At 35.7% G+C, this 72,089-nt stretch overlaps 1 protein-coding gene across 3 annotated transcripts; it reads left to right on the top strand.

Moving 5' to 3' along the window:
- Positions 1–19,875: 19,875 nt before the first annotated feature.
- LOC121418356 lies at positions 19,876–64,837 on the top strand. Of its 3 annotated transcripts, none has more exons than XM_041612177.1 (10): positions 19,876–20,270; positions 23,896–24,018; positions 31,418–31,645; positions 36,498–36,661; positions 43,794–43,956; positions 49,259–49,455; positions 50,805–50,979; positions 52,354–52,572; positions 59,424–62,192; positions 63,005–64,837. In XM_041612177.1, exons 1-10 carry the CDS (start codon positions 19,983–19,985, stop codon positions 63,407–63,409), a joined length of 4,731 nt encoding a protein of 1,576 aa, XP_041468111.1. In that variant the 5' UTR covers positions 19,876–19,982; the 3' UTR covers positions 63,410–64,837. The 3 variants fall into 3 exon arrangements, with proteins under 3 accessions (XP_041468111.1, XP_041468110.1, XP_041468112.1); XM_041612176.1 differs by having other exon boundaries at positions 50,802–50,979; XM_041612178.1 differs by lacking the exon at positions 19,876–20,270 and adding an exon at positions 20,959–21,471 and having other exon boundaries at positions 50,802–50,979.
- Positions 64,838–72,089: the final 7,252 nt, after the last annotated feature.

The following is a 72,089-nucleotide window of genomic DNA, read 5'->3' as shown; positions in this document are numbered from 1 at the left end:
GGTGTTGATACGTGGCAACAAACTACACAGTTGATGTATGAAATTTATAAAGAGGTCTGTCGCCCTCATAAGATCAATTATGTCCATCCATCCGAGTATGGTACACTTCACCCATAGAGCTATACATGTAGGCCTACATGTGCATGACACACTAGTCATTCCCAATCCCAAATTTAACCATGGTTCTAGGCTAACCCTGACCGATCCCAAAAGTGAAATTGGCAACTACACAACACAACAATGTTTATTCATTTCATTCACTTGCGTATGGAAATTCAAATGTCCCGCTCGCTCAGTGTTTAGACAATGATCTCATGTCTTCACCCCCGAGGAAAAAAATAGAAATTATCAGATGATGATAATTATCTCAGATCTCATGTATGCATCCTGTAGAACAGAATGATCAGATGACAAGATCTCGGATCTTGTTATGTCTACATCCTGTAGAACAGAGTGAAGGTAAGATGACGAAATCTCGGATCTTATCATGTCTAGCACTTTAAAAAAAGACGATCAGAGGCCACCATAATTTAGATCTCGTCATATAGAAGAAATGATCAGAAAATGTGATCTTAGATCTCGACATGGCAGAGATAATGAGATGCCATATTGGATCTCATCATGTATACATCATGTAGAACAAATGATCAGATGACGTGGTCTTAGATATAGTCATATCCACACCGTGTAGTACAAATGATCAGATGACGTGATCTTAGATCTAGTCATATTCACATCCTGTAGAACAAATGATCAGATGAGGTGATCTTAGATCCAGTCATGTCCACATCGTGTAGAACAGACGATCAGATGACGAGATCTCGGATCTAGTCATATTCACATCCTGTAGAACAAATCATCAGATGACGTGATCTCAGATCCAGTCATGTCCACATCATGTAGAACAGACGATCAGATGACGAGATCTCGGATCTAGTCATATCCACATCCTGTAGAACAAATCATCAGATGACGTGATCTCAGATCCAGTCATGTCCACATCATGTAGAACAGACGATCAGATGACGAGATCTCGGATCTAGTCATATCCACATCCTGTATATAAAATAGTCTTATTTAGTCATATCCACATCGTGTTAGAACAAAATTATGATCAGATGACGTGATCTTAGATCTACTAGTCATATCCACATCCTGTAAAACAGATGATCAGATGACGTGATCTTGTAGATCTCGTCATGTCAAAATCCTGTGGAAGAGAATATAAGATGACACGATTTTGGATCCACGATCTTGTCATCTGACCATCTCTTCTAAAAGTAAAAGAAGAAGAAAATAATGACGAGATCCGAGATCTCAGATAACGTGATCTTACATGTCGACATCTAGTGGAAAAGATGATCAGATTATTTTTCAGATCTTGGATCTCATCATGACTTCATCTTTCAAAAAGTTGATCATATTACAAGAGCGTGCCATCTGATCATCTCTTCCCCGGGATGTAGATGCGACGAGATCAGAGATCATGGCATCTCAACATAATTATCTCCCAATAGACATGACGAGAATCGAGATCGACAGATCATGTTATCTGATCATCTATTCTACAGGATTCATAGACAATAAAATATCATGCACACACATGACAAGGCTCGAGGCATCAGAAAGACTTCTCAACATTAAACATGTTGAGCACATGCGGAAATCAATAAAAAAAGTTCACTTTTAAATTAATGATAACCCTGAAATGATAATATTCAGGTCATGTTGCTGTCCTTTTTCTCACAGGGAAGCACATACTCGAATCGGGTCGTGCATAATGCATCTCCCAACTGAAAAGAGACGATATATAGGGTATTATCCTTGACAACCTCACCATACTCCGACTTCAACCATCCCTTTCCCCCTCTCTCGATCGAATCTCACATGCAATTATTGCCACGTCACTTTTAACACGTGTGACTATCCAACAAACCCATCCCACTTCGAATCGACGATGGACATGCAGGGGAGATACAAACCCATAATTTTCCGCACAGTGCACCTTGTACTGAACAACTTCTGGCGCTTTAAAGCTTTGCGAGTTCACTATCTAAGGAAGACGAACGAGATGAGAGATACAGTATTTCTATGATGATGTTGTTTCACTAAGCATGCATTAGACTTTGAAAGCATGCAGTCACATTTTTTTCATCTTTTAGTAATGTTGTTTATAATAATTATAACGAAAATTAGGAAGCTTATGTTGAATAATTAAGGTTTGTAATATAATGAAGCCCTAACGTAGGCCTGTTACTTTTTAGAGGGGGGGGGGGGGTAATTTATACTATAAGTAGATTTGAAGTCTAAATCCGATTTACCAAACCTTGCACTAATATAGATTAAACGTCATCCTTATCAAATTATAATTCTTTTTCATCTTGAATAATCAATTTGCATTCCTATTCGATTGCATTGCAGTTTTTGTCATTTTTTTAAAACCTTCCACACCGTTATTTTAGTGTGTTTTTAAACCAAATTGAGTGAATAACAAGTCTCTTGACTTGAACTGATATTGTGTATTTCCAAACGATAGTATGAATGCAAATTATTTACGCATTTTTTCTTCATTTGGATTTTTTTTAAAATGTCATCAAATTTGTTGTGATTAATTTTACAAATCCATAATGGGCGGTACAAATCCATCGAACTGTAAAAGCCCTATGTAATATAGATATATATATATATATTATTTCTTGTATTTTAAACTGATTGTATATAAGATAAGAAGAATATATATTATATATATATATATTCTTCTTATCTTATATAAAATCAGTTTCAAATACAAGAAATAATATCAAAGTTTGAAGATTTCTCAATATATAGATAAATAAGATGCCTTTGCAAACGATAGAAATGAAAAGAACGAAACGAAATAATGCTCTTGCCCTTCATTCTGATAATAAATTGGATTTTATCTGGCTATGTATTTCTGACATGTGTATTCAATAAGGCTACGGACCCCTGTAAAATACAAACATCCTTTGGCTACATCAAAATTAATTTTCTATAGTTGAGAGAAACGGGCGACCTGGGCGAGCGGCAACATTTCTTGATACCCTTCCAGGCAGTAATCTGCCATAATAGTAATAAAAATAAATCCGGTTAGGTGGTTGGTCCAAACATAAGTTTTATGATAAGAAAGACTGTAATTGGATATTGCTGCATGTAAAAAGAAGAAGAAGAAAAAAAAGAAAAAGAAAAAGGAGAAGAAAAAGGAAAAAGGAGAAGAAGAGGAGGAGGATGAGGAGGAGGAAACCTGTCTAGAGGGTATAATGCACACATGGAGGGTGCGCCATGTTTAATTATATAAAGTATGAATTATCAAAGAATACATGTAGCCTTTTATTCTTCTTTACTTTTTTCCAATTTCAATCGGCAAAAGGGGCTTGCAAAATGGAAAAAAAATCTCCATAATTACGGTTTTCTCTATATGCAAGATTTTAGAAAACTTTCATAAAAAAATACTCCTTTAACTCGTTGGCTGTGGAATTCTTTTTTCCGCATAACTCTCAGGCTTAATTTAGGAGTCACATGCAAGGTTCGGAGTCTATGGGTTAATAATAAATTTATGATATTGCTGAGCGATTTGGACCTCGTGCATAAATTCTGTCTGAGATTAGATCTTATCATTTCCATTTCTTTCGCAATCTTTCATACCTGAGGACAAAACATGATTGCATGGGGGGGTCTGTTTATCATCAGGTTTTTAACCCCCCCCCCCCGGCCATTTTATTATTGAGAAGGGATGAGGGAGTATCTTTTTCAACGTTTTAGGAGAATTTAAGGTTCACAACGTTAATTTAGCTATGGGTGTGCATGGATGCGTTCTTGCCAATCTCCCTCAGTCACATTTTACTGTACGGCGGCCGTATGGCGAGTCGTAAACAACCGTTTTAACATTTTTTGTACCAGGTTGTGGACCACAACCTGAATTAAACGGATGTTTTCGACTGGCCATATACGGCCGTCGTATATATGACTGAGGTATAACGCTTGTAAACAAATTCCCGTTTAGCAAAACCCATACAAAGTAGAAGAACATAAATTCTGAAATCTATATGAAGATGATGACAATCTTAAACATGAATTTTCCTAACGGAATGAAATTTTTCTATCAAGACAATTTTTCATGACTCTCTTCCGAAGCAGGCCTAGCAGAAGCTATATCATTCGACTCTCTTCACTGCTGCAATTCCATGATCATTCATCAGGAACACTCTCTTATTAATCATGTTCACTTTAATTTCATGTTTATTTCCGATTATTTCATTTCCTTATTTATGACAGTTTTATATGCCTACCTATAGGCCTAGGTTACACTCTAAAAATCACGGATTTAAAATAAATCCAGATCGGTTGTCGTGACCATGAAGTCGAATAGATTTAGTTTTAAACCTTGTAGATTTGAATTTAAATCCAACAGATTCTGAGATTTGAAAGTTAATCCTTAAGATTTGAAATAAATCCAACATTCGGCTGGTCACTATCGACAGCCGATCTGGATTTATTTTAAATCTTTGATTTTTAGAGTGTATAGCTTTGGACCCGGGGCCTACCCCCAACCCGGGCCCCCAACCTGGCCCAGAATAATTGATTCGATATATTTACATTGAAATAATAATGCAGCTTCATTAATAATATTGGGGATTTTTTGTATCTATACACAATAGGGATAGTATGCTGGCTTGCCTGAATTGAGCAGTAAAACCCCCACAAAAACGAAACAAAATATGAGAGAGAAAAAAATGAGAGAGGAAAAAAACTCATAATCGTAATCAGTGACGTCACATTAGCATGCAGTACTAGTATATCTCGTCGATCGTGTGTGAGATCTCGAGAATTCAACGCATGTGCATTATATGCAACCCACATCGCTTTGGAGGAACAAACGAGCAACACCAGTTCGGAATATTTTCTTCATTTTTTCGATACGGTGAATATTTCATCGGACGTTTATTGTTACTGAAACCATCGAGAAGATTGAATTGACGTTACAAGAAAGGTACCATACCTTTATTTAGGTAAGCTGTTTTCTAATGATATTTTTCGAATCATCACCGGATCTGAGCCGGTATACGGTGCCGGTGGTGCGTGCATGACTTCCGATCCCGGTTGCTTACGGTAGCACTGCACTGCCTGGTGGTAGTGGTGGTAGTGCCGACTGCACTGGCAATATGCTCTGAGATGGAGACAGCATTTGAGAGAGAGGCCTCGTTTAGCCAAATAATAATGCGAGAATGTTGAAAATTCTATAACAATAGGTAAATTGAAATTGCCTTTCAAATAATAATATGGATACCATGCACCACCAAAAAACGTAATAAGGGTGTCAAAAACACTAAAATAATGAGAAACGGTATCTATTTTCGCTAGGAAAGCTACATGTTTATGCCTTATGGTCATATTTGCAAGGGGGGAAAAAAATTAAAACTAAAATGTTTTATAAAGGATGTACTTTTTGCCCCAAGAGTCAACATTACGTGTGTAGAGTACGATTTGCGCGAGTGTGGGAGGTGGGGCTGTTCTAAACCCAATGATGTAGGTAAAGGTAAAACCATCATCGGGCATCAACTGATTGACGTCTGGATCAATTGAAATATCGCTGTACTTGTTTAGGTGTTCAATTCAAGGAATACTTGCCAAGATTATCGTTTTATTTCCAATACCTGTTAAGGGTAGGGTTTTACACGCCAATACTTGTTAAGGGGTGCATTTTCAGTATATGGAAAATACATGTTTAGGGTGCTTTTCGAGACCCCATGGTATCCACTCGTGAATGGAAGTGCCCCCCCCCCTCCCCCAGATTATCACACATAATTTTGTACATTGGATGATTCATGGATGGTGGAGCGGCAGTGTGTGCAGACTCGTCATGCAATTCCAAATCATACTCCAGTGAAGGAAAAGTAATATTGTCTGCATTTGTTATGATATCAGTTTTCGAATGTTAGAGTTCAGTAATTAATGTCAATATTACAACATGTACATGTACTCTTATTTTCCATTCCACTTTACATTGTTGCTCAATGTTCTTTCAGTTCCAGTGTATACACTGAAACTGAAAGTTTCAGTGTATACACTGAAACTGTAGCTGAGCACTTCAATAAGATGAAGATAAAATAAATGCACTTGTCGTGTACATATGGAACTTTTCACACAGGCCCTACTATTATCTTGTTCTTGATGTAGTGTAGGTGCATTGTGTAAGCAAACAAAATAATACATGTATATAATCTAAAATGCAAATAAATATCTGAAAATGAAATGAGTATTATAAGTGAAATAGATTTCATATTTTCCCCTTTGTTTTGCATTATTTCACATCATCTCCTCCTGACCTTGACATACGTGGTGTGAATTTTATTTTCCCATGGCATATGTTATGCTCAGAATAAGGCAATATGCAATTTATAAGACAATCTAGGTAAATCTGAAAAATTGTGTGCCGTACAAAACAAATGGAGAGTCGTCCACAAAATCAGCCATTTTGGAACATGTTTGCCAATTTGAGGATCCCCACAGAAAGTACAAGACTTATTAAATATCCATAAATTTGCTTATTACAATTTAACCAATTTTGATGGAACTTGTTTTAAATTTTTCCTCTCATTTTTACTCTTTCCAATAAAATTGCTTCTTTTCTTTGGTTTTCGTTTCCTTTAAAAGTGAACAGATAAAAAAAATTTACTTGTCAATGACGTGCTTCTAAACATATGTACATGTACCTTAGGCCTATATGTAATGCATTATGATCTCATACTGTGTTGCAATTTGTTCATATAATGTGTATCGACAGATGTTGTTAAATTGGCAACCAACCAACCTATTTGTACAGTGTCAGATCTAGAATTCCAGGGAGGGCACAAATTCCTTTCCCAAGGAGTGGACAACTGTTTTTTTTTACTTCATAGCTGTCTTTGATAGATTAGAGATCAAAATAATATTAGAATTGATATGTTGTATACAATTCGCCGAGTGTTATGCTGTAATAGAGGTGGACACTCGTATACATGAGGCCTTGTAGGCCTACATGTATATACAGATTTGATTGAATATGAACTGCATACATCTACATTTACCTTTTAGTTATGGTACATCCATCAGTTGTTGCTTTTAGAATTTTGCTAAAATTTAAAGAAATGATTAAAAAGGGAAAGTTCAACCTGATGTACATGTAGTGATAAACATAATCTGTAAAAAATGTTGGTGAACTTTGATGAACTGCAGTATAAGGAAAGTACCAGCACTGCAAAGGACTTCAGGTTAGGCCTAGGCTACATGTACATGCATGTACATGCACAACTTCGTCAGTTTGCAAATAAGGGAGGCTACGTGTAATGTGTCAAATAGTCACACACTCACTACATGTACATGCATTTCTTTGGTGTTTGCAATATTTAATTGATTTTCATAAAAATACATACTGTATAAAAAAATACAGGAGTTAAAGCAACATTGTTATACATTACTGTGATTCAATCAAGAGCTCTGTATCCATTTTTAAAAATTGAAATAATGATTCATATCGTAAAATATACAAAAATAATATGCAACATTTGCTTTTTCATTTGCTGTGATGTGGATACTCTATGATATAGCTACATACCTCTAATTTGTGCCATGAAGCATCACTTTAAATTTTGATATACCGGTAATTATTGTACAATACAATTTACCTCAGATTTTGAAAACATTTCAGTATTCATACACTTTTCTCTTGTCCCCCCTAAAATTTTAAAATTATTGTGTTGGGTTGATGTATTGTCATAAGGAATTTGATTATCTTTCAACTTAAAACAGGTTGGCCTAATAATATCCAAGTCCTTTGTAAGTGCATCTGTGTTTAATATGTCATTATTTAATTTGTGCTATACATGAACTGTGTTATTATTATATGACTGGGTCTGTGGGTCATCTTTGTGATCTTGTTTTCTGTTTCACATTTAATGCAATTTAATCATTAAGCCCCACAATTCTACATGTATGTACTGTGCTTACAATAAATATGAATTTTATATACATGTACAGGTGTAGTCTATGCCTACAAAAAATCATCACAGATGTACACTTTTTTGAAACAAGGCTTTATAATGATAAAATTATTTTGCTTTTATTTTGTTTTGTACTTACATGTACACATGTTCATTGCCTTTACAATTGAATATTCTTGTATTTCTAATAATGCACTACAAAATACCTATATTGATTCAATTAAATTTTACAATCCATCATATTAATGAAAATGCCCACATGAATTGGATTGTGTTATATATGAGTATTTTTCCCCTCTGCTAACTTGCAGGAATTCAACGATATGAAAAATATGCTGTTGTTGTTGGCTCTAATCAACATATTACGGTACCCATTCGCTTTCGGAAGTTGAATATTGATACAAGGGTCATGAAAAGTTCATGCATCAAAAAATGCAATTAAAAAAAATCCCAAAATATATTGCAACCTCTTTATTGATCATTCCTTTGGCTTCAAAGTATACTAGGTGGCTATGCCTACCAGGATAATATGGATGCAGGTTACATCAATTAAATATAGATTTGTAGACTTGGCTTGCCTGCATGTGTGTCTCCTATTTCTATACATGTAATTAGAGTCTGCGTTCTATTCTCTATATTTCTGCTACCGTTATATATTTAGACAAGGATTAGGTAATTTATTTGTCCTCATAAATGTCAGTGACCCCAATGGGGCCCAATGTAAAGTGCTTGTAAAATAAAGAATAAAATATTGATCATCCTGCACACTGACAATGAAATTGTCTGTATTGCAACTCTAATATTTGAGTTGTTGATGAAGCAAAACCAAGCTTGATAGTTTTGGTAGCGACTTCTTTTACAAGTAGGATAAACTAAGATGCATTGTCTATATCCAGACTAAATGTATTTTGCCCATTCCAATTTAAAGTAAAGAAAACAACTCATGTCCATTGCAAGAACTTTATTGACATGTTTATCATAACAATGAAAATCCCTACATGAAGGTCTGGAGCGTATTCATGTATGTTCTTGGGAATTCATCTGATTTTATTTTTTAAAGAAATAATAGTGTATTTTTGAAACAATTTCTTATTAACCCTGTTTCCAAGTGTTCAATTTGACATTAAATTTGTACCTGTATACATACATAGGCACCTGTAACACCTTCACAGGGCATGAAGCTTGCTTGCTTCTAGGAGGGAAGGATGGAATATGGTTTCATAGGATGGACATACCAGTAATGTCCCATGGCAGGAACTGGGTTTGTTTGTATAAACGATTTAGTACTCTGCCCCATGTTTGAACTTGATGTTGGTCTACCTGCTGTCCATCTACTCTGACTGATTAAAAATTGATCTGTGAACACTACTGCCGGGGTTTGTTCAGCAGTTCATGACTGGGTTTAGTGTCATTTGATGCAACCCAATAGTATGAACACTACTGGCTTGGTTTGTTCAGCAGTTCATGAGATAGGACTGGGTATAGTGTCATTTGATATGACCGATCATATTTGTGTGAACACTACTACATGTAGTTGGGTTTGTTCAGCAGTTTATGGGATAGGGCTGGGGTTAGTGTTGTATGATGGGACAAAACTTACTCGTGTGAACACTGCTGCTTGGGTTTGTTCAGCAGTTCATGGGATTGGAAATCATAAATGTTTCATTTTTTCATATGTGGAAATGACGCCCCCATTATGACAAAATACATTTAAGTTGAAGCAATAAAAAATGCATTTAATAAGTAGTCAATCCAATTGTTTTAGTTCTTGGTAGAAAATTTTTGAATAAACCTCATTTCATGTAATAAAATAGAAAAGAACAAGTGGGGATATGACATCATCTGCCCACCTACTGAATATTCATAAAGACATGCATAGAACTGTTTCACAGAATAATGCAAATCTTTTCATTCAATAAGAATAATTTTGTTATTTTGATCAAATTTTCTGCAATTTGCTTTTGAATTTTACTCTATTGAGATATTTAATATCTCCAGCCTGGACCACCCCTTTATTAACCAAGGAAATAGAGGGGGGTGAGGCTTATTCATTATCTTAAAAATTGATGCAATGTGTTTTAAAAAAATGAATAGTAAAAGCATTCATATTAAAGTTTAAAGTGCATACTCTAGATGAAGAGGAAAGCGTGGGAAAATTCAAGTTTCTCCAGTGGATTGGATTCATACTTTATTTTACACTATAAATCAACATTTACTGATCGTTGTACAGGTACCAAGTTGAACACTTTTCAAACACTGTTATGAACTTAATGAATTCACACTTTAGATGAAAAAAAAAGAAGGAAAAGAAATATCTGAGAAATTACGCTTTCTGGTACTCTGTAGATGTTTACTTATTAAGAAAGCAATGTTTACTCATTGATGATATTCAGTATATGTGTGAGAATATCCACAAATGAACATTTCAAGTTTGTTTGATATGCATGTACACAGTGTAGATTGACCCTGACCCATCAAAGGTCTCTATTGATGTTCAAGTTTACACATCAGATGTGTTCTGTAGCTGTTATATGGAATATTATCATAATATCATTTGACAAGTGTATAGTTTTTTTCATTCTATGGCCATGATGCAGGCAAACAGTATTTTCACAGTAGCATTTCACACGTTTTGACAATTCACGACAATGCTTTGTTGTAAGCAAGCATATTTTTTCGTTTGATGTTGAAATGTTGATATGTATGTTAGCTGTTTTGCTTCTTATTGGATTAAACACTGAAAAGAATTAAGTCATGAAAATTTCCTTATCATACACTCATGATGTTTTGGTATTGAACCTCTTCTTCTCATACCATTCTACTGTATCTGCTAATAATTCAATTTCTCCAAAATGAGTAAAATGATGTCACATGGCATGATAGCTGCTTTCTAAATTTTTCTTCAGTGTATTCTTATAATACTGAATCCAGAATTTCATTATAAGTACATTGCAATTGTAGCACATGAGTAGATGTAGTCAGGCTTTATGCCACAATGCTTTTGAAGTTTGGAAGTGATTGAAAAGATCATGAATCATAATTTCAGAATGCATTGAAGTCCTGCAGTACACACATTACTCACTCAAGAGAATAGAAAATTCCCCTTGTGACCCCGCAAAGAGTGTATCCAGTATAACAATAGCTTCAAAGAATTTGTTCTTGAAAAGAGACGCTTTCTTATGGATTACCCCCACTGTAAGCATTGTTTGCAAGTCTATTCAGACTGTCAGATTGATGGGGGTCTGGCAAACCATGGCAAACCTATTGCCATGAAAAAATCGATGATTCTGGGTACTCCAAAAAGGGCCAGATTTATTGTATTGTTACGTCTTCTGGTATGCCCCGAGGGGCCGTTCCGAAGGTACCGGGTATGCGTCATTGCCCTCATCAAGGAGTTATGGACTTAGACCGACCATGGACCTACATGTATTACGAAGACCGACTCAGAAATTTGAGAATACCTGGTACATGTATTCTCTGATAAGAAAAGTTTTCTTATCTACCTCAATAAAAAAAATATCAAGTATTTTGCAAGGATTATTTCAAGCAAATGACTAGCAATATCCCCCCCAAAAAAAAAACACCCTTTAATAAGTAATGAATAGATACTACAAAAATTGCAAGAACTTTCACAGGGATTTTTCCAAAGTGGTTAGATTTTTGGATATTGGAAGTGAATTACAAGAATTTTCTTAACCTGGGCCAGGCACCATAGGGCACTTGACTCAGGTTGTTAACTTCCTGATTCAGATTCAGATATTTTTATTGTCCATTATGCAATCAGGTACAAATGGAAAGGAAATTAAATTTGTTCTCACAACCTAATTTAGAATGTTGTATGATACACACAAAGATTACTTACCATAATACATATAGGTAAACATCATACATATCTAACAAAAAGAAGATTAATTAAAGGTCAAGTCCACCCCACAAAAAATGTTAATTTCAATACATAGAGAAAAAATTTCATCAAATTCGGATGTAAAATAAGAAAGTTATGACATTTTAAAATTTTGCTTATTTTTCACAAAACAGTGATGCACAACTCAAATGGGACATTCGATAATGTCCCTCACTCACTATAGATTTGACAATCAGGACCAACTTGACTGACTCATATAGTATTAAACAATGCTCATTCCAGATGTTCAGGGAGGAATTAATTGTTGTTTCACTTGACAATGAGAAGAAAAATAGGATATCCCTATTTTAATAAAATACAAAAGAAATAGTGACTGGATGATGTCATTAGTCTCCTCATTTGCATACCCACCAGGATGTGCTTATAACTGTTTAGTGAAATCAAGCAAAACTTTGAAATGTCATAACTTTCTTATTTTACATCCGATTTTGATGAAATTTTCAGTGTTTACTGTTATGCTTGTTGGATTTTTCTTTTTTTATTCAACTCGACTTTTTGTTGGGGTTGACTTGTCCTTTTTAAAGTGCATGGGTATGTTGGTGATTGAGTCAATCTGGGTTCCGTTACACAAAGGATATTGATTGATCATACGCTTGATTTTCATGATTGATCGTACAGTGTAGTCAATGGAATCAATCATAGAAAACTGTTCTATGATCATTGGTAAGCTTTGTGTTTTGGGCCCCTGAAGTGTTTTGCGTACAGGTTTTGGAAGGTGTTTGTTTTTCATGTGAAATGGGCCCTCTTCCCTAGCTGTCACATGTAGGTACATTAACCCCCCCCCCTCCCGGAAAGATGGAAGTTGTAAAACTAAATCGAAAAGTAACATAAGGAACAGTCTTTTTCCTTTACTAATAATAGGTTCATGAGAATCACATGGGAATTGTTTATTAAAGTTTAAATGGATGTGAATAATGAGGGAATGGGTGAAAGCACAACAATAGCAAATATTGAACAGAACTCACATCCTTGTCTAATAGTTTTGGCACAGACCCAGCGATCAATATTCCTTTTCTCCTCAAAGAAAACCACTGAAAGGGACCTGGAGTTAAATGTCCAGTCCTAGTTAACGTGGACATTGCAATTGCAAATGCGTCATTTTTCTTGTAGAAGACAGAGAGGAGCCGTACATGTACTTGTAAATCTTATTTTCAATTTTACTTGGAGTACGTAGAAATATTACCTTTTTTGGTGAGTTTATTTTTCTTTCCTTATACCATACTAGGCCTACTCCATAAATAGGTTTAACATCGATTGATATGTAAATGTAGCCTACTACTAGCCAGGCAAAAAAATATTTTTTTATTTTCATGGGCTACTTTTTACAACCTACTGCTTTCATCTGCAATTTTGGATAAGCTTTAACATTGTAGTAAATGTAGATTTTTGGGGCTCTTTTTTATTTTCCAGGGCTCTTTTGAGCATTTTATGGGGCAAATTCGCCCCGAGCCCCCGTGTATTTTTTCCCTGCTACAAGCCTAGGGCCAAGTATTGAAAAAGTACATGTAGAAACTTTTCTTTATGCTCTCAAACTTTGTGTCTCAAAATAGCAGCATTATTCAAATTCTCAAAAATTCTCAGTCATTAGCATTTACATTAAAATTTGAAAGTAAATATATTTGGGTTTGTGTGCTTCAGTTATTCAAACAAGTAGAGGTATTTGATGCATTCTTTTGTGTTACACCACATCTAATGCCCATTCTAAGCTACCTTTGTGTGGACATAAATGATTTCCACAAATGTAAATTTGTGGCATGGTTCCAAAGTCCATGTTGCTGCTGGATTTAAGCCCTCCCTCTGTGGTTTGAAATCGCCCAGTGTAACTCGGCTGCATCCTTCAAAAGTGTCTGATTTCAAGGGATGAAGCTGATCATACATTAAATATAGCTGAAAGCCAGGGAAGGAAATTGCGGAATACAGGAGTTTAGAGAGATACATGTTTAAATGCCAGCTGAATACTGTACTTCTGTGGTCATATTCTATCAACTTGGAGGATGATATTTACTTATCTTTGTTAGATTGAGCCGGACTTATACTTACTTCTTTCTTCTTGCAAACGATAAAGTGGAGGTACTTTAATGGTAAATAATTAATGTGTTGATAGTATTTGCGTTACTCTGTGTTTTTGTCAATATGCTTTATATTTTCTGATTGGCAGTGTCTGAGCCAGACTTGCAATACAGTTTTATATACAGCACTGAAAATTGTGTTCATTAATTTCAAAATAGCATTATTTCTTGCATGAGCGGTGAGGAAATAGTCTAGGTTGTTATGTGGGTATTGATAAAGCAGGCAAAATTTGAATCGTTTGCGCACAGCGCAGTGCGGCGGCGTACAGAGCCGGCACTATTTGAGAAACTTGAACATGGTTCCAAGAGCGCAACTATTATTGTGCCGACCGAGTCTTGATTGCAACACTCAAATAGTCTGGAGTGTTATGGTCCTTGATCCATCATGAATATATAGAAACAGTCTGCCCCTATTCTGCTCCCATAAATTCATGAAAGTGTATTACATAATAATAAAAATTAATAATGGAATATTATTGTAAATGATGATATGATAATATAATGATTGTAATATGTTACATAATTTTAGTTTAATTTGTAGATGTATAAAAACAACATTTTTAGCTTAAAAGAGAAGTTCGCTGGACTACCATTATAATGCTCATTTTTTGGTGGTGTGTGCAGGCTATAAATGCACACCATTATTGTTACTACAATCTCTATTTAAATTGCAAAAATTTGGAAAACAATGACTAATTTGATTTGTATCAGATTGTGATGATATACTACATCATACTACATTATGATAGGATGTAGCGGATTTATATGTATTACATTTTACTCTTGATATCACTTGTAAACAGGATAATGAAGGGCAAGGGGACTTGGTGGTCAGAAGAAATTGGGTTGTCAAACTCCGAGTCAAAGTAGCACCAACCACCTCCCTAATACCCCCCCCCCCCGTCCACACACACACACGCCCTCTACATATCCAACATTTTGATTAAGTTTGTATTCCCATTCCTGTCATTATCACTCTGTATCATATTTTGTCAATTTTTTTGTACTTTCTGCATGCATGATACAGTATAGTATACAATTCTGCATTTTCCCTTTTGTGGAACTACTCAGAAAAAAAATGTACGAAACATGTCTGTTATTTCCCTCTCTAACTACAACGGACACAGATTCTTTAAAAGCTGCGCATTAGTTCCGCTTTAATGAAGCAGTGTTACAGAGTAATCCGGTTTAGTGACATATAAATGCTCAAAATAACTCAGAAAAGGGGAAAAAGAATTTTTATCTTTTTTCAATGCTACATGTAGATGTAGGCCTGCAACATTTGAAATGCTTTTTTCCCCTAAAAGAACTGCAATTTGATTTTGCTTAATTCATGTAGAGTACCTAAAATAAAAGCAAAATGATACTATGATAGATCATCATCATTTTCTAAATTATACAGTACAGTGTATAGGCCTACATGTACATGTATGTATACATGTACATGTATGTAGGACCTCACCTGTTTCTGGAAACATATTTCACTCTGATGTAATATTTGTGTTCAGATGCACATGAAATTTTGATCCACGATCACGTTTTATGTAGCGATTTATTTTTATGAAGATGGGGAAGAGAAAGATAAGTGATCTCCTCCAAAGTCCCAGCTTTCCACCAATCTTGATAATTTCCATGTCTGCAGTGCTTTTCACCAGAGATAGCAATAGCTCTTTCATAATGTTGATAAAGTGTGTCATGGTTCCCCGAGGCAGTGTCTTTAGAGTGGTCGCTGAAGACGCAAGGTTCATTGGTATTCCGTACGATGGGCAGTGTGCTTTTATTAAAGGGATATATCTTGGGTTCACTTGTCTGTATACGATGAGGGAACTATAGTCGCTATGCTTTCACCGGTATTATATTAAAGTGGATAATACACAGTGATACATTACCTTTCTGATGACGCTGTACACTCTCTTTATTCAGGCAGTGGTGTTAGGTTTGAGATGCCACTTTTCTGTAGGCCTTAGATGCATGTTCTTGAATCTTGACCCTCTGATTTTAATAGTTAATCTTTTATAATGTTGATTTTTAGCTCGATGAGAATACAAACAGACATTTTTTATCAATTTTCCATTAAATTTGGATTTATTGTTGTAGCTGTACATTTTGCAATTTGGCCTATTATGCCCTTGACCCTTTGTCTTTATTAGTAAAATTTGTATTGTTTATTGTAAGCGTGATGGGTAGTAAAATAAAGATTTTTTCTCAATTTTACATTGCAAATTTGATTCTTTATATTCCATGTACATGTAAATGTACGTTCACATGTACAACTAGTGTGTTAATAGTGTGCATTCAGACAATAAAAGCTACGGTACATTACATTCTCACGCAATGTACATTTAATGTAAGCCTATTGAAATCGGGACATTGCCAGCAAAACAGAAACTGGGTTTCAACTTTTTTTTTTTTATTAATACACACTGACTCTTCTGCGAGACAGGTGCATCTCTTGTTGGATATAAATAAACTCATCTATTGAACCGGTGGATCTAAAGGGGATCAATCAATATAATCTGACTCATGTGATGGCCAATCGACATACATGTAGATCGATTCCCGACTCTAATGATCAGCAGATTAAAAACGTGGAGTTCTTCTATAGGGAACCAATTTGTAGACCTTCGAATAACATCTGACATATAATCTGCACATGGATGTCCATGTGGAATGAATTCCTTAGGGGAAGGTGGGGTAAGTTGAGCATAGGGGCAAGTTTAGCCACCAGCCCCAGGCCAATAATGAATGAGTCAGACATTGTGGTGGTGTCATGTATTGATGACCCATAGCATAACCCCTAACCCCACCACATTGTTTCCAACTTTGAAACAAAAAGTAGTTTTTTGGAGGGAAAAATATGAATTTCAGCCAAAAAAGTAAAAAAAGAGTGTGAAATAGATAAGTGCTTTATAAACACACACGTCTTTAAATATAATAAAGACATGATAACAACATTATTAGTCCAGGTATGGATCTTCATTCTTGTTATAGTCTTTTATATGATGGATGCATAATAAATGTGTGGATACAAAATTATCGCACTAAGTTCGGACTGGGGTAAGTTGAGCCAAACAGCATGGGGCAAGTTGAGCCATGGTAATTCCTATGGTAATATATCTTAAAAAACAAACAAACCATAAAATTCGATTGAAAAGCAGGCTGAAAGGAGCAAATTTACATGACTGCTCTTTTCCTTTTACAGGATGTTAGTATTTATAGAGAATTAGCCAGTGAAAAGACTTTAAACAAAAAATTGACATGCTGGTTCTCCCCCATACAGTTTGTACATAGTTTTTGTGGCTCAACTTACCCCAGAAGGTGGCTCAAACTTACCCCATATATGGGGCAAGTTGAGCCATTTGACATCGTTTTTTTCAGAGGTCACGATGACTTTCAGTGTGGGGATAGAAAGTTATATATAGGTGGAAAATATTTCAGAAGAATTAAATTTCAAGGCAAGGTACTTATTTCGACAAGATTATTAATCATATCAATTCTAACATGCAAAAAGCAAAAACTGTCACAACTTACCCCGCCTTCCCCTAATGATTATTGATTGTATACATGTGCACATGTACAGAATAAAGTAGGCTGTACATTTTAAGTGTTCATCAGTGTATCATACGCCTATTGAGTGTCGGGTAATTAGTTGTATTTGCTCTTGTCAACTGATGACGTAATTTTCCTAGTTAATTGGTGAGCTATTGTTCCTCGCAGTAAAACCAATATTGTTCATTGGTAATGGTATGCAAACTGTTTGGTTCCTACATGTATTTGATACATGCAGTTTATTGATTTTGTTCATTTCATATATTTTCTTCTCTTAATAGAATCATGTAAAGATGAATACGCATTTACATTTATGTAGCCTACAGTTATATGATATTGGAGCCTGTATTTTACAGAAATACAGTACAGTGTAGGTAGAATATGTGTATCCTCAAAATAACATTTTCTATTGTCGTATAAAAAACATGATGACGAAATAATAATAATACTGTTCTGTTTGACAAAGAAATGTTTTTACTATTTCAGCCTACATGTACACTACCTTTTAACAAAGTTCGTAATCCTTGAAATAAATTTGTATTAATGGATTTCTGACTAAATATTATTTCAAATTCAAGTCAGTTTATCTCCCATTTGTAGTTGAAATTTATTACAATACATTCAATCGTATGCATTGTACAAGAGAAGAAGAGACATGTGTTTAATTCAAATGTATTTCTTGTTGAATGGTGATGCTTCAGTCAGAGATCCCGCCATGTTGGTATACCCATCTCCTACTTCTTCTCACTATCATCAGGTTGACTGGTCATTGTGAATCTCTCCTGTGCCAGCTCCCTTGTCAGATTTCATGCATGTTACCTGTGAAAGCAAACGAACATCGCTTATTGCTTCGTGCCAGTACTGCCAAAGTACAGTTGCACTTATTTTGATGGACATATATTCCTGTGTAATACTGTGGTTTGCTGCTATCATTTGATGTATGCCTACATGTATATTGTAGTACACTATACTTTTGCCATCACAAAAAGTGGATTTAAGCACTGAATGATATTATGGTATATTATGGATAGAGTTGGTGACAATGCATCGTTATTTTGATTCCTTCATTCCCCTGGCTAGATCAATCATCAAAGCAAGAACTTCAAGGGATGTTTGGGCTGAAAATATCTATATTTAAATAGATAGAGTAAAATTCACAGAGCAAAATGCTGAAAATTTCATCAAAATCTAATGACAAATAGCAAAGCTACTGAATTTTAAAGTTAAGCAATATTTTGTGAAAACTGATATATGCACATCGTCATGAATATTCATTATTAAAGTGGGCTGATGATGTCACATCCCCACCATCCCTTTTCTTATGTTATTGCTTGAAATCATAATTGTTTCATTATTTCATACATGTGTGAATGATATGTCTCCCTTAAAATGAAATAAGTTGCAGCAATGAATATCTAATGCATTTAGATATGTGGATATGACATCATCAATTTTACTCATTGAACTTTCATGAAGACAAGCCTAGAACAATTTTACCAGAATATTAAATGCAAAAATTTAAAATGTCATAACTTTGTTATTCCTTGTCTGATTTTGATCAAATTTTCAGTGTTTTGTTTGTCTGATTTTTCTTTATCTATGCAAATCATATTATCCTCAGCCTGATTTATAGTACAAACTTTCAATTAGGCCTAGTTTTGTCTATTAAAGGAAACCAAATCCCAAGAAGAGAAGCAATCTTATTGGAAAGAGTAAATGAGAGGAACAATTCAAAAAAAGTTTCATCAGAATCGGTTATGAAATAAGTAGTACTAGAAATAAGCAAGTTATGGACGATTGAAAAGTCATGTTGTACTTACTATGTGGATCCTCAAATTGGCAAACGTGCTTCAAAATGGCTGATTTTGTGGACAACTCTCCATTTGTTTTGTACACATATTTTCAGATTTTCCCCTTTATTTTACATATTTTACATTATCTCCTCCTGACATTGACATATATGGTGTGGATTATATTTTCCCATGACATATGTTGTGCTCAGAAGGAGGCAAGATGCAATTTGAAAGATAATGAGGAAAATCTGAAAATTTGTGTACAAAAGAAATGGAGAGTGTCCACAAAATCAGCCATTTTAAAGCATGTTTGCCAATTTTAGGATGCCCATAAAAAAAGTACAAGAGTTTTCAAATTCCCATAACTTGCTTATTTCTTAACCGATTTTGATGAACTTTTTTTTTAAATGTTCCTCTCATTTTACTCTTTCCAATAAGATTACTTCTCTTCTTGGGTTTTGGTTTTCTTTAAACTGAATTTTTTTTCATTCTTTCATTTAACTTATTTCTACTGCATTTCCTCTCTTCTTTTGCAGATCTTGATTTAATTTTGATCATAGAGTATTTCATACACATCTTCCAGACTACATTACACCATCAGCACAGTGATTCATCATCTTAAGAAGCTACACCACCAGAAAATGCAAAGATGTTTGCCTCAATGGATTTCTGGCAAACCTTCCTCTCGCCTTCTTCCCAAAAGAACGGATCCAAGCAGCAGAAGTCTTCATCTCCCAGACTGACGAGAAAGAAGAAAAAGAAAGGAGACACCCCTTCCAGAGAAATGGAACAGGCCAAGCAGGGTAAAGGTCATTCTTGGTTCAACCACAAGAGGTCAACTTCTTCCCCATCCTCCAAATCAAGTGGGACAGGGAGCAGTAGCAGTTGCCAAGGTTACCCAAAAATTCCAAACAATGTAAACCGCAATGTGTGGAAGGTGAGTGGGTCACATATTTTCTTGATGATGATTTGATAACTAATACCAGTAACGTCAAATTGATATGAAACTATGGTAGAAATAAAGAGAGTTTAAAGTTGCAATATCATTTGAAAAAAAAATGCTCCTTCCCAAAAATTAGGAATGAAAATTTAAATTTGCAAAGGTTGGTTTCCATGCTCCTTTTTCTTAGGCCTGCATTTCAGTTATGAACAGTGGCAATTATCTAAAGATAGATCTTTATTCCAACAGAAACAAAACCAGTATTGACAAGACCTCTTTTCTCATTTAAGATGAGAGGGATCTTTTCTTTAAAAGATTGATCATGATTGCCCTGCCATTTCTGTATCGGAGAACTGACCAAAGAAGTAGTTTTGTGTCTCCTGCTGATAGCCTGAGCATGCTTATTAATATTTGAACCATGGTGAGCGTGAAACAGAAGATCTTATGATAACATCCATTCACCTCAGATCCAAACAGTGCGCCTTGCTGGGACCATTAATATCCTGCCGGGAAGACACAGATGTCGTTCTGTCCAATCAAACAATCTACAAAGACCCATATGTCAAGTGTCTTAATACCAATGATAGATAACACACGACTATGTCTATCCAGCAGCACTTCCTGAAGAGCCGATGTCTCCTGCCCCCCAAAAAACTTTATTTTAGTTAAAGGATATAGCAATTATTGCTTAAAACCTGATGTCCCCCTACATTAGGGTATGAGGGACTAAGGATGAGGGGAACCTCACCGCTTCCCTTCGACTGGCTAAAGCAGGCTTGTATTTCTTCATGATCCGTGTGCTAGTGCTAGACGATTTCCCACGGAATGTATAGGATAGGGCTTTGCTGTAGTGCTAGTCAATGAAATGTGTGGACATGTATGCAAAGTGAAACTGTGACAGAGTATCAGGCCAGACGACAAGTTGTGTTACTCTGGGAGAGTTGTGCTCAGTCTAAGTACTTTGTAAAAGTTTGTTCTGGCCATCAGTGCAGTTAGGACTGCTCAATCTGGGAAGATCTTAAGGATTTTACGTGTTCGAAGGTGAACATTATCAAGGAGTTATGAGGATTATACATTCTATATTTTGTGCTGAAAACCAAGGAAGGAGTTTAAGATTGAGAGAAGAGAAACCATGAATAGGCACACAGAAGAAGATATGAATGAATGTTTGAGTTTAGTGTTGGATAAATATTGGAAGGTACTAATCAGCTTGGATGGCTTCTAGTTTTTTTTTTTTATTACATAGTGTAGCAAGTAAAAAGGCTTTATGGCCCAAATTTACAGAAGTGGTTTTTAAAACCATTGGTTAACCCTGTGGTTTATTTAGATTTCTTGTATTGCGCTTATTTACTGTATAATATTAAAAAATGTCCAATGCTGATGCTCATTTTTGTCGCAGTGCACCAAATTGACAAATGTTGCCATGTTAAATATGCAATTTTATTCATGAGTCCACTGTTTAAAGAGTGGACTCATGAATAAAAAAGCATGGATAACGACATCAATTTGGCGCTCTGTGACAAAAGCATGCATCAGCACTGGAATTTTTAATATACGCGGTAATACCATGGTCACATTTGTTCTACGGCGGCCGTACGGCGAGTCGAAAACAGCCGTTTTTAACGTTTTTTTGTCCAACTACATAAAGGTGATTTGAATCGAAATTGATATACGACTGTTTTCGACTCACCGTACGGCCGCCGTAGAGCAATTGTGACCAAGCTATTAATGATCGTAATTTATACAGGAAATCTGCATAAACCATGGCTTCAACCGATGGTTTTAAAAACCACCTTTGTAAATTCGGGCCAATTACTTTATTTCCAGATTTTGGAAAGAGGAGATAATGATTAATGTATTGCACAAGTTTCTTCAATTCCAGCAAAAGCTTTCAGGCTCGTGTTAGTTTCCTAAATGTGCCACTTCATATTGTTTCTAACACAGTACATGCAACTTCTAAGAATTTTTCTGACCAATCATATCAGTACCCAATTGGAGCTGTGTTGCATTATATTTGTATCAAATTTTTGTTTTACTCTTATTGGATGAGGATTTTTTTTAGATCAGTTGATACAATGCTTTTGATCTTTATAGACTTGCAAGAATATCATCACTTGATCGTTTAGGAAAATATAAATACAGTAAGACGCAGAAATATGCATGTGAATTAGTGCTGTTGTTGGGAATAAAAATCCATGTCGACATGTCGCTTAAAACTTAATCCCCACATCGACAATGTCGACATGAAAAAAGGGACCGTAATTTAGCCTAGGCTCCCTAACAAAAAAAATCATTCGATCGTGGAACATAACACTCAATCAAATGTATTCTTGACACGAGTGATATCCCCACACTAGATCTATATAATACAGGCTCAGTTCGGGAAAACATATTTTCACTAAGCTAGAGTGAATTCACTTTCAAAATCACTGATTTAATCCACATCTTTTTCTGGAGAATCAAGTTTTGTACCACGATCCGGTCTCGAAAGCATTGCGCAATAACACTCGGAGCCAATTTGAGAATCACCAATTACAATAGTGATCATTGCGTATTATACGCTGGTACACATGTGCTGCAAACGCAAGCTCCTCAAATTGACAGTAAAAAATAATGAAAATCGACCGATAATTTCAGTATCACTTCCGCGGCGATCCGTGCAACGATCTCCAAACGAAGGAAGGGAAGTTTTCTGTGACTTCGTGATTTGAAATAAGCGCTCAATTGCGGCGGTCACAACTACTGCTACTACGCTACGCTCGCTATACGCTAGCTAGATCTAGAGCGATCGTCGGGGGGCAGCTCGATCGGGCAGGCCGGCCCACACTCAGGCACTGACGTATTTCTGCTGCCGCGCAGCTCGCAGGTATTCTTTTTTCATTTAATGTGCCGCTTTATAGCTGAATAAACCTTTTAATCGCGCCACTTACTGTGGATAAAAGCTTCTAACTTTTCAGCTAAGCTTTATACTCGTGACTTTAGGCTAGACCCCTTTTTATTTTATGTTTGCATGTCGATGTGGGTGCGTGCATGTCGACATGTCGGAAACATTGAAAATCCTTCGTATGCCAACATAAATGTCGATATGAGGCCTATCGACAACAGGACTAATGTGAATAAAATCTATATTTACAAATTCAAAATAAACCTATATTCTTCATTTTAATGATAATTCCAGTGACCACAAAATTTTGACCCTTGATATAAACTATGAAAATCAAATCCCTTTTATTTCAACAAGAAATTAGCAGTCTTCACATACTTAAAACTACCATAATTTGTTCAGAATCTTTATTCAATTTTTATGAAAAGAAATATATTTTCAGTTGATACCTATCAACAAATAATCAGGCCTATTTGCATTGGAAGTGTGTTTTTTTTCGCTTTAATATAATTTTGCATTAGTATGTAATTTGAATGCCATACTTATACCAAATATACCATTCTTGTAAATGTGTGTGGTAAAGTATTTTGCTTGCCTGGCTTATAACATAGATTAACATAGATGTGTTTTATGGACAAACTGTATACAATCTCACTTCAATATACACTGATACACTTTCATTTTAGCCCTCTTTCTATTTTAACTTTCTCGATGTTTTCTGTAATCGTTTCAATGCAGGTATTTAATGATGAACTTGATCAAGTAACAACATGGCTGAAAGAGGCAGTAGAGTTTACAGAATGTTGGCAAGCACCATCCCACGGTATCCCCAGCATCAGGGTACAACTGGAGAGACATTTGGTGAGTAATATTACTTGGGAATGAAGGGCTATCTGCCTCCATAAGTGTTAGAATTGCTCTCTGGGGTTGCAAAAGTGCCCTTTTAGTTTAGAAACAAAGTTTGAAGGGGGTATGGAGGAATCCGCATCCCATCCTATCCATTCAAATAAACCTTTTTGCTGGGGTGGACATGCCCTTTAAATAGTTATTTTGTTAAAGGGATGTACATGTAGTGAATCAAGTATCCTTGACATATCTTGATTCATTGGAATATTTGATCATCATGTTAAGGCCTGTACAAGTCTTTGATTAAAATTATGTACTTTTTTCATCACATTTCATCAGACTCCCAACCATCGAAATAAAAACCACCCGAACCCTCTAGCAAAACTTACTTCAAATATAAAGCAAAGCAAAGACTAAAGAGTATATTCTCTCTTCAAGCCATCAGTTGGGCTGTTGGGTAATAAACCCAGAGAAGAATAAGAATGAAGAAAAATTAATTTTGATTATAAAATTCTCTATTAAGGTCATTGAGATTGTATCAGTACCAATATCTAGACTGATTTATACATCAAATTCAATTTATTTTATGGCAATTTCCCCCATCCCCAACACATCTTCCATGTAAATTAAATTCAAAATAAAATTCATCATTATTGATTCTTCCTATTAGATTGAATGAAAGTTATCCATAAAATGGAACAAATTTTGGAATTTAATGTGAAATAAAATAGGTATTTGTCTTTGGCTATGTAGCTTTAAAAAGTTATTTTCCTTTTCACTATAGGCCTATAAAAAAGGGCATTTTCATTCCGTTTTATTTTACAATGACTTTTATCCCTCAGACCAAAGTCCAAAAAAAATATATTCACAAAATTCTTGCTGTGAAGTCATTCAATTCCTATGATTCACTACAAAGGATGAAATTTATCATTGCAATTAAATTCTTTTGACAGTTATATTTTGTACGTTATCCATATGAATTTTTAATGAGATTCGATTCCATTCAAATGAACGAGCCACTGTATTCATTTAAACATCAAGGATGAAAAGCACTTATACCCATTGTTTGGTATGAATAGTTTTGTTATTCAAAACCAATGGTCATTTTAATTTGAATTCCTATTTGCTCTTGGATCCAACCTATTGTGAAAGGAAAGCTTAATGGATTGGTATATATTTCAGTCTGATATATATCAAACTGTTTACATGGTAAAAACTTCACATCATGTTTAGTTATTATTTTGAACTTTTTTTGTTAAAGTTTAATTTATTTATCACTTTTATTATTATCAATGATTTTTTTTTTTTTTGGGGGGGGCGATGCTTCATATGTAAAATTGTCTATGTTTGTTTACTTGGACCACATGTACATTAATTTACAAATATTACAACTTATGGTGCAAACTGTACACTTAAAAAAGATATTATCCAAGTGTAGCATAATAAATTTGTTGAATCAATAGGATGAATGAAATTAATCTGATAGTCATTTTCGTCCCAGCATGATATACACTGTCCAGTATTTATTGTAATTTTGACTCTACATACATGTATATACATATTGATATCATGCAGAGTCATGTGTTCCAATGAAATTGGTCATAATCCTCAACTATTAAATGCTGTATTCTGATGACGCTAGCCATTTCTGTATGACGTAGCCTCACACGTGTTGTCGGCATCTCTAATCTAATAGCTTTTCCCCCATACTGTCCCTCTCGTTAAGCGTTGATGATCGCCGACTAGCGAGAGCATAGTCATGCGTGCAATACAGGCTCAACGGATCGCAATTGGCTTGATGACTACACGTATTAGTCTCTATGCTTCAGTTGCTCTGCAGTTGTATCGAATAGTGTGTTTTAGACAAAGCTAGATCCCATTTTCAGGGATTTATTGATACTAAAAGTCCCATTCCAGGCTTGATTTTGTTAAACTTTATGGAACACAGGACCATTGGAATGTAAATAGCTTGAGCATTGTAAGTTGTTCATTCAGTGTCAGGCCTACTGTGATTTGTAAAAGCTTGTCTAAAGCTTAAGTACAGTATTATGGTAAAAAAAATGTGAATTACATACAAAAAAATCAAGTTACATACCAATCTGTATACAAGTGTACAAGCAGTGGCTGTAGAATATTTCTCAAGGGCTGATTCTTCCAGGAATGCTCTTATTTTTCTTTTTAAAAATGGCAATTTGAGTTTTGAATGCTATAAAATATTGACATTATTCATTGGTTATCAGAAAATTGCAGGCAAAGATTATATATCCTGAATTTTTCAGACCACTATATGCTTGGGATGAAATAAAACTCTAGAAATTCATATACATATTTTTATTTTTTTGATCAGGCAACCAATAAAAAAGATCACGAATGAAATACATTTTTATGTCTTCTACAATCATCCACATCATACCTGTTATAGGGCATACACATTCATATAAGCCTGTAATGGGTGGGAATAACACCTACTTAGGGATGGATGTACCTAAAATCAAAATAGGCTTGAACATTAATCAGTATGGTTTCAGATTGTATCTTCTCCTAGAATCTGAGTCAGTAGAATATCTAAATGATCAGTTTCGTGATAGCATTCAGTCTTTGAGTCAAGACTACACACACTTCCGATTCCATTACAGTGAATAATGAGTGACTGCAGACTGATGTATGAAGCTAGTGCGTTGAGTCACCACCTGAATGGGCTTGCTAATAGGAGTGATAATTTCAAGATGTCAGTAAATTGCTAATTGCTCCCTATTGAAACAAAAACTCATTCATAACGGTGAACCGGTCGATCAATCCATATTTGTATCGACCAATTTATTTACAGAGCACAGTGCATGTATATTCATGTACATATAGAAGTCAATCATAAACATTTGTACCAGGCAAAAAAAACTAAGTGATTAATAAAATGTATTTTTAGGCTACTTTTCTCAAGCTACTGCCTAAATCTACAACATTTGGTAAGCTTTAACAATAAAGTGAATGGGAATTTTCTGAGATTTTTGTGATGATAATTTTCCAGGGCTTTTTGAGCATTTCACGGATGAAATTGCCCATACATGTAGTCCCCATGTAATTATTTCCATGATCTGTAGTTTTTTGGATGATAATGGTATTAACCCCAATCCATTTTAAAAATTATCTGATATTCATCATTTTATGATTCAATGATTGAAAATGATTACAAAGAATTGAGGAAGTTTTGTTTACTTACTTTCTCAGGTATAAATCAGGTATGTATTTCAAAAGGGAACAGAAAATACCCAAGGCTGGTCATAGAGACATTGAGGCCATTATTTGTAATTGTGTTGTTCTTATTTCTTTAGACAACCCTTTTTAAATGCAGTTTTATTGCCGTTTATAGAATGACTCGGAGAAAAAAATTATAAGAGGGCTCAGAATCATTTCTCCCCCAAAATGCCTGAAACAGCCCCCAATTTTTGTTTAAAAAGCCCTGGAAAATTGCCATCAACTGCTATGTTATGACTTATCTAATATCGCAGATTTAGGCAGTACATGTAGGTTGTGAAAAAGACAGAAAAGTAGCCCCCCAAAATGAGCAATTATTTTTTTTGTCTTTTATGACTCATTGCAAGCACATTTATGGCCAGGAAACTGATTTCATCACCTTAGAAGAAGAAGTATTTCACTTCCTTGGCTGATGTTATGGTGTGGACTATTCGGGCCAGGGGCAGATCCAGGATTTTCCAAAAGGGGAGGCACATTTTTCTGAGGAAAACATGACAAGCAGAAGACAAAAAAAAAGGTCCTCACTTTCCTTTCAAAGGAGGGGGGCACACTTCTGTTTTAAATTTTGCTTCTCAAAAGGGAGGGGTCACTGGCCGGCTATGCCCCCCCCCCCCCCGAATCCTCCAGTGACTCGGCAGTATTCTCTTTTCATTACTGTACTGCTTACTTGTATCCTTAAAGTTGAAGATTGCCCTGACAGTAGTTGGTTCCAATAAAAGTAGAAAAATTTAGAGAAAAATTTTGCTGAAGGTTTGATAAAGAATTATTTTGAGTAAGTTCTGAACAGTCGAAATTTGTGGTATCATATGCAAGCAGCTTCCACATTTATTTCATGTAATGTAAATTCTATCAATTCATTTTTTTATCGATAATGATGACTACAAACATTTTTGTTATAGAAGGTGGTATGAAATGATGTATCTGATGACATATCTGGTTTTATTCACACAAAAAAACCCAACTCGTATCACTTTCAGAATTAAACTGATAAAATTGCATTTTTTGGAATTCATGTCAAACAATGTGTGGAGGAGATGCTTGTCTGTGACTGTGATGTCACAAATTAAAAATTCAAACATCAAACATTTATAACTCCCTGAGTTTAATACGTACGTTCATCTGCGTGTTCACGATATTTTCTTTCTGCTTTCATGGAAGCCAACCTATCGCCATGGTGAACTTCCCCTTTCAAGAAACAGTTGAAGGAAAATCAATGATTTTAAGATCCAAGAAAACAGGGAAGGAATATGAATGAAGGACAAGGGGGGGGGAAGCAGAAATAATATGAAATCTTCAGAAATAAATGTTCTTGTGTGATGTTTTATTGAACTTCCTCACAAGATTGATTTCTAGGAGTTCATGGCATTTCAGCACACCTGAAGCTTAGTAAATTTATAAGCACTCAATTGACTGAGGTTTAGTCAATTTGCTCAGATCTATTGATGAGAAAAGCAAATCTCATTTAGGAAAAGGGAGGTAAAACGATTAAGTAGTACACCAACCTCTTTCCTGTTGCTAAGGAAAGAACTCTTATTCCTTTTTTTTTAAACTTCATCTGTGTAAATTTTACATGTACGTCAGTGCCATTCCCGGGAGGCCTCATTATGTGTAGTTTGAGAGCAAAATGCCATTGAGATATGTAACCTTTACCTTTACGAAAGAAAATGTATATTAGTAACACACTTAAAATTATTGGTAATTGCAATTTTCATATAAATAATTTGCTCTTGTTTTATACATACATGCAGGCACATGTATTTCTTCATTTATCTATAATAATATCAAGCTTAGAAGTAAAATGTGTTTCCATATTTCATATGCAAATTGATCCATAGTCAACATGCTTGATGTAAATACTGCAATAATGATATCCTGCAAAATTGCAATATTGTATTGTATGTGTATAGGGGCGCACTTGTATCAGTTGAAGCATATTGTTGAATCAGTCTGTAAATGTATTCAGTCCTTGTTCAGAAACAGGTGTTAATTAATCTCCATCTTGTCTGGCCAATTATCTCTTTCACCATGGCAACTGTTTTGTAATTAATCATATCCAGTGCAGTGACTAGACATGATTCAGTGTAAAAAGAATTAAGATATACTCAGTCTCTATTGAAGTACATGTACATGTACGTACATGTATGGATGAATCGTGGACTGACACATTTTCCTTGTATAATCCCACATGCACTGACCAACACCCAACATGCCCAATGCCACTGGCCATCCAGATTAGGACAATTTGTAATTAGATATAGGAATTAGATATTGAGCTCAGACTTTAAAGGCAATTGAGCAAGTGCGAATAGTTGACCGTCCTTATCTGTAACACATGTTTATGGTGACATTGCCTTCATTTTGTTGATTACTTTTGAATGCTAGGCTAATTCATAAAGTTCGAACATGTCTGACAAATTGTCCGTTTCAAATTCTTATACAAACTCATGAGTCATGGTAGTATATAACAGGGGCTCCCCCTCCCCAGTCTTTCAAAGTGGGTTTTTACATGTGTATAGAAATAAAAATGAAAGTAAACACAAAATTCCTCCATAATCAGCTCAGTTACTAACTCACTTTCATATTGTGTCTTCAACAAAAAGATATTTTTTCTCCCCTTCCCCCCCCCCAAAAAAAAATGTGCATAGCATTTTATTGAAGTAAAAGTTGTTTTTGTACATTGATCCAAAGAAGATATGAAAATGTTTTTAACATTAACATATTGGCCTGTATTCTCAAGAGGTTTCAATTGTACCGTGGTACAAAACCATGGACTATGCAGATATTTAAATCACAGGCTGCAGCACCATCACCAATGAGGGAGTACCTTCATTTTAAATAGACAAATCATGTATGCTTATTTCATCGCGTACACAAAGGTAAATCCAATTAAATGTGCGCTTTCAGCAAAGTGAGCTTAAAATGAATCGTGCTAATGAAATAAATCTGCATAGTCTATGGTTTTTGTGCCATGGTACAATTGAAACCTCTTTTGAGAATATTGGCCATTATGTCTTCAACAAAAAAGATATGTTTGCTCCCCCCCCCAAAAAAAAAACATTGTGCATAGCATTTCATTGAAGTACCGGTAAGTTGTTTTTGTACATTGATCCAAAGAAGATATGAAAATGTTTTTAACATTAACATTAAAGCTTGTGTATAGTTTTGGTAAATCCGCAAAAATGCACCTATCACTATTCCAATTCATTGCTAGCTATTATGAATGGATATGCCCTATAACAGTTATTATGTGGAGGATATGAAATGAAAATGTGTTTTACAGGATAAATTTTGCGATTTTACATGGAAATTTAACTTGATCAGGTCACCCAATCAAATTAAAATATCTGTGTGTTTTTGTCTTTCAATTAAATCCTATTCCAAATCATGGAATGGGCTGAAACTTTCAAGATATGTTCTTTGTCTGTAACTTTTGGATATCTAATCACTAAAGTTATAAGATAGTGCTTGAATGCCCATTTTTTTAATTTAAAACAAGCATTGCCGAGAGAGGGCGCTATGTATCCAAGATTTGAATATTTGAAATTTTCTCAGAGAAGTGCAGTTGGAAAAATATCTAACGGTCTCTACGCTTCAGTAAGACTGTCATATTAGATGAAATTCGATTATCAATCACATTATTGACCCTTTACCAAAGCTATACACAGGCTTTAAAAAGGGACATGCTTTACTATGACATTGTACAGTAGGTGTCATGATCTTTTATTGTTTTGAATGGTTCACATGAGAGATAAATGCAGAATATCATAGAAGCTCATATTCCACTGTACTCCATGTACAAAGACAATACGTGCATTGAAAGAGGCCTTGCTAGTCAGAAGAACTACATGTCAAAGGTCATATTGGTAACTAACTTGATTGTATTCCATTGAAGTCTGTTTTTAAGCGGGCATCGCAAATGTCGCTATGGTAACCTTGAACTGCTTTAGGTCAAAGATCTCATTTGTAACTTTGTAGCATTGAATGAATTGTAACCTTGAATGTGAATTTGGAATGTATGTGTATTTGTGTACCTTATGTCAGCTTTTGACAGAACAGAGAAAGAGTGAAAGAGAGAACTAGAGAAATAAGGCGGCAAGCGAACTTTGAACTTTTCTGAATTGTCTTTGAATAATAAGTTGTTGTTCTTCTGTTGATCTTTCAGGCATTTTCCCTTGAGGTACAAACCCACCAGAACCAGACCGAACGAGTGGTGTTACAGGGCCAGGACATCATAGAACAGTCTCCGAGCCTAGCATCTAGTCTTGGTCCAAGACTGGAGGCAATGGTCAGAGAATGGAACCTCCTTGAAAGAAGTCTAGACATCCAGGCCAAACAAATTAAAGAAGCTCTGGCTGTGGTGGAGGCTAGCATCAATACAGGATTCAAAGGGGTATGTATATACTTACGTACCAGTGTAGGAAATAATTTGTTTTTTTTATATTGGGGTGATGGTTTTTATTTTTTTATTTTATTTTATTTTTATTTTTTTTTATTTATTCATTTATTATTTTTATATTTATTATTACTATTATTGTTTTATTTATTTAATTTTTTTTTGGGGGGGGGCTTTTCATTCGTATGGAGGGCTCCCTTTTTTCACATTGAGCAACTATGCAGTTAATAAACATATTCTGCTTTATATAATATAACAATTTTTCTGAATAATATTAGATATTGTTAGTTCATGGTCTATCTTGTGGTGACTTGAAAATATAGTTGCCCAAAAGCAATCTATTTGTGCAGTTTTACAGGCAGTTTGGGCTGTGATGGGGGTGAAGGAATCGTCCCATCACCCTCATGTATTACCTGTGCTGATTGTGCTTTCTCCTGGAACTTGGATGTCCTTTCTCTCTCAGTTGAAATATATTGATTAATGAAACTAGGTCTGGACACTCCCAAAATATAATCTTGATTCCGTCGTTTATTGATTTCAATCTGTTTTATCTGGGCAGATTTTTAAATATGGATTTTAGTATTGAGTAATGTCACTTGATGCAGTATACCACCGTTAAAAAAAAGGTATACATTACTACTTATTTTTGTGGCAAATTCCAAAGTTATTTCTCAAAAAGGACAGAGTAAAGGTTTTTCAACTCTCACTTCTTATAAACATAATGCGAAATTGTAGACAGAATCAAGCAAGGGATAATAGAAGCTTACTTTTCTGCACTTTCAATAATAATGTTCTTAAGAACCCATTAAATCTAGATATTATTTTTTTACATAAGTTTGGTTCTGTAATACATTCTGTCTTAAATAAAAACATGAAAAAGCTATTATCTGAATTACAGTTGATTCCTCTTATATGCCTTTGGAATCATCCTCTAGCTTAAAACCCAAGCAAGGATCATGTATTTTTCATTTTGAATACAATTCCACTACCTATCGATTATTTCAGGATAGGTTTAGGAATTAGGATAATCTGTATTTGGATATTCAGGTTTGGAAACCGTTGAAAATGAAAGATAATCTTCTCCCCCACACTGTCGCCAACGAGGGCCGTACTTATTCTCACTTGTGGCTTGTGGATATCATCCTTCGCAGATCCTCTAAGCCGTATTCTGTCTGTATATGTAGGTTAGTTGTGTGGCTTGGAGAGATAAAGTAGAGAAACTCTTTCACACCCCTCATCAGATCTCATAATCATGTTGGCACAGTTATGGGGTGTATGTTCAAGCTCAAGGAGGAGCATGTGATCTTGAGCCATGGGTATGTGGGTATAAAAAGGGGTAAAGGATGGGGGGGAAGGGGTAAATGATGGAGGGATGGGTGAAGTAAGGGGTGGTAAAGCCGGGCATTAGAGAGAAATGGATGTAGTTAGCAGGTTAATTTAGATAATGATAGTATAGGATTCGAATCTAGTTTAATTTACAAGTAAGAACATAGTATTTTTTTTTCATGTCAAGTATTTACAGGGTCATTTTCGTGGTGCACTTGGGATGATTATATTCAAAGTTAATTTTCTACAGGTACCCCAGCCTGGATATGTATTTCTCCTTGCCGAAATTAAGTGCACTGTGAGAGTGACCCTTTAATTGAAATTTAAAGGACAAGTCCACCCCAACAAAAACTTGATTTTAATAAAAAGAGAAAAATTCAACAAGCATAACAATGAAAATATCATCAAAATTGGATGTAAAATAAGAAAGTAATGACATTTTAAAGTTTCGCTTCATATAAAAAAACAGTTATATGCACATCTCAGTCGTTGAGGGAACTGATGACATCACTCACTCACTATTTCTTTTGTATTTTATTATATGAAGTATGAAATATTTCTATTTTCTCATCATTGTCATGTGAAATGAAGTTTCATTCCTCACTAAACACGTGGAATTCCATTATTTTCACATTTTGTGCTTCAGGCAAAGAGGTCCTAATCGTCAAATTTGTAAAAATTGAAAAATTGTATAAATCAAACAATAAAAAACAAAAGAAATAGTGAGTGAGTGACATCATCGACTCTCTCATTTGGATGTAACTGGCTCGTTCATATAACTACTTTGTTAAAAATAAGCGAAAATTTTAAATGTCATAACTTTCTTATTTTACATCCGATTTTGATGAAATTTACAGCGTTGTGCTTGTCTGATTTTTCTCTATTGATTCAAATCAACATTTTTCAGAGGTGGACTTGACCTTTAAATTCCTATGTTAATACTGTATATTGTTTATTGTCTGGCAATTGTTTTTATCTGTTATTCATGTTCATTTCAGTTTGTACTGCGAGACATGATGTTTTTATTAAATCCATTTATCTATCTATCCTATTATAGTGCATGTGATCTTGAGATATGGGTATGTGGGTAAATAAGGGGTAAAGGATGGGGGAAGGTAGGGGGAAGGGTAAAGGGCATTAGATAGGAATGGATGCAGCAAGCATTTACAGATACTGATAATATAGGATTTATATGGTGCATATATTTACCTTGTTAGGTACTCAAGTGTATTTTAACCCAGCTTTAGCTAGTCTACCAATTCCAGTGCTTACAGATTTTTTAGACAATTTGTTATGAATGTATTAGAACCATTTAACAAATTTTCCTCTTGTTTAAGAAAGCTTTGTTATTTGATATAATCTGGAGAGCAGCTACATTGTATTAAATGCTTCTGATTGCTAGTAGTTGTACAAAATTATATATAGGGCATATGAATATTCTTTAAACATAGGCTATATTTATTTAAACATAGGCTCAAGAAAAAGAAAATATGATAATACAGTAAAAATGGGGAAAAAAGGGAATGATGTGGATGCTTTTTTTTTATTTGGGAAATGGTTGCCAGATTTGACTTACACATTACCTTTCATAAAAAAAGCCTTTCTCATATTAGTACTAGTTCAAGGTATGCAAGATGTCTGGCAAGTCAAATTTCCATAAATAATGTAATAATTTCAACTATATAAGAAAAGCCATATCTCAATTATTTCATGCCAGTTGTGAGATATATACTGTATCTCTCACTGTTGCTAGTAGAAAGTCCGAGCACTCATCCTGCCAATGAATACAGCTGGGATTACCATTAGTCTACAAATTGGCAACACTGATCGCCAGTGACATTTAGAAAGGATTTATTCCCTCGTCTCTTTTCAGGCTCATGCCAAAGCCATTTTCATGACATTGATTTGAAACATGAAAATCATTTCGAAACATTTCCTTTTATGGCATAAATGGAACCTTACATCTTGTATGTCATATGCATGTATTGATACGGTGACCGAAGCTTCATTGATCTATCAATGTGCACTTGCCCATGTAGATCAATATCCCTTTCGTTATGTGACATTTGGCGAAAATTTCAAGCCTCGATTTTCACCTTCACCTTTCTTGACATTTACAGTATTGTGGTGAAATTTGATGGCTTCCATAGCAATCCTATTTCCCATCCACCCTTTATGCCTGGTTAGATGGAATAGTTAGTGCAGGGAGTTGTTGCTCACTGGTTAGTGTGTGGGAGGATTCTAATATCACAACAACATGCATCTGGATGAATTGTGATGACGGTCAGCAATTAAAGAAAGACAGGAAGCGGCATTGCCTTTGACCAATCAGATCAATTTACTTGACCTTGATAACCGTTAGTTTCTCCCGCCGTTTCATAGCTCCATCTAGCGCATGGCCGAGCCGGTATTAATTACAACCAATGCCGGTCTTTGTAACAAAGATCCATATCTATACAGTTATATTTTTTAATTTAACGTAGCACATGCCATACTCTAGTGTGATACTGATCAATTCATTTCTAACAAATAATAGAAAACACTGAAACATGATTTGTATATACATTTATACTAATATGTAGGCCCTATTTTTTTGTATTGTTATAGTGTTTCATTTTTAATTTCACTTTCACACTTCGACCTTGAAGTGGAATTATGGCAAAGCAATAGCGCCAGCACAGTAGTGATCACATGTTTCCGCTACAGCTACAAGTATTGACTTCCAGAGATTAAAGGCTTTTAGCCTCTTTCATATATATATATAGAGAGAGAGAGAGAGAGAGAGAGAGTTACCCCCCCCCCCCCCATTCTGGTTGAATCTGAATAATAGAATAAAAGGAAGTACAGATTTATATTGTTACGCATAAATACAGTTATTTTTCAAGAGGAAGTGACCCTACTTTCAAATTTCAAAGAATATCTGTTAATTTCAGATTTCCTGCAGTTTTTTCATACCAAAGCATCTGTCAAAGGTGAATTAGAGAATGCATTTTCTTTTGATTACTCTCTTGATTTGAACAGCTTTCTAATATAGCACAATTTGTTTCATAAAACAATTATGAAATCTCTTTCAAAATCATAATTTTCATGTTATTTACAAGTAAAGCCTCCACAAATTCCATTGAAGGAACAATACTGTGAAATGCATCCTGTGTCACAGTGGTTGTGATTTTTTTTTACCAACCATAGGACTGACAGTTCAAAGTCCTCTCCAAGGGACTTCATAATGAGGAGAGATGCTTGAATTAATACCAAAGGGCACGAGTGCACCAAGCAGGATTTTAACCCTGGTCTGCGGATTGCCAGACGACTGTTATACCAACTGAGTTGTCATGCCTAAATTGGTGTTTTTTAATAATAATATTTTTTTTAATATACATGTACTACTACTTCTACTACTTCTTCTCCTCCTCCTCCTTATAAGAATAGTAATAATAATGTACTATTAATGATGATGATAATCAAATATGATGAAAGTAATAATAGTAATGATGATAATGATAGTTGTATTTTCTTTTGACAGAGATGTGATGATCTTCTTGTTGAGGAAACCAGGGATGCTATTGAGTTCATGAGGATTAAACTCAGACGCAATCAAGGAAGAAGTTCACCTGTCAATGTCTCCTTCTCACACACGAAAACAAACCCCACAGATACCACCACACAGTCACCACCACAGAGCAGCAGGTAAATATATCTTAAAGGTCAAGTCCACCCCAGAAAATTGTTGATTTGAGTCAATAGAAAAAAAGCAAACAAACATATGCTTCAAATTTCATCGAAATCGGATGTAAAATAAGAAAGTTATGACATTTTAAAGTTTCGCTTATATTTCACAAAACAGTTAAATTCACAACTCAGCAATATGCAAATGAGAGAGTCGATGATGTCCATCACTCACTATTTCTTTTGTTTTTTATTGTTTGAATTATACAACAATTCAATTTTTACAGATTTGACAAGAAAGGACCAACTTAACTTAACCATAAACTGTTGAAATAATGGTAATTCTACATGTTCAGGAGGAATTAAACTTTGTTTCACTTGACAAGGAGGAGAAAATAAGAATATTTCATATAATAAAATACAAAAGAAATAGTGAGTGGGTAACGTCATCAGTCTGCCAATTTGCATACCGACCAGGATGTGCATATAACTGTTTTGTGAAAAATTTACAAATGTCATAACTTTCTTATTTAACATCCGATTTCGATGAAATTTTGCAGCGTTATGTTTGTTGGATTTTTCTCTTTTTATTCAAATCAATTTTTTGTTGGGGTGGACTTGTCCTTTAAAGGGCAATCCAACAGAATTAAAAACTTGTTTTTAGAGGAAAAAAGAAAATTCAGACTAGTTGATAGGTGAGAGTTTGAACAATATGGGACAAACAATAGGAAAGTTATTAATTTTTAGAAGTTGTGAAAATAGGTAATACCCATGGAGACTTCAATTGGCCGCATATGTGATGTCAAAGTGATGTCAGGCAAGGGACTACTCTTTCATATATTCCAAAACGTAAAATGGCCAAATTGACGTTTTGTTACAAAAGTTTTACTTCAAATTATATTTTTCTTTTATGATGACATAAAACAGTATACTACCTGGTTTATATTTAGATTGCTGCCCCAGGAGAATGGATACTTATGAGAAAACCACAAATCCCTGATAATTTAGTACATGGTCTATGGGGGAAAATTGTCCTTGCCCTTCTTTCATAATATACTTACCTAGTTGCCATTTTGAAATCTACAGTCTTAGGGATCTTAATTTCTTATTGCTTGTCCGATTTTCAAATTTTCACCATTCTGTTTTATTTATTTTCTCCTTTCCATCACAACATTTTATGATCAAGGCTGGATTCCTTTTTTAATACCAGCTAATTAAAGGGGAAGTTCACCCTGGTTTTGATAAAAGTGGGGAAAATATAGCCAAATATTGGATGGAGATGTGATGAAAATATGTCATATAGTAACTGAGTTATGAATCTTAGTAAAGCTCTGATTTTGTGACGTCACAGATGGGAGCTCCAACAAATGCCATTTTTTGAAAAACTGAAAGAAAATTCCTTTGTATGGGATTTTTAATCAAAACATAATTTTATGCTCCCTCTTGTAAAATATTTTTTATCCATCAGGTTCCATTGAAAATAATGGAATTTGTATTACATGATAAATGGAGGAACTACATGTACTCATGTATGACATCAAATATTAGATACTTTAAAAATTCCTAACTCTCTTATTACTTTCTCTGGCACTAAATATTACACATAAATCCCATAGAATTGCAATTAATTTTGCACGTCAAAGGCTTAAAAAGGCTCATTTAAAGTGATTGGTTAACATTGGTTTGACTTTCAAATAAATCTGCGCTAGAAGGTCATACTTGTCACTTGTGTCTGTGATATGTTACAAAAATGAAGCCCAGAAAAAATTGCGTTCGAAAATAATTATTTAGTGCTTCAAAAATTGAAAAATAAAGTGACCGGAAACACCATCTTAATTTCATCCCATACACTTATGTGTACTATTTAGGCGTCTATAAGACACCTATTTACAAAATCGGGGTTTGCCTTGTAATTTTATCTTTTCATTCTCAATGATGGTTGTTTACAGGGTTTATTAGTTCTTATACATGCACTTGTACACATGTTTCATATTGGTTTGAGATTTTTTTAAATCGGCTGCTCACAAAGTTAAACAATACCTTTAAGGGGATGCTATATGTAGATACAGCGAGAATAAAGCAATGAAACTCAGCAGGGGTTCAGTACATCAAGTGAACCCTGGCTACATTTCATTGCTTTATTCTCGCTGTATCTACATATAGCATCCTCTCAAATATATACTAGAAAGCACCTCGCAATGTAAAGGTCCCTGCTCTACACAATGATAAGTATATATATATATATATTTCTCTACATCTTTGTTTATTAAAGGCAATTTTTTTTTGTCTTCTTTCGTTGCTCGTAATGCGCCTTAATGCCCTATGCCTTCGTCTGTACATCTATATGTGTATTATGATGGATTAAACCCATTCATAGACTTCGCCCTTTTGTAGGATGTAGGCCTACAAATATATATTTTACATAATTTGTAACAACTTGTCTAAATAAAAGGGCCAACACACACCTCTCAAGAATTCTGAATTTCAAGAAAAGGGTACATCATCTTAAGGGGATCAATGTTTTCAGTGCATTTTAAGTTTAAACTGCAATTGTAAAAATGTAGGAGACTTGGCTTTTCCCCATTTCTAGACATTTCAAATGTGATTATTTCACGCTTCATATAGATTTCCAGACCTAGCTCTTTTACTTCAAACCACTTAATATGATATTGTATTTCATTTTTACTGGGCAGAGGATTTTTGTCATTCTTATTGTTTTTTAAACAGATTTTCCACAATATAATCATTTTAACTCAGATTCCCTCTCTTCTTGAGATTTTCTTTCCAAGTAGTCATCCCAGGGTGGTGGTTAAGAGCTCGGACGTTGAGTAACATAATGATGAGGATAGTAGACTTATGTCTTGTCTGCAGTTATACCCAGAAGGGGAGAGGGACCTGGTAGAACTAGGGCAGGATTTTTTGTTATGTGATCAAGTTTGCTTCTTTCTTGGCTTTCTCTTGGGAGTCTTTTACAGCTATAAACAAGATTCTTCCTTGTTTGTTTATATATTGTCTTTATGGCTTATGTTACAATAATGATGATGCTGTTAGTACACATTAGAAGCCTACATGTAATAGATGGATAATTCAAGGATCTAGAAGAGAGAGAAAGAATGAGGAATAAGAATGTTTTTAGTGATATTAGAGGTGTTTCCACAGCGTATGAAGTGAGACCATATGAAATGATAGTGAAAAAGTGATTCGCTTTAGCCTTAGGTAGTCATTACATTGGAAGGCCTTTTTCATGGAATACCAGGAAAATTACACTTGATTGGGCCAATGTAGCACTCATCTTTGATTTGTGCAATATTGCCCCTAACTCGTGGAATATCTCTCATACAATCTCTGACATACCATTCTGAGATAGGCTCAGCTAGCCATTATCATGTAACTTATTGCTTATGTCAGTCTGCATGGGTCCTGTAACACAAACCTTAGCAATCCTCATAGAACATTTTTTCACAATTGATTTCATTGACTGCAATGTACAATTTAAGGACAAGTCCACCCCAACAAAAAGTTGATTCAAATAAAAAGAAAAAATCCAACAAGCATAACAGTGAAAATTTCATCAAAATTGGTTGTAAAATAAGAAAGTTATGACTTTCAAAGTTTTGCTTAATTTCACAAATCAGTTATATGCACATACTGGTCGGTATGCAAATAAGAAGATTGATGACATCATCCACTTACTATTTCTTTTGTATTTTATTATATGAAAGATGAAATATTCCAATTTTCTCCTCATTGTCAAGTGAAACAACGATTGAACCTCCCCGAACTTGTGGAATTAGCATAGTTTAATACTATTACTAATGGTTTATTCAAGGTGGTCCTTATTGTCAAATATGTAAAAAATGAAATATTGTATAAATTCAAACAATAAAAAAGAAAATAAATAGTGAGTGAAATACATCATCGACTGTCTCATTTGCATGTCACTGAATTGTGCATATCACTATTTTGTGAAAAATAGGTGAAACTTTAAAATGTCATAACTTTCTTGTTTTACATCCAATTCTGATGAAATTGTCAGCATTATGCTAGTTTGATTTTTCTTTATATATTCAAAGCAACATTTTTCTGGGGTGGACTTGACCTTTAATTTTGGAAATCGAGTGTACGATTAAGCGCTAAGCTTTGTGTTATGGGACCCAGGAGTATGTCTTGCCAGTGAGACTAGCATATATTCTAAGTGACTGTTGCAATCAAGTGTTTAAAAAAAAGAGTCTCTTTGGGCCTGGGTATCATCCTGAAAGTATTGACCTAGGAATCAAACGAGATCATGATCAATATCACCTGGCAGGTATAACCTCAAAATTGATTACCCAAGATGGTATCTCAAACTCAACCAAAAAGAAAGAAAAATGAAATGAAATTTTATCAACACATCTACTGTATGGAATACCTCTCCATTTAGGCAAGCACTAATGTATAATATACCTTCAATATCACCTGGATAGCCTCAAAATTTATTACCCAAGATGGTATCTCAAATTGAAAAAAAGAAGGAATTTCATTAACACAGTTACTGTATGGAATATTCCTCCAATTTGATCAAGCACTAATGTATGCTTTCATCAAACACAAAATATTCTTGATTTAATTATTCTGCTCACTTGGTTTCTTTGCTCTTAGCCAAAGTACCTAAATTAGAGCCTGGAGTATTGAAGCTAAATATATCAAATTGAATTTAAAGACATGTCTGATGTAATTTCCGGTACCAGGATGCGGTATGAACTATGAAATGAAAACATGATCCCTTAAAATATGAATTCCTATACAAATTTGCTACTTCAAAACACTCTAAACTTCCATTGATTTTCATGTGCCATTTTAATTATTTGAGTGATTGATGGCATTTATAATTAATTTTATTATAGCTTGGAAAGAAAACGAAATTACTCTGTAACTTATTCTACTTCCTGCTTTCTGAAAGCATAATTACACCATTATTCATAGACATTGTGTTTGTTCAACATTGTTTGAAGTTTGATTGGGGGAATGGGTAATAAAGCAATCTGCCTAGAAAAGGAAATGTTTGTTGAAATGAGTACAAACTTCAAAGTTGACTAATGTGTACACTGGCACAGCATGTTGAAACCGGTTTTGGGGGGAAACAGAAGAGTCATTGAGATGTCCCCATTTAAAGTTTTTGGTGAATCCCCTAAATTGCCTGTCAATATTCAAGTAATGTAAATGTATGCCCTAAAGCTGTTATGATGATATGAATATAACGCATTCTCACTTATCCACAGCTTGCTCCAAAAATCCTCCACAATAAAGATGTAAACAAACTCTGGCATGGTAACTCTGGCTTGGTAATAAAAAGAGTGGATGTATTTTGTAATTTTACTGAAAATAGCAGTGATATCTGCATATTTGATTTTGGCCAATTTCTGATCCCATTTGCCAGATCATGATTAGAATAAAAGCAATTCAGGGGCCCATAACCCAAATGCTGGGAGCCGGGCGGAACTCGGCGAGTTGGGGGGATTTCCCCTGGGTGAGGCCGGTCCGGATTGAGAGCTAAAACAGTAAAGACTGGAATAAATACCAAAAGAACAGCGAGATAATGTAACCATTTGCCTCTTTGCATGAACTGAGCTCGTATTTTTTCCCAAATACTCTTAATCGATCCTTAACATGAATTTCAGCCACATCGGGCACCCGAAACAGCCTTATTTTGGCTTCGATCGTGGGGTCTTCATTCAAATTTTTAGTCAAATTTCGCAGCAACACTGTTTGTTGACATCGTGTTTGCCATATGTTATCGCTAATTTCAGCACATATTGAAAAGAAAATACGGCGGACTGAGACCCAAATCCGAGAATTCAAATGATGAAATGAAAATCGAAGCCAAAATAAAGCTGTTCCTGATGCTCACTGAGGGTGAAACTCATGTTAAGATCGCTACTTTTGGTTAAATAAGTTAAATAAGCGGGATGCAAAAGCGCACTAGGGCGTAGATCTAGAGCGAGAGGCAGGGCTTCTCGGCGGTGCAGTGGTGCATCTTGCTTTGTCAGAAAGTTTGAGAATTAGGACAGAAAATAATAATACACTAGCTGCTAAAAGCACAGAAATAAAGTTGGAACATAATTTGCGTTTTCCCGAAAAATGTACGTTTTGCACACTTGCGCGCTATTAAGTCCCTCCTGCGGGAAACCGACGAGGTGTTCATGAATACATGTATATAGCAATTAGTCTATTAACATCCTGCATGAGTTTCACATCACATGACCAAGGTCAAAGGTAATTTGGGGTCACTGAACTTTGGCCGATTTGGGGGTATTTGTTGAATTATAATCAAAACTTTAAAAGTTTTTGGATCTGATTCATGAAACTTGGACATAATAGTAATCAAGTATCACTGAACATCCTGTGCAAGTTTCTGGTCACATGATCAAGGTCAAAGGTCATTTAGGGTCAATAGACTTTGGCCGAATTGGGGGTATTTGTTGAATTACCATCATAACTTTGAAAGTATGTTGGTCTATTTCATAAAACTTGGACATAAGAGTAATCAAGTATCACTGAACATCCTGTGCGCATTTTAGGTCACATGACCAAGGTCAAAGGTCAATGAACTTTGGCCATAATGGGGGTATCTGTTGAATTACCATCATAACTTTGCAAGTTTATTGATCTGACTTTTGAAACTTGGACATAAGAGTAATCAAGTATCACTGAATATCCTGTGCAAGTTTCAGGTCACGTGATCAAGGTCAAAGGTCATGTGAGGTCAATGAATTTTGGCCACATTCGGGGTATTTGTTGAATTACCATCCTATCTCTGTAAATGTATTGGTCTAGTTCATAAAACGTGGAAATAAGAGTAACCAAGTATCACTGAACATCTTGTGCGAGTTATAGTAGTTTTCAAAGTCAGCACTGCTGCTATGTTGAATCACGTGATGCAGGTGAGACGGCCAGAGGCATTCCACTTGTCATTTCTCTATTTTTAGATGATATACAGGCAAATGTATAGATGACTGCATGTATTAGGTAAAAAATACTAATTTGTTTAAATTCATACAAATCCTTTTGCAATACCGGGTGTGTTTCCAGCCTGTTCAAGGCTGTCACATACTCTCATGGAATGTTTGACAGCAACACTGATTTTGTCCTCCCATGTCTTTCATTTTCTGCCCAGGTTTTCACCATCATGTACCAGCAACAGCTCACCGCTGAGCTCAAGCCCGGAGTTCGAAGTACTCTATAACGAGCTCTCTGATTGGTTGAATGACATGCACCTGGCCGTGTCAGACAGCGCTGATATGCGAGTCTCGGAACATCATAAGCAACACATGTGCAAGGTAAAGATACATGAATCCATGTATTCAATGTCATCCACCCATTTCCAGAATGCTAAAAATGTATGTTCTATTTGCAGAGTTTGACCTATAAAAACATTTCTTATTTTAAGCTTAAAGGTGAACCTGTAATCAAGCTGAAATTAATACAGTTACTGCGCTTTTTTTATCAGAATTATAATGCTTTTGGTTAGCAGTTGCATTATGCTTAAAGGTCAATTCCACCCCAGAAAAATGTTGATTTGAATAAATAAATAAAAATCAAACTAGCATTGCGCTGAAAATGTTATAAAAATCAGATGTAAAATAAGAAAGGTATGACATTTTAAATTACCGCCTATTTTTCACAAATCAGTGATATGCACAATTAAGTGACATTCAAATTAGACAGTCGATGATGTCCTTCACTCAATATTTCCTTTGTTCTCTATTATTTGAATTATATATTTATGTTTTTACATATTTGACAATAAGGACCAACCTGACTGAACCATGTACTACTAAACAATACTAATTCCACATAATAAGGGAAGAATTAGTGATTGTTTCACTTGACAATGAGGAGAAAATAAGAATATTTCACATGATAAAATACAAAAGAAATAGTCGATGATGTCATTAGTCTCCTCATTTGCATACCGACCAGGATATGCATGTAACGGTTTTGTGAAATGAAGCAAAACTTTAAAATGTCTTAACTTTTATTTTTCATCCGATTTTGATGAAATTTTCAGCATCATGCTTGTTGGATTTTTCTCGTTTTATTCAAATCAACTTTTTGTTGGGATAGACTTGTCCTTTAAAGAATATGCCATGGCATTTCAAATGGTTCCATGACATTTGCTCTGGCAACAAATGGAAAATCTGCATGTTAAGCCAATCATAAAACCTAACTTTCAAAACTAAATAAATGCCAATCTTTCCATTGTTCTGAATAAAAAAAAAACTCTATTAAAATCCAAACTCTAACCCCATGCCATCTGAAAATATAAAAATTGGAGCAAATATTGCAGGAACATATATCATGTCACTGTTTTGCATTGACGGTAGCTTTATGAGAAATGGCAAGCTTTTGTTACAAGGGAACGATAAGTCTTTTCGTTTTCTGCATGTGTTATGCACTACAGGGAATGGGAGAATTTTCATGTAGTAAAAAAAAAATAACTCAAAAATGCCTAATTATAATAATAATAATAATAGGTCCATTTATATAGCGCAGTTACTATGTGCATATACTCTACTGCGCTTTGATAATTGGTATCATATTATTACCCCGGCTGTAGCTGAGCCGCCATATTAATAGGCGCTAAAGCGTTCAAGGAAAAATCCTACCGGGTACCCATTCACCTCACCTGGGTCGAGTGCAGCACAATGTGGATAAATTTCTTGCTGAAGGAAATTACGCCATGGCTGGGATTCGAACCCACGACCCTCTGTTTCAAAGTCCAAAGACTAATCCACTGGGCCACAACGCTCCACTATCATTATCATTGGAATAAAAGAATTGCATATTTTTAAAACAAATTATTATAAAATCTGAAAATTAATGCTTGGAGTGTTAAATCGGGAAATTTCTTCGCTTTTCTTGCACTGAAATAAAATATCAGAACGGAGAAATTGTTAGAGACTACTTATTTCTGTCACAAAATCTAAAACAGAATGACTTGTACTGATGTACATATTTTTATAAACACTTGTGTTAGAAAATTTTATAATAGGGAAGTTGTGCTATTGAATTTTGGATGTCATTTTGTACATTACGTGGAGGAAAAATAATGATTATTTTGGTACTATTTGGTTGGCTCTGAATGCGGAAAAAAAGGTTAGTTTGATTTTCCGTTTCGTTGGTTCAACAAACAACACATTTTTCTTTCATATCAAATATGACATTATTGAAAGGTGTTTTTCAGTTCTAGTTGATTTGTTCCATACAAAACAAATTCTTTGTTTTAATTATACATCCCTTTTTTGTTGGGGAGGGGGGGGGGGCAGACAATTAGGCAAAGCAATACATCCAGAGTTATGTCTGTGCATGGTATATATGATATCCATATATTGCTGGGAAAGAATTTGTTATAATTACAGGGACGAGGTGTAATTGTACTTCAGGTCAGATGATAAGGTGGTGATGGATAAAGCGGAAATCTCATCTCCATGCCAGTATCAGCTTCCCTCTTCCTTGTATGCAATATTTGGCTTACATGTTCTCAATATGCATTCCATGTGCGTTAGGTCACCGTGTACATTGAACCGACCTTCCCTCAGTTCAAATTCCTATGTTGCCAGCGAACTTGAAAATAGAAAATCCATATTAAAAAGTCTAGTCTATTTTTCAGACTTAATACTATGTACATCTACATGTACCTAGTTTTGTCACAATTTTCTTTTTTTAGGTCTTCAGGGAATAATTTTGGGGGTATCACATTGCAATTTGCTTCACATTTTTTAAAGACTGAGCAAAAAAAAACTTAGGATTGAACTTAGAGCTTTTTCCTTAATGACCAAGATTGTTTATCAATTTTGGCAAAATTATTGTCTAGTCTTTGCAAGTAATTTCATCTTATGTTTTCCTGAAGTTTTGAAGTGTGTGTTAATTAAGAAAATGCTTTGTTCATTTTCAGTGGGTTTTTTGTAATCTTTTTAATTTGAGACCAGTGAATAACAATAGATTTTTATTAGAAGATTTAAAATCATTTCAATTCACTCAGTATTCATCTTTGAAGACTACATTTACTAGTATCAATATTTTTCATATTTTTACAACGCTCCATGCTGATGAACGTGGTGTCTTAAACCCTGGTACAAACTAGTCTGAAATATGAGACCAAGATGGCAAGAATGAAATTCCCTTTCATGTTACTGGGCCGGTCATTAGGCTGATTGAAATAGATACCAAGTATGTAGCTTGCAATCTCATCTGGATGGTTATGAAACCGCAAATGTATTTATACCCCCGCAGTTAGATAAATCATTATTAGCTGTTAGAGAGGGGGCTGGGGGAGCCTTCCTCAAAAAAATTGACTTGAGTGATGAAATTATTTTGAATGCTGCCTGGAGAGTGTCAAAGTCAGATGTTTACGTCATGACAAGGGGGGGGGGGGTGTTAAACAAGACAGTGCTCTTGATAAAACTCATAAAGAGTCTTTTAGAAATTCATTTTAAGCTCCTTTATAAAAATGATGTGAACCAAGACTTTGTCCTCTCTCATCCGTATACGCTGTTGACATTTCATTTGCACTTTGCAGTCGTGACGAAAAAGGTCTGCATATCATGATTTCTTTTACAAACCATGCATACCATTTATCTCTTGATGTCAATGCTGAAGAAATTTGGTTGGGTGAGGGTTGAAGGATTGTGAGTAATAATGTTTATACATGTAGACTTTTGAATACGTGAAGTACTTATGAATATCAAATATTTGATAAAATTATATGACGGATAATAATCAATTTGAAAGAGAGTTCACAGTGAATTTCAACGTTCAAGGGTGCATACCGACCTAGGCCTCTACGTATTAGGAGAGGGGGCCTATAAAGCCCCACCATCCCTCATGAACAAGGCCATTCCCTTGCCCCTTAATTTACCTTACGTACCATCATATAAGCGTGGTTAAGCAGTTAACCTTTTCTATCAGCAACCTCCACATGTTTAAGCACTCCCTGCCCTTTAATTTGCCTTTTCGCCTGAAGGTATGGGATGTTCATCTATGTAGCTGGCAGAAACAAATCATGCCACGTATATATTTGAACAGGCCATGTCTTTCGAGTGTTTATAGTATACTCCGACGGGACAGTATGTAGACAAGTGCATCAGGCATGTTCCAAGTTTTAAGGAAAGATGTGTGTTGCTCGGATTAATATGAGGATTATACCTATTGAAAAGGACAATGTATTTAGTATTTGATAATACTTGATAACAAAATGCAATGGCCCATTGTGAGGTAAGCTTGTGGATATAATTTCAAATTTTTGTTTATTTGATTAATTTCACCAAGTTCATAGAAATATGAACTGGGTGAATATCATTTCCAAAAAATAAAAATATGAGATCTAATTTAATATTTCATTTAGTTTTGGTGCCATTTAGTGAACTAGTTAAAAAAGTTTACGAGGAATATTTTTTGTCCTGTCACTGAATGTCCATTCAAAAAAATAAAACTGATAAGTTATATGAGACACCTGTACAGTTAAAATGGATATTTTCCAATGTAGTTTCCTTCCCCTACCGGTAGTGATAATCAAGTTCACAGAACTTTAAATTATATTTAGAAAGTGAAAGATCATTTTGAAATTTTCATTGTACTTTCTTATTACCATAAAAAAATGCATGTGGTTTATATTGTAAACCAACATCAGCTTCCCCTTTTTATGTGCTGTGAAATTCTGTTGATAATAATGGGGGTTTTGATTCTACTGGTAGATATAATTTTATATTGCATGGTAGGTTAAGAATAACTGTAACTATATTATACATTCAATATAGGCTTGTAATATACATGTACCAAAAGGCCCTTTGATTCATTCATTGTTTTCTGCTGCAGTAGAGGGATGTATACAGGATATAGTTTAGGGAATTATATCCGTTTGTCTAGACCGAGTACTTCTCGAAAACTGTGATTAGTGATATTAATCTGAACCGTCTCTAAATGGTAGAGTGTTGTCCTGATATGAACTTTTTAGTCTACTTTGAATAATCTTCCGTGAAATGACTTAACATTGTTGTAAGAAGACAATGGAGATGGATGTCTGCATTGTTTCAGTATGGATTATGATTGCAGACTAAATAAAGAAACTATACGATATGGTTCTACTGCTTGTGTTACTTTTTCTTTCTGTTGTCAATTAATCATTCTCTCCAGTTATGTGTCGGATGAAACCTTCTTTGACATTTGGTACTTTTATGTTTGCACAGATGTTGAATTTAATCACTGCGAGGGTTTATTACAATTTACATGATCATGTGTCATGTACTCACTGTTTTATTACAATATCTTTAATCCACCAAAGAGATGTGCCTTGATGTTGTATAAACAAAGTATAATGTGTTTGGTCCTCTATTGCTGATACTTCAAGCGCACTTTCTTTGCATCCCTATGGTGTGAGCACATACAACAACATTGCCAGTATGATTCCTTTTTTTTATTACATTTATGCAAAATATAGTTTATGCTGCATAGAGTATAACATGTATTGTATTGTATTGTATTGTAATATAGGCACAACAAGCACAAAGATTTTCAGATAGCTATCAATCATTGATGATATTTTGATTTTATTTCTGTTATATTTTTTTGTTCTCCTTGTAGGGCTATGAGCAGGAGCTGCAGCTGAGGGAGGTGAGCCGGAGCAAGCTACAGAGGAAAGGGATCCAGCTCATGGCCTCCAAACCCAGGCTTGCGGATGATATCAGCACCAAGCTAGAGTCTCTCAACCAGCAGTGGCTCGCACTGCAACAGCACATCGCACCGAGCCCACTCCTGGCACGCAAGGCTAGCACTTCAAGGTAATACGCCTCTCTAGAAGATCCTTTAAAGGGGTTTGTTATCTGGGGATCATTTCATCAACATTTTTCATCTGTCAAGTTGTAAATAATGAATAATGATAATAATAGAGAACTTATATAGTGCACATATCCACCTTGTTAGGTGCTTGAGGCACTCCTTCATTCTGGTGCTCACAGCTTTTTGAGGAAGTACTTCCTGCTGGTACCCATGTACCTCACCTTGGTTGAGTGCAGCACAGTGTTGGCAAATTTCTTGCTGAAGGAAAATATGCCATGGCTGGGAATTGAACCAACGTCTCTTAGATTGAAAGATGAGAGCCTTAACCACTAGACCATGACACGCCCACAAAGTTGTCAGATCTGACAACTTTCCTTGATTTTCATTGGCTGACAATCACTGTTATTATGGTAACTGTCAGATAAAATAGGTCTTTCGGATGAAACGTCCAACAAGTCCTTTCATGAAACTCTCCCTTGACGAACACCATGTATGATCTCTCATTGACTGTCTTAAAATATACCTTTTTTAGATAACTTGATAGAACAGAGAATAGATTAGCGTATTAATTTATTTGTACAGAAGAATTAAAATGTTTTTGGAAAGGGCTTGTTTTGCAACTTGGTAACATATTCACTGCAGTATAAATGTATTGAGTAGTTACATAGTATATTATGATTAAGTGGGTATATATTACAAGAATACAATGCTGAGAATGTTGCATTATGGGTTAGGAGCTTGACCAGATTCGAGTAGTGAGGACTTGAGGTGATGCTATAATACAAGGCTGGTTTTTCTATTGACTTTAAAGTGCATCTTGTGGTATATGGTTAATGAGGATATAGGATGTGTATTTGACCTTATCAAAGCAGGTTGACTGGCAGGTTGAACGGTCGTTGTTCCCTTATTTTTTAATGATACTGACTTAAGGGGACCTATGTACATTGTAAAGTCTTCCAAAGAATTGTACTTCATTTCAAACTTGGCTTGCATTGAATGGTAACTTCCACTTAAAGCACAAAAACAACAAAACAGAGAGAAAGTGAGAAAGACAGACCAAAACAATATGGTTTACAAGGAAATGAGCTAGTCGGCTGTATAGCCCTTTCCTCAACAAAAGCATCGATAGAAAGTCATTGTTACTGCATACAATAAAATGCAACCGAGACTCAGATTGAAATAACACTTGTTTTGATTCACTCAGCTTTTATAACGGTAATTACTTACATGAAGTTTCATATTAGAAGCTCCTTGTGTGAGGATTGATCTCTAAGAGGCTGGGTGGGAATAACCTATGTAAAGCTACATTGTAAAGCGTTGTTTACATTTCTCCGTTCTTCTTCAACAGAAGTCCAGCTGCATGTGTATTTGGCAGCGCGGAGCAGGCCATGAGCATGGCGTTGGAGGTCGAGGATGTGATCGGTCAGTTGAGGACGTGGTTGACGCAGATCGAAGGGAGATTGTTTGAGACGGATGGTGATATGTCGGACGTCGGCCAGCTGGAAACAAGATTAAGATCTCTTCAGGTTAGTGGTCTTATATGATAATAATTTTTATCTAGCTTCATTTATTGCATTTGTTTTTCCTTACCAGTGTAGCTTTTTCAACAATATTCTGTTTCCCAAACAGCCCTAAAACATAACAAAACAGGAAAACATAACAGATCCATATTAACATTTCAATACAAACTATATTTTTTTTTAATGAACTGGTTTAAGAAAGAAGATGAGAGCAAGGTCCTAATCTACGTGTAATGGGTTAGTATCATTGACCTTGAAAGTGACTTCATTTATAAAGGCCCATATTCTGAATTTTGGTTAATTAGACCATGGCTCTGTGCTAAAATTATCGAAAGCCAAAAGTGTCAATATTTTGTAAGTTGTATGTTTCTTATGATTACTGTCCTCTTTCCTGATTCTTCAATGGTGAAGACAATCATCTATTTATACTTCCTAGACAATTATGAATGATTTAAGAGCCAAATGAGCTGAAATATGATATCTCTACTGTTAGTGATTAATGTACTAATTGGCTATCCATACTTTAACCACAACTTTAAACCCGAGTTTAGGTTAAACCTGACTTCAGAATCCGGGCCATTATGTTTGGAGGCTTGGTCTGAATACACAACCTTAAGACTATATTATTGCAGTTATCAATCCAACCTGCAAATTTGTTTGATGAAATTAGAATATGTTTTTCAGTTTATTTTCACAACAGCAGGAAACGATACTTAGATTATAACAAAAACATGTTGTGAAGGAAATGTGTAGTATTGAAGATGCATATCCTTGGTTGTGTATAAATTTCCCAGTGTAGCTGAAATTGAAATTAAGATGCTGTCAACAATTAATTATTAGTCTTGTATGCTTGAACTTCTTTTTTTTCATTTAATCAAATCAAATTTGTGTTCTTTTTCTGTGAATGAAGCAGTTATTGTGTTTCATTTTAGTCACTAGTCATTCCTCAATTCATCATGAATGCTGCATTTAATATCTATTAATGAAAAGGGCCATTTATTTTCTGGTAGGATAGGGGTAACTTAGAAATTTTATATTGGTAAAAATGGTTCTTAAAAATTCACAATAATTCGATGTACATGTATGTGATAAATTCAGTATCAGTTATAAGGAAGTATGAACAAATAAGTTTTTTTCTATATAGAATGAGGCGGTATGAAATTTTCTTCTCTAGCCCTTTGGTATGAGTACTTTTCTATTTAGCATTCTTCAGCAATATTTGTTTTCATTAGACAATATGATATGTACTTTGATTTAAATATTCATACATGTACTTCTAGGGTACCATTGTGTAGGTAATGGATATACTTATAATATTGATGATTTAGAAAATATTGCTATTCTAATTGAACTGTTTTTAAAAAATATATTTTCAAACAGAATATCAAAGATGAGATAGATCACAACAATCAGAGCATCGACGTCGTTCTTAAGCTGTGCAGTCTTCTCCAAGACGACGATTGGTATCTCAGCACCCATCAACGAGAGAGAGAATCCCTTCAACTAGGCGCTATCAATGTGGAGAGAAGATGGCAGAATATCAAGACGCACTCCGAAGAGATGTTATGCCATGTCAGGCAAGCTCTGGAAACCACCAAGGTGAGGAAGGATTTATTTTCAATCTGAATAAAGGTCAAGTTCACCTGATAATTTGTTGATTTGAACAAAAAGAAAGAAAGAAAATACAAATATAGCTCTGAAATCTCATTAAGAATTGAATGTAAAATAAGAACCTACATGGGATTTTTAAGTTTTGCTTACTTTTAAAAACAAAAAAAAGTTATAATTATGGGGGATAAATGAAATGTATAAAAGACCAAGCAAGTGTGCCACTAGTCTATATTCACAGACCCTTGGTTTTCGCAATTAGCATCGTGTATAATGTAAAGTCTGAATTAGTGAGACTAGACTATATACATGTACTGTGGCTAGCTGACACAGACAAGAATCTTTGGAGCCTAGTCTTCATTCTAGACCTGTTGGCTGAAGTGTCAGATACGGGTCTGAGCTTGCAGACTAGCGTGTGAAATCATCATTTCCTGTATTTATATTGCGCACTTAACGTGCATATCAATCTTTGGTGAAAATAAGTAAACCCTGAAATGCCATCACTTTTTCTATTTTCATCTGAATTTTATAACATGCCAAGTATTGTGCTTCTTAACAATTGTTTTATTCAAAGGAAATTTTCGGGTGGACTTGCCCTTTTAAAAAGAGTGAAACCCTTGGCTAGTGTGAAAAAAAAAAATAATTAATCCAAGAATAAATCATTGGGAGTAATTGGGACAGCATTTCTCTCCTTTGTTGGACACAAGCAATTAACCAACATTTTTGTCCAGCAAATTGTCAGATCTGCCAACTTATCCCTTGATTTTGATTGGATGAGAAGCCTTATTACGATGGTAACTGTCGGCAGTTTCTTTTTGCTCATTCGTTCATTACATATTTTGTGAAACATGTATTGCAAATGTGTATAAACTGTGAAATTTTTCGTGTGTGGCATTACACATCTTGTTCGCATTACCAATGGGAAGATCTTCATAGTATTAGTGATCTCTATGTTGAAGTGCTCATAACTTATTATTTATTCATATTTTCTCAACATTTCACTGATATGATTCTTTGATTTTCTGTTTATGCAAATCAGCTGGTTTCAAGTATATTTTTCTCCTATAAAGAAAAACAATAGCCATGAACAAAACAAGCAACATATGGGAAAGCAATAAGTCACTCGTTTAGTCTGTCTTTACACATACAGTGAATGAACACAAGTACTTATCAAGAAATGAAATTGCATATGGTATTTTTCCTTTCATGTGAAACCTTGAGTTTTACCTTTACTGCTAATACTGGTACCCTAGGGAACAGTGTTTCTTGGAATATGACTGATTGAATTATATTTAAATATGGCAGGCCTTTCTGAACACAATTTGTGTACGGTATTTGTTTATCCTTTTGCTTCAAAAGAGATGTTCAAAATCATGGTTACAAATCTTAAAATCTTATTTAATTTTCTTCAATATCGAAGTGTGAATTTCCAAGAAATGTGAAGATTTGTGACCACAATTACGCATCCATTTAAATTAATTGTGATTTCAGTTAATCGGGATTTGTGAAATACAAAGGTTTACAAGTACAATTTAATCATCATTGCAAAAGCATTACCTGGGCCCATCTTACAAAGAGTTGCAATTGATCCAATCAATTGTAACTTTATGGAAATCCATCAGTGTCATGATTTTTTCTACAGGAAATTTGCAAAATGTCAAACAAAGGAATACACACCAAATTGTCAAGAAATCAATAACTTTATAGATATACATTTATATCTTGATCAGATCAATCGCAAGTCTTTGTAAGATGGGCCCCTGTAATCAATATGAGCTCGTTTTGTAAAGAGTTGCAATTGATCTGACTAACCTCAACTATGGAAAGCCAGCAATACCCACATTTAAAAATATGTTTGTTCAAACAAAAATTCTAGATATGATGTATATTCATAAATTCATCAATTTCTTGACACTGGTGTGTCCACCTTTGGCTACAAAGGGCATATTGCCATATCGTGTAGAAAAAAAAGATAGATGGATTACCATAGAGTTACGATTGATTTGATCAATCATGACTCTTTGTAAGACGGGGCCCTGAATTGTTCTTTGCCATTTACAATCAATATTGCACATTTGTGTTTCAAAGGTCTAGGATTTAGTGGAAGTCACAAACATTGCTGTATAGCTGATGTGATGGCATTGGTTACTTCTTACAAGTTTCAATTTTCAACCAAGTACCAAATGCAGTTTTTTTTTTAATTTCATAGGGCCATTGCTAAAAACCCAGAAGCTTACTCTTCAAAATAAGTCAAAGTTATGATGATGATGATGATGATGATGATGATGATGATGATGATGTTGATGATGATGGTGATGTTGATATCATATCTGTGTTGACAGTGGTATCCGCATTGATGAGTGTAGTAATTGTAATTTAAAGATGATAGTGATGTGAAATTTTATAATTGTAAGAATAAATACATGGAGCACATCCATGCTCTTTCTCTATTCTGCGGTGATTTTGTAGTATCATAGTTGTAGATAGATAAAGGTGCGACCCTTACAGCTACCCTAAAACAATAAGCAAATTTGAAAGAGCCTGTCCTCAAAATATTGATTATTTCTTTAAATAGAACCTGCAATTAAGTATGGTAAACCACTAACATGACCACAAGTGTATTTTGAATACATGGCCATCATTGTTACACAATAATGTGGTTCTCCAGGGCCCTGAGACATAAAGCTTAGCAATTGATCGTAGGGTTGATTCCTATGATAGATTACATTGATTATTGTGTGTAAAAATCAGCCACATGATCAGTCACTAAGCTTTATGATACCCCCCCTCCCAACACCTGGCACTGACAGAATATCAAATAGGGAGGTGTGTTACAGGTAATAGTTAGCTAGATCCCTCCTTAACATTACATGCATTAGGAACAGACAACTCGGTTTCTTTGAAATACCACAAGAAGAGAGGGCACATAAAACAGGACACTGACAGGAAAAAAATTGAAGGAAAAAAAGAAACAGTAGAAGAAGACGCTGTATGTACTGAAGTTGTACATGGATCAAATTTAAAGAGATGACAACATGATAATTGACATATGTATGGAGATGCAAAGCTTTGATGACCAATATTTGGAATAAACAAGGCACCTAGCAAACAAGCAGTTGCTACATAGGATCAAACTTCTAAAAAGAACCAGCATTTTTTTTTACACATGTCCCCCCCCTTCCCCCTTAATTTAAAGCAAATTGTATGTCCAAATATGAGATGAAATACACTTTTGCCCATTGGATCATAGGCTAGAGCTTGAACTCCAAGTTGTGAGCCAATACACCAGTAATCTTGTATCCATATTTAGCATATATATCCTTCTTTTATATATTACCTTGACTGTTCAATCATGAATGGATGATTCCTTTCATCTTTGTAAGGCAAATCGATCATACTTTCCCACCAGCTCACCTATTCATGTACTTCCAATTTTCTTCAATTTATGACTATTAAAGTATTAGCTTTTGTATTATTACTTAATGAAGGATGTATTGAGTCCATGAGTTCAATTCATGTTTGCTTTTTTGCCAGGCATGGTGGTAATGTGGTTAATTCAATATTCTTGAGCATATATCAGGCATGAAGAGGATTCACGCTTGAAAGGTTATGTTCTCTTAAATGTTTAAATGGTTTGATGACGTCTGAATTCACTTCGCTTCCCATGCTTCTGTTTAATGAGAATAAGGACAAATGGATCAGTAGGTTTACTGCCATTTAACCCTAAAAGGACTGGGCTATTTTAGGTGTATTGAGAACTGGGGGGGGGGGGGGTGGCATGATGCCCCCCCCCCCCTCCCAGCAACATGAAATGTGATTACAAAATGCAGATATAATGGAAAAACAAAGGATGTGTTCAATGTCCTCCATTCCCAATCGCAAAAGTAAACGTATTTCAAAATGCGATTAGCTCAAATATTATGACATTGAGCATCGTGAATGTGACATTGAACACAATTGAGGTTTGAAACGTCTTTGAAGTTACTCTCACAGTGGAAGCCTACACAAACAAGTGCAAGAACTTACCTTTCATGTGACGGTTCAAACTCATGGGGGAGCCACTTCCATTGACGAGTGAATACCATGTGCGACCATGGGGTCTTGAAAAGCACCCTAAACACGTATTTTCCAATTTCTGAAAATGCACTCCTTAACAAGTATTGGCATGTGAGACCCTGCACTTAGCAAGTATTGGAAACAAAACGATACTGTTTTCAAGTTCCCTGAATTGACCCCCTAAACAGGTACAGCAATATTTTTATTGTTATGTTGCGGATGTCGGTTTTACTTTCACCTATATCATTGGGTTTAGTACAGCCCCACCTCCTACATCTCGCCCAAATCATACTCTAAACACATAGTGTTGACTCTTGGGGCAAAAGTACATCCTTTATAAAACATTTTAGTCTTAATTTTTTACACCCTCGCAAATTTGACCATAAACACGTAGCTTTCCTAGCGAAAATGGATACACTTTTTTCATTATTTTATTGTTTTTGACACCCTTATCATGTTACGTACATAACGTGCCCTATCTTGAAAAAGACATCCTTTTTACTTTTTTGGGGGGTCATGCAATGTATGTGCCCCCCCCCCCCCCCCCCCCGGTCAAACTGCACACACTCAAGCTGCGCTAACAAAAGTGGGAAATTTAAAGACGATCAACATATAAATGGCTCTATATTTTCGACACTCAATTTTGTAATTGAAAATTGATATTGAACCCACCTATACAGGTAGTCTAGAGATACTATGCCAGAGGACTTTATAGGCCACTTATAATCAACAAATTAACGTAAGCCTTATTATCTGTTGTTTGTCTTTATTCAAGGCTTCATACGTTATCTTTACTGGAACTTCTTGGCAGAAAATTAGAAAATGCAACTGCTTGTTTTATGTTGTATATTAATATAATGCATAAGTTTTATTTGACTTTGAAAATATTCTCTATTTCTTCCATTTAAAGATAAGATGTAGATATCCCATTGCATAAATTGATGAATTTGAACTATGTGTATAAATGTTATTTGTAGGATAGTGAGATGAGATTGTTATTGCTGTAACTGTTTATTAAAATATCAAAACATTCAGTATTTCTTAGATCCAAATTAATACGTGCATGATATTTCTGATCGCCCTCTTCAAAATAAGAATCAAAGAGCAGATTCCAAGAATTTTTTACCACATGAATTTCTCAAGAGAACCCTGATTGTGTTTTTACATGCATTTGTTTTGAGTTGTTTCCATTGTCTTATTGTTTGTCACTCTATTGTAAAGTTAATTTCTTAGTTCTTTGCAGCCTCGCATTTAAATATTTTGTTCAAGAATGTAACGTATTGACTTCTTGAATTTTATTTGCAGTAGAAACGTGGTATTAAGAACTGGAAAAATTAATACAACCACTCATCTATTCAATGAAAATATGAAATAGTTATAATGTATTCAATACCAAATATGATAAAGAATGTAATGAAGGTAGTGATGATGATGATGATGTTGATGATGATGATGATGATGGTGATGATGATGATGATGATGGTGATGATGATGATGGTGATGATGATGATGATGATGGTGATGGTGATGATGATGATGGTGATGATGATGATGATGATCACTGGAGTGGATTCAAGCAGCAAACCTATTGCTGGGGTGGAGGGTGTGATCATTTGTGTCATCCCCTCTCCACATATTGCTCATGATGATGCTGATGACACTTTAATTTCAGTTGCCTGAAATTTGATGTCAATTTAAGTCAAACATCTCTTGAGAGTTCATTTTTCTTTTGTTTTATTCGCCATGATTGTTGTTGAAATTCCTAAGTAATCTTTAAAATCTTGCATCTTTATGAATATAATAATTTGCTTAATTTTATTGTTGAAAATGTGGGAGTTTGTGACTCAATTCAGATTAGCTTTACTAAGTAGGGGAAGGCGGGGTAAGTTGTGACAGTTTTTGCTTTTTGCATGTTAGAATTGATATGATTAATAATCTTGTCCATATAAGTACCTTGCCTTGAAATTTCATTCTTCTGAAATATTTTCCACCTATATATAACTTTCTACCCCAACACTGAAAGTCATCGTGACCTTTGAAAAAACCGATGTCAAATGGCTCAACTTGCCCCATATATGGGGTAAGTTTGAGCCACCTTCTGGGGTAAGTTGAGCCACAAAAACTATGTACAAAATGTATGGGGGGACAACCAGCATGTCACTTTTTTGTTTAAAGTCTTTTCACTTGCTAATTCTCTATAAATACTAACATCCTGTAAAAGGAAAAGAGCAGTCATGTATATTTGCTCCTTTCAGCCTGCATTTCAATCTATTTTTTATGGTTTGTTTGTTTTTTAAGATACATTACCATAGGAATTACCATGGCTCAACTTGCCCCATGCTGTTTGGCTCAACTTACCCCAGTCCGAACTTAGTGCGATAATTTTGTATCCACAAATTTATTATGCATCCATCATATAAAAGACTATGACAAGAATTAAGATCCATACCTGGACTAATAATATTGTTATCATGTCTTTATTATATTTAAAGACGTGTGTGTTTATAAAGCACTTATCTATTTCACACTCTTTTTTACTTTTTTGGCTGAAATTCATATTTTTCCCTCTAAAAAACTACTTTTTGTTTCAAAGTTGGAAACAATGTGGTGGGGTTAGGGGTTATGCTATGGGTCATCAATACATGGCACCACCACAATGTCTGACTCATTCATTATTGGCCTGGGGCTGGTGGCTCAACTTGCCCCTATGCTCAACTTACCCCGCCTTCCCCTACTGTTCAGGTTGGTTTTGTCAGGGTATATATGTTTTTTTTTTTTCATTACAGGCCTATTCTTCTGGTACATCCTCTGGAGATGAGCAGAGGTCAACGACACCAGACCTTCCCTTCATCATGGAAGAGAGCGACCATGAAGAGGCAAAACTTCAACTATCTCAGTCAGAGAACTCCATCCATCTTATCCATTCAAGGTTTCAACCTTCCGGGGCCAAAGACGATGACATGGTCGATGGCTATGGCAACAGGATGCACAACCAGGGGCGGACAATTGAGTATGATGATATCTTGGTGGCAAGGGAAGCATTCTCAGAGAACGACGCCTTCAGCATCAGCGATGCCTCTGAGGTCTCTGCTGAGGATTTTGCCTTTGATGATCATCTTCCATTAAAGGATGAGGAAGACGAGGAGGGTGAGCTTGATGATGACTTAGTGCTCCCGCTTAGTGAGACACCCGACATCATGGAGCTCACGGACGAGATGCTGGATGCCTATCTTCAGCTTGAGAAGGATTTTCTCCAGGAGGTAGAGGATGAGATGGAGGAAGAGGAGAAGACTTCCAAGGCAGCAGCAGCCCTGGAGTTCTGGTCGATGTCTCCAAGAGAAGAACACATGCTGAAGGCAGAAGATCTTCAAAAAATGCATGCCGCACTGAAGGGTCAAATTGAGGAGCAGAAGATTGAAGAGGGAGATGGGGTAGAGGAGGAGAAAGAAGATGAGATGTCTTTTGAGAATATGTGCAATGCCTACTCTGAAGCAGTAGCAAATCTTGAAGAACACCATGGTCGCTTAGACTCGGTTGGTTCAGACTTTCTGTCGGAGGAAGCAGAGGAAGCCTTGGAGTGTTTGGCATCAGATGAAGATATCGGAGATGAGTATGACGCAGATCTGGAGGATGAGTGTTTCTTTACAGAGGATGCTGTCCATAGCACCACTGAACTATTAGATATCATGTACACAGAGGAAACCCAAGAATTCAATGATGACTTTGCCGGGTGGATGATTGGTTCCATGGAAGATGTGGCAGAATACCCAGACTCTTTGGAGATGGAATCCTTTACTTCTGACGAGAGCTCAGAACGAAAGGAATCCTCTCACTTACAGAATAGTAAAGAAGAGGAAGAGGAGGAGGTAGAAGAGGAGGAGGTACATGATGGAATGGAAGATGACCTTCCAGAAATCTGTGCGGATGATTCCATCTTCTCTTCTGAAGAGGATGCATCTGCTTCACCCCCAACACTGCTCTCTACGTGGCCTCAGGAAAACCCACATTTTTTCCCACCAATCTCAAATGAGTCATCAACCAATTCTCTGTTTTCCTCTCTCAAGAGCCTCTCATCCTCGCCTGATGCTCAGTCATTTTTCAAAGGCTCCAGGCTTTTCCCATCTCTGTTATCAAATGATGAGGCCAGCAGCTCTCCAAGATATGAAGAAGAGGAAACTACCCCTGGCATTCCATTTCGAAGACACAGTTTAGGACAGAGGAGACATTCCCAGTGGTCAAATGGCCCAACTGAAAAGGAGGAAGAGAAGGATAATCTTTTAGAAATAACGGGTATTAGTCTTAGTCACATGTATGAGTCTTTGGATTTTGTGACCGAACTTGTGCATCAGATAGCACCTGAGGAAAAAGACAGAAGTCCTGACCAAAATTCCAGATTTTCTGACTTTTCAGATGCTTTGGGTAGAGCAGAAGTGAAAACGTCCCATTCCTTGTCCGATAGTTTTGATATCGTGTCCAACATTGTCCGTAGAATGGTGCCAAGTTATGATGAGGATTTGGACTCAGTGGAGGAGAGAAGCTCCGCAGGCAAACAAACAGATTCCATGGAGGAAGTAGATAGTTGTAGCCAATCAGAGGGCTTACAGGAAGTTATTGAGGCAGCCAGCAATACGACGCTAAGTGATTCACTTCCTCTCAGCCACTCTCTATGGCAGGATTACATGCAAACTTGTACTGGTAGTTTCAATTTCACGTGGCCGGCGGGAGAAGCACACTGCGATAGAGACTGCACTGAACTGGCTAGTATTCAGGCTGCTGTGAAGCATACATTATCGAAAGCACTGAAGGGAGAAGACGAGGAAGAGAGTTCAATCATGAGTCCTGAGCAAGGAAAGAAGTCAAAGAAGAACAAACGCAACAAGAGAAAGTCTGGATCTTCTGTATCTGACACGCAGTCGGTACAGACCGAAGGCAGCTGTACAGGTAGTTGCGATACAGGATTCAACTCGCTGCTGAGTACCGACGACGAGAAGTCGACCCATGACACGCCGAAGCTCTCCGAAGTTGACAGCCCTTGTACCGTTGTGGATGAGAATGACACTTCCCTCAACAAGTCAGGCTATATGAGTTACGTCTCTCAGATCGCAGAAGCCTGCTCTGAAGGTAACTTGGACCAGTACCTGAGCACCCAGAAGCACAAGCAATGTTACCTGTGGTCGGTGCCACCTCCTGCGGAGGACAGTCCCCAGGAAGCTGCTCTGAAGGAAGAGATCATGGGGCTGGAGAAGGAGGTCAACGATCTCCTACTGACCACCGAGGAACTGGAATCCAAATGGGAGCTGGATTCCCAGGCCACCGATAACACTGACCGCCTGATAGAGGCGACCAACACCCTGGTGGAAGAACTGAAGAGCGGGAAGAACCTGGAGGCCGGAGACCTGGAGGAGGATCAGGTCGGGAGCTGGAAGGATGTCATCGTGCTGTGGATGGATAAGAATGGCAGGGTACGGGATGCTGAGACACAAGGCTGCACACCTATCACTGTCTCACCAGACTACTTGCACTCTGAAGGTGGACATATGACTCCTATTATTGAGGTAAGTTATCATTTAGATTATGATTAATTATATCTTCTCTCAAACATAATGAGAAACAGATGGAAATTAGTTATGATTTGATTTTTATTGTTTGATGTTCCACAAAATATTAACATATTATAGAACTTATAAAAAGCAAAATGACAAAATATATAATTTTCTGTTTGATGAAGAAATGCAATTATGTAAAATATGAGGAACCTGTTATAAAACATAGCTGGTAAAACATAGGTTTCCAAGAAAAATGATTTTTGATTAAAAATTGTAACTAAATTAATGTTTTTATATTCCTCTTTTTTTTAACAAAATGGGAGTAAATTTTAGTTTACTTGAAAGATAGTTGAAATCTGTTCAAGGAATTATTAAACAAGCATTTCGAAGCTACTTTATCTTTATTGTTTCAAATTAACATGTGGAACACATTTTCATTTTTAAAAATTCTGTAGATCAAAGCTCAAGTGTTATCAGGCCTAGGGCCTAATGGATTTAGACTAGTTTATTTTCAAAAGTATTATAATTTCAGTCTGGAGCTCTATGAATTATATTATGTGCTTGAAATGAGAATATATCTATATGTTTTTTCGTATGTAACAATACTGTGCTGAGAAATAAAAAAAGTCAAATTTGTCACTATTCCCTTTGATTATTTTTCAATAAGCTAATTTTCGAATCATTTCAATTCTCATCATGAGCTCTACAAATTCGCAGCTGCTTGAATGAATGAGATTTGAATACATAAATCAATTGCTCATGCACCAATATGAATTATAATGAATAAAATTGCTTTCATTTCACTCATGTTTTTGATGCAGGAGATTACCTCGATGGAAGCGTTGGAAGCACACCAGAAGCCTGCCATCTTACCACACCAGAAGCCTGCCATCTTACCCAGCCAGCACCAGGACTTGGACATGGTGGACCATCCCGGTAGCGCTACCCACTCCCCACACCACCACCCCCAGAGAACCGTCATCTACGCCAAGGACGCCTGCGAGCAGTACGAACTCCCGAAGCAAAGTAAGTCCTTCACGAGACGGGTCTTGGGCGTGGCCTTTCCCATTCAGGTTCTCCTCTTTCTCTGCACCGTCTTGGTCCTGGTGCTCCCGTCCATGGTGGTACCGTACCACGGCGACTGCTACCTGTCGCTCACCGACAACCTCATGTTGGATGCGTCGGGACCGGTCATGAGCTACGTCAGAGGGCCGCCGCCGGTGTGAGACCACCTCCGCCGAACTGACAACGTAATTGGTATACAACTCATTTTACAAACTCGCCTCATTTATCTTTGATGTCATTTGATGTCAGTATTTTATTGTGCTTTATGAATGTCAACGTCATATATTTTCAACCTCATCATATATTTTCAGTATTGTTTTCCTTTTCCATAGTGATTTATTTTGAGAAATGAATATTTATCAGTGTGCGCAGATGTATTGTAGAACAATAAATTAATCTTTCATTTCAGAATGTCCCATCATTTGATTTGATGTTTTCCATGTTTCTTTCACATTAGTGTTTTGAATCAACTGTGGATGTTCAATAGTGTTTGTAGCGAGTCTACAAACTTATTATCACGCTTTATTGAAATGGCAATCTATTTTTTATCAGAGTTATTTTCTGCTTTGTGAGAAAAAAAATATAGTTTGATGTGGAACTATAAATATATTTGCCATGTTTCTGGATACCAAAGTTGTGTAAAGCTACATTGATGCCTTGTGACTATTCTCGGTCTTCAAAAGTTGAGCGCTTATTTAATCTTCCTTGTATTGATTACTCGTGATTGTTTACAATGGTGTCAGTGTTATCTTATAAGAAAAAAAACTTCTTTGAATTGAGCGTCAGTACCAGCATTTTGAAGATAAATGACATTGGTATAGAATAAGCACTGAAACCATGTTTTAAACATTTCTTGCGTTCACTTATTGATATATTTGTCTATTTGTTTCTCTATGTCCAGTAATGGTGTGTTGTGTACTTTTTGTCTGTCGCTTTCTCTTTATCAACTGAGCTGGATAGTAGTATTTTTAACCTTCTCATTGATCCCGCTGTGTCAGTGAACTCTACTATATTATTTCAGTTTAAAAACATTCATGAAATATAATGCTTGTAAATAGCTTGTATATTACTTGTATGATATTTCTTAATTGAATTATTAACTCTGTAATATATGTAAGTTCTCATGTAAAATTTCATTGTATATTTGTAACATACATCTCAACCTGTACATAGTATAAATATGTATATTTTAAAGAGATATTTGTATATGAGATATAAACAATGTTGGATGTTGAGATGTGCCAGTACACATGGATATACTTAAGAACATCCAAAATCAAGCCTTTTGTGTATGCATCAATATATATTGTGTGTATGTGTAGTGTGTGTATGCAATTCTTTGATTTTTTTAGTAGACACTTTCACTTTCATGTTTTGCTTCATTTCCTGGTAATAATTTGCTTGATTTGAATAATTTCAAAGAATAATATCAAGAATACCATCCCATATTGGCACGATGCCATTTGATTGTGTTGAGATTTGAAGAATGAAGAAAGTGAATTAAATTTGTGCTTGAATCATATTTAGAAGCCATAGGAGTTATAGAAAAATCGGGGTAAGAACTAAAATCTTTAATAATCCCAACCTTCCTCAATCTGCATTCTTGTATCATTTTATCCTTGTATCTTTGTATTTTACTGTCTCAATTTTTATCTCGCTCTCCCTCTTTCTGTCTCTCTCCCTTTCTGTATCCTTTTTTCTCTCTCTTTCTCTCTGTATGTATCTTGCCATCTCTCCCCCTCTCAGTCTGTATCTCTCTGTCTTCCTCTCTTTTGTTTCTGTCTGTCTTTCTTTCCCTTTCTCTCTCTCTCACTCTCTTCTGTTGTTATAGCTAAGTTTTTGTTTCCTGTTCTCTGGCAGGGACTTTGTTATGTCCACCCATGGACTTATTATTATTCTGAATAATAACACCATGGTCTAGCTGTATTATAGAGATAGGACGCATATCCTTCCTGGTTGGTATACAACAGGAAATATACATTTGGAGACATACAACAAGTGTTCTTGCCAAAATTATGAAGAAATATTCATTGTTTCTGCCAAAAAAGCTGCTATTCTATTGCAATATGGGTACCCCGTCTATTCTGTCTCTTGCTTTTCCATCTTTTATTTCCCTTTTCATGTATTCTTTTGCACTGTCCCCTTTCTATTTCTTCAATTGTCTTTTTTTCTTTTTTTTTGAGATATTCTTTTTCTTTTCAGAATAGTATATGTGTACCACCCCCTTTCTCTCTATATTCATGTATTTTCATTTCTGTCAGATCTCTATATCATCCTTTTCCTTTCACCCTCTCTCTATCTCTTTATCTGCTTTTCTTTATTTTTTTTTAGTTAGTCTGTCATCTTTCCAACATTCTTCCATTTCTTATTCCCTCACTCTCTTACTGAGCCCCCCTCCTCTCTCTCTCTCACACACTCACACACTTTATTACTATCTCCCTCATTTTTTTATCCACCTCACCCCCCCCCCTTCTCTCTTCCCTTCTCTTGATATCATTGCAGTTATCATCATTTCTAATAATTTTCATATCACTTGATAACCAGCACATTTCTTGTCCACCATCTCACACCTCGCTAGCATTCTTTCTTTTGTTCAGACCTGTCCCTTTTCATTGAGGTCATTTTAGATCATAGACTCTTCCTGCTGGCATACTATGTATCATTCACTCTGCACCCCTGTCTATTGCTTATCCTGTCTTTTCAGTACCTCTCCCTTTGTTTCTGTTCTGTAGCACAACGCTCCCTAATCCTTTGTCATCTGCGATTTTACCTGTTTCGCTAAGATTTCCTCAAGACTTGATTTCCTGTACATGTATTTCTGTCTTCATCTTTCTGGCATCCATTGTCCTGTGACTGGTGTTCTGGTATATCATCAGCCAAACATCTTCCGTCTGACCTCTGGTAATGCTGGTTCTCCAAGCACTCCTTTTCCTTTCATTTCATAATGGAAGAAATGTTTTCATTTCATGTCTTCATTTCTTGCCATATATTTCTAAACTATTCCATTTCTAAATGAATGCTTGTATATAATTTTCACCATCTACTCAATCCTAGACAGTTTCACCCTGTTCTATCCTTCTAAATCCGCACAAATCCATCTTTAACGCAGTGTGTTGCTCATTTCCTTTTTATCTTTCTATATGGAACGCTATTCCCGTGCGCTTTTCAAACTCCCAATTTTCTTACAAAGTGCACATTGCCCTTCCTCGATCCCTACTCATTGTCTGCATTCAATGTATTAACACCCCTTTACTATCTGCCTCAAACTACCCACTTATTAACTCTTAGCATACTGCGCCTTCATGTCACTCACTACCTTCCATCTCCCTGCCATCCATATTGAGCACAGAACACCTCCTCCCCCCTTTTCATAACCATCACTGTCCTGTAACCACCCCACTGCCTATTCCCCTCTACAGCCCCACCTTTCCAACACCACCACATATGTTTCCCCATCTTTCCAATCCCAAACCATTCTTAACACAATGCAGTTCCCCTCCCTCGGTTCCAGCATATCTGTTCCTTAGTCAGTCCATGTGTAAAAATCATTCCCTGTGCTCTTGCTCTGTACTTTACACTATTGCATTGCATCACAAATTAATCAACTCCTTCATATTTCACAGATATCATCACCTCCCCCCCCCCCCCCCCGTCCTCGGTATAATGCACCCCCTATTCTCCCTTCCCTCTCGCTGCTTAACCCCTTATAGCACATGTCACACCTTTCTCCTTATCATATTTAATCTTCATTTTACACTATCATGCCTTCTCTCTTTCCATGCCATCTCACTTCATTTATATTGTACACTTCTGAATTCTCCTTTGTTTTCCAAATAATCCAATTTATTCTATCCAAAATATATATATATACTCATCATTAATAATAATAAAGATAATAATGGTCAGTTTTTCTATAGCACAAAACACATAAGTCACATAATAAATCTATCATTATACTTGCTTCATTTCCCTCCCTTAACACAGTCCATCTTCTCACCCTATCCCAGCTTTAACCTTAAATCTTCATTTCACTTGTCACCCCATCCAAGGCCTTACCCCCTTCCTCTCACCTCCCCCCCCATTCCATCTTTAACGCAATCACACCCCAGCAAGGTTTCACCATCATCCTCCTGCTAACCCATCTTGTCGTCACCCATCATGGCAAACACACACCCACTCCTCTGCTGTCGTCCTCTCATCCCAATCCAGCTTGGAACACAATTACACCCCTTATAAGCTTTCACCCCACCCCCTCTTCCTTATTGAACCCATCTCTAACACCCTCCCACCCCTCTATCATCCACTCACCTCATTCCGTCTTCAACACAATCACACCCATCTGAGGTTTCACCGCACCCCTCCTTGTTTAACCCGTCTCTAACGCACTCCCACTCATAGCTCTGTCATTCTCCAATTCCGTCTTCAACACAATCACACCTCTCCAAGATTTCACCCCATCTTCCTGTTAAATATATCTCCAACCAACTCCGCCCCCTCCTTCATCTTCTCATCCTTTTCTGTCTTGAATGGAATCGCAATCTTCCAATTACCCATCCTCCCTATTTAATCTCTACCACACCCCTACCCCCGTTTCATCAACTCATCCCATTCCATCTTTTGAGACAGATGCACTCATCGAAGGTTTCACCCCCTCCGCACCTCCCTAATTAACCTATCTCCGACGCCTCCATTCTCTCATTCCATTCAATCTGTAGCGTAATCTCACCCTTCCAATATTACAGCCCATCCCTCCTCGTTTAACACATCTCTAACTCACTTTCACTCCTTTAATATTTCACAGCATTCTTGCTTTTAATCCACCTCATCATTACCCACCACCATCATCACCCTTGTCCTTATTGACATCATCGTCATCACCATTATCATCATCACCACCAGCATCATCATTACCACTACCATAATCATCATCACCACCACCACCATCATTACCATCATCATCACCACCATCATCATCAATCATCATCACCACCGCTACCATCATTACCACCACCATCTTCATCATCATCACCACCACCACCACTACCATTATCATCACCGCCACCACCACCATCATCATCTTCATGACAAGCACACTTGCATTCCTTTGCCATCCCCCCATCCCATTTTATCTTCAGCACAGTCACACCTTTCAAGCCTTCTGCAGCCCACCCATCTCCCTTAACACAACCCCACCTCAATTTTCTTCCTTCCACACCCATTGCACCCTTTACACTACTTTAACTCTTCATCCACGTCTCATTTTATTAATCTCATCCCTCATCCCTTGATCTTTCAGTTTTCAAAATCCTTCATTTTCTCACTCTCACATCATATTTTTTTTTCCTCCCAATATATCTTAATCATTCTATTTTATTCTTTTACATTCTATTAATTTTCTCACATTCTAATAGGGCATTTCGTCAGCCTACATTTTTATTGCTCCTCAACTGTCCTCATTCAAACCTTCCTTTCTTTCTACCCCCATTATTTTCTTTTCTATATTTCATCTTTTTTTCCCAAATTTACCCTGGTTAAAATTTACACTCCAAAGAGGTTTTTTTCTCCAATTTTAATGGTGAAATAATTCTGAAACATTTTTTCACAGTTCTCCCATATGACACACATAATATTACATGCAACATTACAGTGCATGTATTGGATACCATCTTGCCAGATATTTTTACTAAATGTTTGATGTAAACATCAACCTTGTTATGTTTTGTTTAATATGTATATATATATATATATATATATGTATATATATATATATATGTATATATATTTTGTTACATTGAAGCTACATGTAATGAAAACTTAAATGAATGTATTTCATTTGGAGGTTGTTTTTTTTTTTTGGTCATGTACTACAATATTAGTGTACATTGTTTCATTGTGTATTGATGTCATCTAACTTATTTTCTTTCTTTTTTCTTGAATTTGAAAGCTAGTGTCACAATATCCAGCTCAGTCTTATTTAAAAGTGTTCCCTTTTTAGGTGTTATAGATCAAATGCTTTTCTTCTCTAAATGTTTGTTGTCATTGTGTCAAAGTCTTGTCCAACTGTCTGAAATGTATCGTTAGAAACAGATCATGTATTCTCTCATTTTAAACAATTTTGGATGTATTAGTACGGTATTTTAGTAATCTATATCTTAAAGTGATTAACTATTTTTGATGTAGTATGTAGTCAACTGCAATGGGATGTAGGTCGAGAGTGGCTGTGGTGAATTTGCCTGGTTGCTTAGATATCATGAGTGTATGCTTGTAAACGAGCAACCAGAGGGCCGACAGCTTAACATCTTCTCCAAGGGACACATAGTAAGCATGAAGAGAACTCTTCTCTTATACATGTGGATATTCATAACATGTCTTTGGTTGGCATCCATCTGCAGAGTTTTAAAAATCATGGGCCTGTTTACAAGGAACAGATATTAGCAGTTGATCATACAATTGAGATTTATGATTGATTGTGCATAATGAACAATGCAATCTATCGCGAAAATATGCCTTAACAATTAATCACATCGACTTGTGTTACTGGCCCAAGTATGGATTATGAAATAAGATGTAATCTTAATCTCGATGTAAAACTTCTTATTTTGAATACCACCGAGGCTGCGTCCATACACCTCCCATTCGGTCTTCATACTTCTCAAAGCATCATTCCATTATGAGTAAATTGATCGTTGTTTATCTTGTTCAAGTCTTTTCAGCTACTCATCATTAACAATACCTCTCGTTTCATCTCTGATCTCTCCAGTGGTTTTGAAGAATGAATACAGAAATATAATTGCACATTTACTCTTATTTTACGGTTGTGATAAGCTAGGGTGTGTTAAAGTTATTCTAAATTAGCTTAAGATATTAGGATTTATTTGGGGTCTTTTTTTTTACTTTTTCTTTATTACAGTAGTAGCTATGATAGCAGTAGAGATTATTGTAAGGACACGTTAAGGTTAAGACATTATCTTCCTAAGAGTTATAACATTATCTTCCATCAGAATCTTCGGGGAAACTACCAGCATCTTTAAAAATTGGCTGTGTTGCTTTTTACTCGTTGAGAAGTCTTCTTAAAAATAGATTTTACATGTAATATAAGAAAGATCTTGTAGAAACTATGACAGTATATTGTCTGATTCATGGCGTTATAAATATGGCTGAAACAGCATGTGTGTGAAGTTTAAAACATACATGGCAATATCATACATGTAAGTACTTGATCAGTGATGCCCTAGGAGTAAAATGATGGAATAATTATAGATTTAACAACAAAATAACCACACTGAGTTTTGCTGAAAGAAACTGAAGGAACAATAAAAGTATTCTCTTTCAAACTAATGTAACTTATATTGCATGAAGTTGATAGTGAATATTTATTAGCTATGAAAGTAACTTCACCCAACCCAAGGATGCTGGTAGTTGAAAGGCACGTTCAGTCTTTTTTGTGAATCGTATCCATAGAGGTACAGACCAAAGCGATGAATGCTGGAAGTGTGCATTCTATTCTACCCTTGCCATTGCTGTATGCGAACAGAGCTAATAAAACCGGGGGGGGGGGGGTGTTTCACAAAGATTTAAGTATGACTTAAGAGCTGCACTTAAATACCAATGCATATATGATATGTAACAGATCCTCCTTCACCTGATCTGACCAATGTGGTCATGCCTTTATAAAGTGCGACTCTTAAGTCATACTTAAATCTTTGTGAAACACCCCCTGGGCACTATTTCATGAAACAAGATTTGCTCTGAGCCAATCAAATGCAAGGATTTCAGTGGCTTATAACAAACAAAGTGATATTTGTTTCATGAAATACTCCCATGAGCACCATTTCATAGAAACTTCATAGAACAGTCAAGTTGTCAATCTCTGACGGTAACCATAGTAACAGAGTCTGGTGATTTTCGACTGATCAAACCCAAGAATTTCACTGTAATTATCCGAGTTGACAACTTTTCTGGAATGCCCATGGTTTAAAGGCAATCTGAAATGTTCAAATAATTTGTATTGCAAAGGGGGAAAAGGACATATCTCTGAATATGCAAAATACTAAATATATTTTCAGAGTATCATTCCCTTCTGCTGGTAACCTGTCCTGTGGATCAATTCACATTTTACCTGTTGGCTATTTATTTCTGTAATTTCTTAGACTTAATACATGTACAGGAAACACCCAGTTCCAGTAGCCAATTGGTTAAAAAGTGACTAAACGTGTCTTCACTAAGGCAAAATTATGTAATGTTTGTGGAGTATGTATTTACTTAAATTGTACTATTTATGCAAAACACACCAAATATAGATGTTAAGGGCATCATCATTGCTTTGCAGCTGCGGGATTTGAACTTGTTAAAAAAAAATAAGAAGTGCCAAAGTCAATCCTCATCAGTATTTATAAAGCAAAGTATACATCTAGGTTCGGTGTGTTTATCTTTACATTAAGTATTATTATTAAGTAAGTGTAGAGTTTATGGTAAGTATTATGTAATGTGCTGAGAAGCAGTTGAGTCAGGGTAAGAGTAAGTTATTGCAATATTTGTATTATCAACCTTTATGCATTAGGTTTATGAGGTAAAGATTATCAAGAGGTTTTTGTGAAGTTTTATCTTAGAATTATAATAGTTAGGATTTACATAATGAAAACAGTTCAGTTCATATGCAGGTTTTATTGTGAGGATAGAATTTTTTAAGGATTGTATTTTTATTTACTTTAGTGCTGAGCGTAAGGTCAGATATCCAAATTTATTGCCAAAACCTTGATGCCGTACTCGTCTATTGCATCTTGTTCAGATATTATTTTGCAGATTGAAATTAAAGTGCTATTACGGGTAAGACACCAGCAA

This window comes from Lytechinus variegatus, chromosome 7 (genome assembly GCF_018143015.1).
Source record: "Lytechinus variegatus isolate NC3 chromosome 7, Lvar_3.0, whole genome shotgun sequence".
Lineage (NCBI taxonomy): Eukaryota > Metazoa > Echinodermata > Echinoidea > Temnopleuroida > Toxopneustidae > Lytechinus > Lytechinus variegatus.
The sequence above is the reverse complement of the archived record's forward strand: the minus strand, read 5'-3'. Positions and strand labels throughout refer to the sequence as shown.

Coding starts and splice junctions, on each gene's coding strand:
- LOC121418356 (XM_041612176.1), top strand. CDS start 19,983: ATGTTTGCCTCAATGGATTTCTGGCAAACCTTCCTCTCGCCTTCTTCC. Junction 36,662..43,793: donor TCACCACCACAGAGCAGCAG/GTAAATATATCT, acceptor TTTTCTGCCCAG/GTTTTCACCATCATGTACCA. Junction 62,193..63,004: donor ATATGACTCCTATTATTGAG/GTAAGTTATCAT, acceptor TTTTTGATGCAG/GAGATTACCTCGATGGAAGC.